The sequence below is a fragment of the Panicum virgatum genome, chromosome 3N, assembly GCF_016808335.1.
Source record: "Panicum virgatum strain AP13 chromosome 3N, P.virgatum_v5, whole genome shotgun sequence".
Lineage (NCBI taxonomy): Eukaryota > Viridiplantae > Streptophyta > Magnoliopsida > Poales > Poaceae > Panicum > Panicum virgatum.
In genome coordinates, this window is record NC_053147.1 from 52194940 (window position 1) to 52267028 (window position 72089).

The following is a 72089-nucleotide window of genomic DNA, read 5'->3' on the forward strand; positions in this document are numbered from 1 at the left end:
TATTCGTCAAAAAATTATAGAGGAGATTTAGAACAGGCTCCATGGATCCAGCGGCAGTAGGAGGGTCTGGAGCCCCTCCAGACCTTGTCTATATGGACCATAACACAACATTTATCTCTTTTTAAAACCAAATAAAGAACATGTGATTAAATTTATTACTTTGACTGTATGGGCATTTCATCCGTTGCAATTCCAGAAACACATGATGCTGCATCTTTTCCCTGTTTGTAAAATATTAAACCATTAACATTTGTGTTAATTGTATTTTGATCTGGATTGTGTTAATTATTTCTTAAGTTGTCTCATTCCATTATAACAGATAATACTCCTTTGTGGCCTACCACATTTTTCCTTGTACCGGAATTAAGTATCTACCTACCATGCATCTTTAACAGACAAAACATATCCTGAAACTAATAAATAGCCGATAAGATAATTCCATTTAAATCGTTATACCTTAAATAATTCCCTTAATTATATGTACTCACTTTCCTACATCGTATTCCAAACAATCTAATTTTCTTATGGCGGACTTCCTTTTCACTGTCTATATATATAGACCGAGATCAGCAGACACTGCTAAAGTCAAATTCAGGTCAATTTCATATTGTCACAAGGAACAATGGCCTTTCTCATCTTCTTATGTTTTTCATCTTTTCTTCCCCTTTTCATTTCCATGTCTTCTGCATTGCCATTGCCAATCATCTCCTCATCCGCAGCTCGGCAGGAAATCGTGCAAGATGCAGTCAGGTAGCTAAACGTTATTAATTTCAGAGAAATATGAGTATGCATCTCTTTGAGGTTTAATCTTCATTGTCCCTGATGAACAGAAGCATGAACATGTCACTGAACCGACGAATGCTTGCCGACGACGACTGCGGCACCGGCAACCCGGTCGACGACTGCTGGCGCTGCGACCCCAGCTGGGCGGACAACCGGCAGCGCCTCGCCGACTGCGCCATCGGGTTCGGCCGTGACGCCGGCGGCGGCAAGAACGGCAAGACGTACGTGGTGACGGACCCGAGCGACGAAGACCCGGCGGCCCCGGCGCCGGGCACCCTCCGCTACGGCCTCGTCCAGGAGGAGCCCCTGTGGATCACGTTCGCGCGTGACATGACCATCAGGCCCAAGGAGGAGCTGGTCGTGTCCTCGCACAAGACCGTGGACGGGCGCGGCGCCGCCGTGGTCGTCGGGGACGGCGGCGCCGCCGTGGTCGTCGGGGACGGCGGCGCCTGCTTCGTGCTGCACAACATGAGCCACGTCATCATCCACGGGCTCGCCGTGCGCGACTGCAAGCCTGCGCGGACGCCTCTGGCGTCGTCGTCGTTGCCTGCCGGTGGTGGCTTGTCGGACGGCGACGGCATCACCGTCTTCCGTTCCACCGACGTGTGGGTCGACCACTGCACCCTTGAGGCCTGCACGGACGGCCTCATCGATGTCACGGACGCCTCCACACGCGTGACCCTGTCCAACAACCTCCTGAGGAACCATGACAAGGCAATGCTTCTCGGGCACAGTGACAATTTCCCTGATGACAAGGACATGAAGGTCACCGTTCCATTCAACCGTTTCGGGCCAGGTCTTGTCCAAAGAATGCCAAGGTAATTAAAAAGGCCTCTTTGATTCACTATATGTTTTTGAATATTTTTTTGGGTATTCCAAGCATTTGGCTGTTGATGTGATGGTATTCCAAGCATGTGTCGGTTCGGGCTGTTTCATTGAGGTACCAGCGACAAGAGGGGTTAATGGAAGCCGATCAAAATTTCTCTCGAAATTGATCCGTCGGCCTATATCCCGAAAATCACCACAAGCCCTCGAACCTAGGGTGAGAGAGTAGCTAAGGACTAGCTATCTCAAATCAAAAAGCCCTAGGGAAAGAAATGGAAGCAGTACGAGAAAACTCCCCAAACGACAGCTCTGCTGAGTCAGACTGGTCTGACCGCTAGCTCAGACCGATCAGACCGGTTGGGCTGGAAATTGAAATTCCAGACCGGTCAGACTGGTTACCCATACCGGTTAGACCGGTCGCTCCCAGACAGCCCGCAACCAAAGCTCCAAACGGCAAATCTCGAGCAAACGAAGTCCAAATCCAACGAAACTTGGGGGATACCTTCATACCTGTTCCGTGAACATATCCCCAAGAGATCTCTCCCAAAAAATTAAAGGATCTTGAGAATTCGGGGGAAGATCAAAGTGGATTGGGGTTTTCTCAAGAACACAAAAACTCCAATTCGTTAGAACTCGCAATTCCAGGGGGTTTGGCACTAGGCTAGATGCATCGGAATCGTCACAAAGAGTTCAACAAAGCACGAGTCCAAAAGGTTGTCTCCTCCAAACACAAATCACACCAAAAGAGGAGAATTCAAACCCAAAACGCAAGAGAGGAGGGAGAGGACGAGAACTCAGCACACAAAGGTGAATCTCAAACGAATTTCATTCATTAATCTCAGAGGAATTCACCTATACAAAGGATAGACCCTACCACACCATCATCCACCCTCTAGATTGGAGAGATTAGCTATTATCTAACCTTCCTTTGCGTTGGAGATCTTGGCCCTAACCTGGAGCAGGGGCAGGGAAAAGGAAAAACGAAAAGGATACAAAAAGACTCAAGAGACTCAATCAGCCACGGGCTAGTGGGGGTATTTATACCCGCCGAGACCGGTCAGACCGGTTCCATGGACCGGTCAGACCGGTGCCAAGGACCGGTCAGACCGGTTGGTCTGCAGCATCCCCCTGTACACGATCCCATCTGACGGCTGAGTTTCTTTCTTCGGAACGAAGTCTTCTCCACGATGCCGCCATCTTGATGAAGATCTGGTCCACGGTTTTGGAAGGTCCGTGAAACCCGGGTAGATGGCCGATTTTGGGAAAACCGCAAAAACTCCTCGCGCTGGAAGATTCCCGCCTCCATGCCGTGGCCCTAGACGTTTCTCCCCCTTGATGAGTGACTTGACACGAATCAAGCACAAAGAAATGGTTTGAAGTGCAAAAACCCGAAAATCTCAACCAAATGATCAAAAGCCAAAGAAAAGTCAAGAAGGATCACTCGGAATGAGACAAACCAAAGCCAAAAATCGGTCCCCAAAGACATGGGCAACGGCTCTACGCAACCTATCAACAAAGCATGACCCCTCAAGAAAGAGGCAGGGCTCAACACAGTCATGCAATGGCAAAGCACCGGTTCCTCCAGAAAGAGGCAAAGGCTCAACACAACCGATGCGAGAGCATGCAAAAGCTCAAACTCCCCCAAAATGCTTAACCTCTCACAATATGCACATCTCCCCATGAGTGCAGTACTCAATCTGTCAACTCCCCCTGGATAAATGCTCAACCTGAATGCCTACATCCCCTCAAAGCATGCTATGCAATGAATGTTGTGCAGAGGGTGTACGTGAAACATTTAGGCATACAAAGATATGATCATCGAGTGACATGCATGTGTGCTTCATAAACAGGAACTGAATCTAGCTCAATAGAATATATCAATCAAGTCTAGAGCTAGCAAGTCCAGTTCAGCAAAATATAAAAGCATCACCCATGATCTAGCAACAGCAAGTAGGAGAAAGAAAGCAGTGCTAGTCAAACTCATACAAGGTGATCCAAAGCAACCAATATATTTTATCATGATTCAATTCTGCATTTCAAACTTATCAAACAAGTGATTTTGCCAGGAGTTGAAAGCTTGTCATGTTTTACTTAGCAACGAGGCCAAGCCTATGCCAAAGGCAGTCAGAAGCTTAAGGCACTCGCTTTAGTCATGTACAACCTTGCCCGGGTTCTCACTAGTGCTATGTGAGCCGTCCCGAAAGCTCGATCAGTGCGACAAGTAATCCCACCTGGATCTTTTCATTTCATTTCAGACATATTTTGAACAAATTTAACAATTTTAGCTCATGTCAAAGAATACAAGCCACACTAGCATGAATGAGATAGCAAAGCACATCAATACATCCTATCATGCTAGTAGCCAAGACAGGGTGACCATGTTTTCAGATTTTCAAATAAAAAAAGCTTAACTCAGATAATATGACATATACTGTGGAGCAAGCTATACATGATCAAGTCTAAGAAACTACACTAGCAAGCACTAGAAGATCATAACAGTGTATACAAGAATGCCAGTGCAGTGAAGCAATGCAAAATGCAAACATGTACAATGCAACTAACCAAGCTAAAACTAAGAGAAAGACAAAGACAAGCCAAAAGCTAAGCAAATGAAGCACTCAGCAAATACATAGGCTCAAAGACACACAGGACTAGACTAAAATGGATCCAACTGAGTACCATGAAAAGGTAACAATCAAAAAACCACAAGTCTATCCTAGGAAGAAATCGTACAAGTCAAACACTTACATACCTCGATGAAGATCTCGCTGGACCTAGAGCATAGCAAGCTCGAGGTCACCTCCCCTGCGTCCTCAGCGGGTCCACCTATTGTTCGACCAAATCCATGTAGTCGAAGTAGGAAGGGGATGGAGCTTGCAGCCTGTGCAGTAACTCCTGACCATCATCAGCACCTGAGGTAGAGCTCCCCCTCAACAAGTGATACCTAGCATAAGAGAAGCTAGGACACAAGGAAATAGCAAACACCAAAGATCCAGAGCAAAAACTCAAGCATATCGTTAGGTGTTAGTCAAGCTACATGCAAGGGTATACCAAAAGACACTCTAGAACATATCAAGACAAAAGATATCCCTAGGATAATCTAAAGGCACTCAATAGTATGAACCACTGTAGCAAGACGATATGAAGGAGATACTTGAGCTAGCCACCAGAACTAAGGAGCAAAAGCTACACAAACAGAGAATGTACAAAGAACTCAAAGGACAAACTCAAATATACATAGGATACAAAAGCCACCATGGGCTATCCATCAGCCTTGGAGAACCATCAAGTCTTGATCAAACCTGCATAAGAACAAGATCCATGGAGCACTTGTTCTCCAAGCCACCAACCTGCATCACCAACGAGACATAGGGGGAGCAAACGTCTCGACACTGGGGTTAGCAAAGTGAGAAACAAACCAGTGACGAGCGTATTTCCCATCCCGTCTACCGCGTGACTGGAGAACACCACCGCGAGGAAAGCGTGGTGCCTCGAAACCTCCTCCAAAGCCTCGGTCCCGTGGTCCATAGCCGTACTGAAAACGACCAGGAGCACGACCGGCAAAGCGACCACCCATTGGAGCACGGTAAGCACCACCGTCTCCCTGACCTCCACCTACACGGCGCGCCCTAGCATCTTGCCTATCACCACGCCGAGGAGGACCATGCACCCGAGCAGAGTACATGTCCGAGTTGCGTCTCTCCTGCTCACGCCTCACAGTCCGCTTCCTCCTGAAGCAAAACTCCTCCAGGTGACCCTCTCTGTCACAGTACTCGCAGTGGTACCTCACCTCTCTCTTGGGAGGTAAAGGAATAGCCTGCGGACGGGGAGGAGCAGCCCTCTTCTTCTGGGCAACCTGAGCTGTGACAGCAGGGAACGTGCCGAGGGGATTCCTCAGCTCATTGGGCTTTGGAACCCAAACCTGCTTCTGTGGAGGTGCTTTTGGTGATTCTCTCAGCACACCATCCACGGGGTCAACAAGCAAAGGCTGCGTACTTGTACTGGCAGTGTTTAGAGCACTAGAAGCTCCAGCAGCCTTGCCGATCTTACCATACAACCTGTCAAAGTCTGACTTCGTGTAGGTGTAACCGACTCCAAAACCATCACCACGCTTGAACTGCTTAATTATCATGCCCAATTGCGGCTCACTAGCAGAAACCCAAGTAAGAATCGCCCTAAGATAGGTATTCTCATTCTCCAAGTTGGCTTTCTCTACCGCAAGATTATCTAAATCAGAGATCAAACCAGGGCAAACAGAGCAGTCAATAGGTGGGCTAGACTCCACGACCTTAGTCTTCCCTAAAGACTTAACCAAGGCGTTCTTCTCATCTAGCTCCGACCTTAGCGTGGGACAAAACTTACAAGCACCAAGCAGAACAGGCCTAGACCTAAGCTCCTCTAGTTCACACACAACAGCAGCAAACTTTGACTGTAAAGAAGCTAGATCAGCCTTAAAGATAGGACACTCATCACATTCAAGCACATCACTAACAATGGGAGCGTCCTTAACCAGTTCAAGTTTATGTTTGGCCTTAGTGAGCTCATGAGACACGTCAGCAAGCGAAGTCTTAGCAACATCTAAGTTCGCAACATTCTCATCATGCTTGGCACGGAGAGCAACAAGATCATTCATGTGAGATATGCAGCCAGCGCACTCATCCTCACCAGATTTCTTCCTAGCACAAGCCAGCTCAGCCCTAAGCTTTCTACGCTCTCTAACTGCTTCCTTAAGCAGCCTCTTCTGGTTGTCGAGAGCGGCGTACAACTCCCTATCCTCTGTATCAAGCAGGTCGATTGTGGAGTTTACCTCTGAATCGCTTTCGGATCCAGGAGAAGAGTCGACCTGCGTCGGTGTAGCATGTCCACCCGAAGATGCACGAGCACCATCGGCTTCGCCCGCCATGGTGCAGAAACCCTTGCGCCGACCGGCCACCAAGCACAGGCCGATGAAGCCGGTGGCTTCCTTGTCCCGCTTCTTCTTCTTCTTATCGTTGTCATCGGAGGTCGGTGAAGAAGAGCGATCGGTGTCGGAGCTCTTGTCGAGGTCGCTGAGCTGCTCCAGAAAGGCCTTCTCCTGCTTCTTGGCCTTGTACTGGAAGCGCTTCTTGAGCGACTCCTTGTCGAAGCGTCCCCCCGGTCTCGATTGCGGTGCTTGTGGCGCCGACGCTCCTTGTTGGAGCCTTCCTCGTCGTGGTCGCGGTGGCGGTAGTAGTCGAAGTGGTTGTTCTGGCCACCACCGGACTTCTTGGGGCAATCGGCGATGAAGTGGTTCAAATCGCCGCAGTTGTCGCCCAGTGTCTCCAGCTGCTCATCTGTAACAGAAGGCAAAGAGGCAAGAGAAAAACCAAGAGCAGAGTTAGCGTTAGAGCTCGATCCACCTGGGCCAGTCACAAGAGCGATGCTCTTGGAAGGAGGGGCACCATTGAGCTTGGCTCATGTCTGGTTATCCACCTCCGTGGCCTTGAGCTTGCTGAAAAGCTTGTTCACGGTCAGAGTCTCATAGCCAGCAGACTCAATGATTGTGTTCACCTTGAGATCCCACACAGAGCGGTCAAGTGCGTAGCGCAGCTTGAGGGCCTTCTCATGCTCTATGTACTCAAGGGCATCAGCAGATCTGTTCGCATTGTCTTTATTCACAATCGATTGAAACCGACTGAACATATCGCCAATGCTCTTACCCGGCCCTTGTGTGAAGTTCTCATATTCACGCCGGTGAGTCTCGAACAGTCTGGCCTTGACCTGAGGTGTGCCCTCGTGGTAGTTCTCAAGGCACGTCCAAACCTTGTGGGCTTCCTGAAAACCCTGGATGCGTGAGAACTCCACACGAGAAACGCCAGTGAACAAGACATTGACAGCCTTGGCGTTAGCCTCGTGCTCGGACACCTGAAGAGGTGTGGTCCGAACGGCAAGCACCTTGTAAGCCTGGTTCTTCGTGATCTCCCAAACCTCGGCTCCCATGCTTTGCAAGAAGGCTCGCATACGCACCTTCCAATAAGCATAGTCCTCGCCGGCAAACACAGGGATCTTACCAAGACTCGTCATGGTCGCCAAGTGGTTTTCGAACCGGTTAAGGTACTGAAAACCTCAACCAAGCTCTGATACCAATTGAGGGACCGAAACTGGCGACTAGAGGGGGGGGGGGTGAATGGGAGCCGATCAAAATTTCTCTCGAAATTGATCCGTCGGCCTATATCCCGAAAATCACCACAAGCCCTCGAACCTAGGGTGAGAGAGTAGCTAAGGACTAGCTATCTCAAAGCAAAAAGGCGTAGGGAGAGAAACGGAAGCAGTACGAGAAAACTCCCCAAACGGCAGCTCTACTGAGTCAGACCGGTCTGACCGCTAGCTCAAACCGGTCAGACCGGTTGGGCTGGAAATTGAAATTCCAGACCGGTCAGACCGGTTACCCAGACCGGTTAGACCGGTCGCTCCCAGATGGCCCGCAACCAAAGCTCCAAATGGCAAATCTCGAGCAAACGAAGTCCAAATCCAACGAAACTTGGGGGATACCTTCACACCTGTCCCGTGAACATATCCCCAAGAGATCTCTCCCAAAAGATTAAAGGATCTTGAGAATTCGGGGGAAGATCAAAGTGGATTGGGGTTTTCTCAAGAACACAAAAACTCCAATTTCGTTAGAACTCGCGATTCCAGGGGGTTTGGCACTAGGCTAGATGCATCGGAATCGTCACAAAGAGTTCAACAAAGCACGAGTTCAAAAGGTTGTCTCCTCCAAACACAAATCACACCAAAAGAGGAGAATTCAAACCCAAAACGCAAGAGAGGAGGGAGAGGACGAGAACTCAGCACACAAAGGTGAATCTCAAACGAATTTCATTCATTAATCTCAGAGGAATTCACCTATACAAAGGCTAGAGCCTACCACACCATCATCCACCCTCTAGATTGGAGAGATTACTATAATCTAACCTTCCTTTGCGTTGGAGATCTTGGCCCTAACCTGGAGCAGGGGCAGGGAAAAGGAAAAACGAAAAGGATACAAAAAGACTCAAGAGATTCAACCAGCCACGGGCTGGTGGGGGTTTTTATACCCGCTGAGACCGGTCAGACCGGTTCCATGGACCGGTCAGACCGGTTGGTTAGACCTGTTAGACCGATGCCAGGGACCGGTCAGACAGATTGGTCTGTAGCATCCCAATGTACACGATCCCATCTGACGGCTGATGTTCTTTCTTCGAAACGAAGTCTTCTCCACGATGCCGCCATCTTGATGAAGATCTGGTCTACGGTTTTGGAAGGTCAGTGAAACCTGGGTAGATGGCCGGTTTTGAGAAAACCGCCAAAACTCCTCGCGCGGGAAGATTCCCGTCTCCACGATGTGGCCCTAGACGCCGTTCCCCCTCGGCCTTCTGATGGCCCTAGACGCCGCCCGACGCCCATCACCTCCTCGCCCGCAACGAGGCCCTACATGCCGTCGACGCCCGTCGCCTCCGTCAGTCCCGAGACCGACGCCCGTGCCTCCACGACTTGGCGTCTTCAACCGCCGTCCGCCTCCTTGGTTTTTTGGCGCAAACCAAGACACCCGCCTTCCGTCGCCGTTTGCATCCTCGATCCAGGAGTGGACACCACAGCTGCCGCCCGGCCTGAGCTCCAGTCCCGGCTGCCCTTCACCGCCGTCCACCGCACGGTCCATCGGCCACAGCACCTTCACGGTAGCTCTCCGTCGACACTTGACGCCCGTGTACCTGCAACCAAAGACCTAGCACACGGCACAATCTCCACAGAGTCACGACTACACCACGGTTAGTCCACTCCACGTGTTGACCACCCGTCAACACCTAACGCTCCATATGGGCACTGATGAAGGAAACACAAGAACATAAACAAAACGCACACACAGCGGTTAGCCTGACACAAACACAAGCCAAAATCAAGCTAACACGCTAAAACCTCCAAGTCATCATGACAATCACTCATCACAATATATGAGGTCAAGGTACTTGTCAACTTGACCTCTCATTCATGTCATCAACAATGACTACATAAACTGGCAGATATATGCCATTGGTGGCAGCGCTTCGCCAACAATTCTGAGCCATGACAACCGATTCCTCGCTGACAAGGACAAAGAGGTTTTTCATCATCTCTCACAGTGATTATTTTATTTATATTTGCTCGCAAAGCTGCTGTGATTTGTGAAGACCCATCCATGTCGGCCTTGCATTGCCCTATCAGTGAGTGGGTGTTTTTGTGCATTTCTGTTCACATTGCTCCCAGGCATTATTGTCTACAGACTGGCCTTTCTTATCTTTCTCTAGTACATTGATGAGCCGCTCTCTCGCGCATTTGAGAAAATTTTTAGAAAGCAAAATAGAGATGCACCTATTTTTTGGACGACCACACAAACTCTGAACTGTAAAATTTCTTCAGGTGACCAAGCGCGAGGAAGCACCAGAGAGTGAGTGGAGTACCTGGACTTGGATTTCTGAAGGTGATATGATGCTCAACGGCGTATTCTTCAGATCATCTGGCAGCCCAAGACCTGATGTCGATACCCCTAGCTTTGCCAAATCGGTCTCTTCAGTGTCGTCGATGACTGCCTCAGCAGGGGTTCTGTCATGCATGGAGGGATCTCAGTGCTGAAACGTACGCTCGGGGCGCCGTTAATTGTTCAGTCCAGGGGAATTGATCACAGATGGAATAACAGACATGCATTTGACAATTTTAGTTGTTCGGTGCAGAGCATATATAGGACATGGTACTGTGGGTGGCTTAAAGGCACATAGTATCTTTTTTAAGTTATCTGTGATAAGTTATGCAGTGCCTAGGTAAACCAGGGTACTGTCATTCTGAGATTCCAGCTATGGGTGCGGTCTCTGTATGTGTTTATTCTGAATTCTTACAGCAGTATATGTTTGCAAGGAAAACAAAGCAAAGCGACCATAATTCTACAAGAAAACAAGATGTCTTGAAACAATAATCAGAAATAACTAAATACCAAATAAATACATAATCAGTATACTGCCATCCGGCAAAACAGAGTCAGGCAAGAGTACAAGCCACATTTCCACTAATATTGCTAAGAACTAATGAAAAATCGGTTTGAACTTTGCAGCGTCTCCCATCATCTGTTTCACCTGTACTCCCCATTAACATGATCAGGAGTATTTTTCTAATATTTCAAGTTGTAAAATATCAGTGAGGATGGTGGTGATGATTCGTGATGCAGATAAATGCTCATATTATTCTGCTGACAAGGCTGACAGGATGCTCCATGGATGAACCCACCATGAGAACTGAAAGCATGAGCATGAGTTCAAAAGTAAGAAAATTCTGATCAAGGCAAGGAACAAAACGAACATGATCATTTTTGCCTAATTGGCTGCCTGGTACTAGCACAAGTAGAAGTTTAGAGTGTAAGTCATTACTCATTAGTATTCAAATATGTTTAATTGGCTACTGAATTTTCTATAGAACTTTAGTCATGAGCCACTCTTGTGCCCTGCCAGACTTTTATGGCAAGACTAAGTTGTTTGGTTGGTGACCATTGTAGCGAGTATCTTGTTTGGTGGCAAAATATGTGGTTATTACTTGGTTCTACAATTAGAGGCTCGGAAATTTTGTAACTGACTTACTCATGCCTGAGTGATAATATCATTGGAGATGTACGTATTTCAATAGTTTGCTTTACAAAGTATGAAATAATATGAAGGTCCATTATTAAGAAAATGATGGCACAAAGAGGGGTATGATAGTGATCTATGGGAAAATGGAATTGTACCTTATGCAAGCATGAATTGTTCCATGGCTGAACCACAGTGGAAAGTGAGTTTGGAATCAAGCAAATAGCCATTGGCATGACGATCAAACCTCTTAATTAGCCACCTCGTGATGGAATTATCTGCAGTCCCAAGTTTCTGGAAATTAAAAAGGCAAGGAAAAAAGTCAACAAGAGGAGATGCCACGAATAAAAAAGGTGAATAAAACTCAAGCGGACAAGGGGTGAAGCATGGACTCTACCAGGATTGCTTAATCATCATCCTCTCGATATCGTACGTTGATATTCATGGACTCACATCTCTGATGCCTTTGGATGAATTCCCTGCACAAAGACTCTAGCCTGGACCCCTCACCACGTTTTGCATATAGTGCCACGTTGACCTCTTCAAGGCTTTCAAGGTGCTCTACTCCAGCAACGGGACTGACCTCCTCATGCTCTGAACCGGGTCCACGAGAATCGTAGGATATGCGAAGCTTCTTTAGCCGTGGCATTGCTCCTGGTTCAAATGTCAGGCAGGATAACTTGTAGCTAAAATCAAATTGCTTGAGGACTTGGAACGCATTGGAGCAGATGATTATGCTTTCCTCGGGGACCGTCTTGGCTTGCAGGGAGAGGTAACCGAGGCAGGGCATATGTGCCAGAACTTGGACATCCTTGCCCAGGAGCGGCTCAACATGAAGCTTTCTTACATATGCCAACATGTTAGCTTGCGCCATCCATGTTGGAACCTGGGGGTTTTCATTTTATTGCAATAAATCCATCGCAGATGGTGCGGACATGTGAAGCAATTCTTCCAAAACTCCTCTGGGGCAGAAAAGTAAACAATTAGATTGCGGAGGTTACGGTTACCAAGCATGCGAAGGGAGGCTGCCAAGGTGTCGTACTTTAGAGTTTCGGTTTTTGAGTCTTCTTCTCCGGTACCCCTGAGGCCTCGAGGCCAAGCGCCCTTAGATTGGTCAACTCACTAAGTTCTCTAATGGCCCCGACAGAGTTCATGCTTATATCGAAGCAACACAGAGTTTGTAGGTTGCTCAGTTTGCTGACTCCATTGTGCAGCTCCAAACAAGTTGGATCACATGGGAGGGTGAGATGCCTTAGTGATGATGTAGAAGTAACATCTAGTGAGGGATTACCAGAATCTAACCAGTTCGCTAACACATCTAGGGTCATCAAATATTGAAGTTTCCCAAATTTCTTTGCCAATTTCAAGCGAAAGCCACTGACTTTCAGGTACCTCAATAGAAAAAGGTGACTTATCCTGTTGGATAAATCAAGGCACTCAGAGTCTTGCCTTCCAAAGGAATCGAGCTCCAAGTGGAGCACTCGCAAAAGTTCAAACTTGGAATGAACAGGTACACAGCTGCAGGGTAGAACATATAGGACCGAAGTTGTGATAGATTCATCCTATCCACTGCTGGGGCCATATTTCTGGTATGGAACTGATGGCTAATCCGACGAATTTGTGATGATCCTTTCATACTACCCACACAACCATTGGTACTGATAAAGTTTTCTTCAGTACACTTCAATAGAATAAGATCAAGCATTAGATCGTGAACTCGACATGACAACACCTCACCTAAAATTTCATAAGTACACTTCAATAGAATAAGATCAAGCATTAGATCGTGAACTCGACATGACAACACCTCACCTAAAATTTCACCTGTATGATAAGTAACAGGTTGGATCAAACATCTGTTGATCAATTCATTAAAATAGCCCTCAGCAACCTCTCTAGATCCAAACCGTGCTTTTCAGGAACAAATCCTTCTGCAATCCATTGCCTCACCAAATTATTTTTCCAAATTTCATAATCTTCAGCAGCAGAGGCGGAGCCAGCAAAAATTTTTAGGTGGGGCAGGCCGGCAGTGCGCCGCCGGCGGGGCGCGGCAGACGGGCACGGCAGGCGGGTTCCCGGCGGCCGGCGGGGCGCGGCAGACGGGCACGGTCGTCCCTCGCCTTAAAACCACACCGCCGGCACTCACCCCATCTTCCTCCACACTCATTGCTCACTTGCTCACCGCGCACAGGCGACGACTGAACCTCTACTGCACTGCCGCCGGCGTCGTCGTCGTCATGGCCGCGCCGCCGCATGACGTGCACGGCGTCCACTCATTCGCGCAGCTGCCGCTCATCCGCGCGCCGGCGGCCCCGCCATCGAGCGGGGACTCCACCATCCGCCTCTTCGGCCGGGACTTCTCCAACGACCAGCAGCAGGCGGCGCCGCTGCTGCTGCACAAGCAGGAAGACGACGTGGCCGGCGAGGATGGGGTCGTCGTCGCAGGCGAGGGCGGCGACGCGGCGGCGGCGGCCGGGGAGAGGAAGTTCGAGTGCCACTACTGCTGCCGCAACTTCCCGACGTCGCAGGCGCTGGGCGGGCACCAGAATGCGCACAAGCGGGAGCGGCAGCACGCACGGAGGGCGCACCTCGAGGCCTTCCCGGCGGCTAGCTGGGGCAGCTGCCCCACCGTGCGGTATGGGTGGCTCCGCCACTGATCTTCAGGATATGCACCAAGATAAAGCAAACATGTTTTGAGATGGTGTGGCATGTCATTGTAGCTAAGACTTAGCACGTCTCATCCATTCCATTTTAGAGCTAGTTTCAAGCTCATGACCCATAGAATCCCGAATTTTCTCCCATTTCTCAACATGCATGCCTTGGCTTTCCAAAAGGTTAGCAATGCTAGTAATAACCAATGGCACACCTCGGCACTTCCTTATCATATCTTCAGAGATCTCTCTATATTGCCTTGAACATCCATCCTCTGGGTTGAATAGCCATTTAAAAAATAAGTTTCTGGAGTCAAGACTGTTAAGCGCTTGTATTTCATATACGTATCCTTGGCATTTTGGCATCCTGATGACCAACTTGCTGTGATAACTCTACTCTTTTTTATTAGAGTAAATTGCACCCATCATATAACAACTTGGTAGGTGGGTGCAAATTAGTCCAACAATTTGTAAAGTGCTCAATTTAGTACCGTAACTTGATAGCTGGGTGCAGATTGATCCAACAACTTAGAAAATACTTAATTTAGTACAATAACTTAATAAATTAGTGCATTCACAGTCCAAACATTACACGATAGATAGTACATTCACGTCGGAACGTATTATTTGACCATAGATTTTTATGTCCCAATGGACACTAATAATTATATTCTCCTAATAAATTAATTACGGTCTTATTAATGATCACCATCCGGTTGTTGCTTTTCAACTATGTACAATATTTTATTAGTTCAAATGCAAACAAATTTTAGAATTACACCATTAGCATCACTCAAACACTCAAGTCGATAAGAGACCCTGAAACCTTAGGTTTTTTCTGCGCTTCTACTCATGTATTCAACAATGATCATGTTTGTTTCTGTTTATTTAGCTCATTTTTCCTTTCTAACGAATATATGAAGCTTTAAAAATATATGTACCAAGCTCCTAAAAGATATCAATAGTTTGTATTAAGGTATTAGCTTTTTTAGTTTAACAGTGCACATAATCAAACATATCGAAAACAGTGAGGGTGAATTTTTCAATATTGAATATCAAGTTAAATAGTTTTAATTAAAATTAAATCACTATACAAAAATAATTAATGTAAAGACATAACAATAATTTCTAAATAATGAGGGATTTTATCCTGGCCAAATACATTGCCACGTAGGCGCAACACAAAAATCAATGGTCAAATAATAGTTAATGATTTATATACTCTTTATTGAGACATTGCGTTAATTACATTGCCATGTAATGTTTAGACTGTGAATGCACCTATTTGCCAAGTTACTGCATTAAGTTGGATATTTTATAAGTTGTTGTACCGATCTGCACCCACCTGTCAAGTTATTGCGCTGAGTTGAGCATTTTACAAGTTGTTGGACCAATTTGCACCTATTTGACAAGTTGTTGTATGGTTGGTGCAATTTACTCTTTTTATTATTTTGCATGAAAGCACACCTAATGATGTTCCATGCCGTGCTGCTCCATATGTCATCAATTACAACTAGGTACCTGAAAATACAATAATATTGAAGTTAGTTTTTTCTGTTGTATCACAACTTCCATTGTGAAATACTTGGAATTTTAATGAAAAGCCTGCCCCATTTAAATGGCCCGGCCTGGCCATCCATGCCATGACCAATACAGTGACCAAAAAGGCTCATGATTTCAAAACGAATAGCAATGTTTACTTTTCACTATTGTTTATTCTGAAACAGAGCAGCACACCACGGTCGTCCGGATGGAGCACAGCTCCGTGGACTTGCGGGGGCTTTCCCTTGCCTATGGCTATTTCCCTCCCCGTGCTGGAGAGGACTGCACCCAACCATGGAAGGCGGCGTTGCATCTACACCTCGGCAATACTGCTGGTCGTGTTGACTGTTGAGCAGGAGCCGTGAGTTTGTCATCCATCCTTTGTTGTCCCTCCGTTCAAGCTGTCAGCTATACCTTTATCTCCACCTATAGCTCCGCTTGGTGAACCCAGCTTTGCCTGCCCCTATCCAAAGTTTGGAATTGGGAAAGAGAATTCCAGCTAGAGAAGGAGCATGGACAAAAAGGTTCATGACTTGAAAATAGTGGTGTTTATTTTTCATTATGTTTTTTTCCCTGAAATAGCACCATAGCGCGGTCGTCCCTAATTCCGTGCTACAAAGAATTATTCTACCAAATTAGGGACGGACGGACGGCGGTGTTTCAATCCACATTGCATCAGTTGAGGTGTAAATTGGTAACCCTTAACTAGGTGCACCTCCAACCCATGGCCAAGCTAGGGATATGCTCCTGTATTCCTTAGTATATCCAAGATTTGGGAGGAAATACTAATAAGTATACATAGATTTAGAATTAGAATATCTCCAAGAGTCTTTCTAAATTGCACTTTCTAAATTATCATTTGGAGAGACTTCGCATAAAAATTATTTTCTATATATTTTCACTCTACAATAGCTTTCCTATATGTTGTGTACACTCTGTAAAGCCATTTTCATTATCTAGCTTTGTCTAGCGAGAAAGAAAAATGGAGAATGTCTACATTTGGATAACCTATTAACGAAGCTGCTGGAGGGTATTTTTCCATCAAAATATCTATTCCTAGCAATGAGGAAAAATACTATCAAATATGGCAAATAGGCGAATAAAAACAAACCCACAAATGAAGCCAGAAATGCAGAAACTTCCATTGCTGCTGAGTACCACTCACGTCCTGCTCTACGAGTCGTGTCCACCCCTGATGGCCAGACGTCCCGCATCCGGTCCAGTCGGCGGTCAGTGCTTGGTGGGAAGGCAGGTCCCCGCTTGGAAGCTCCCTACTCCAACGACGATCGACGACATAACGGCCTCGTAACCCCGCATCCTCAACCCCATCGGCCATAGCTCGAGTTGCGAAAGAAAGACGGAAGGTGCCAGCCACCGGCCCCCTGGGGCACTGGGTACCGGCGGCCAGGCACCAGCTGTGGCGGAACCACCCAAAAATACTGGGCCCGGGTGCACTGATCTTTGTTGCTAAGCAACTCTGACCCGAATTGGCACTCACCGGTAGTTCCTCGAGTGAAGCCTCGATAAAAGCCACGCTATTCCAGGATCAGCAGACAACACTCACACGAAGGTGAGCCCAGAGATTATAACACAGAACATTTCATACATCTCAGAGTGATTGCAGCGGAAAGAAAATTTATTACAAACCATGTTCAGAGTAGCAAAGTACTACGGAGTTCCAACTACTCAATTATTCAAGTCTCATCGTTCAGCGGAAGTAGGAAAAAATAACTAGCGAGATAACGTGACACATCGATAAAGCCCGTACGAATGCGTCACTCAGCGGGAGGGTGGTCAGCACCAGCTGAAGGGCCATCCCACTCAACAGACCAACCCGGAGGCAGGGTACACGGCCAAGTAAGACTTGCAATCAGATCTTCGAAGTTAGTACCTGAAAAACAGTGCCACAAGCAAGGCTGAGTATACTAATACTCAGCAAGACTGACCCGTTACCGAATATAACATAGTCCGATAACTAGACATGCAAGGCTTTTTGGTTGGTGGGGTTTGTTTGCCAAAAATGCCACTAAATGTTGATCCTTATTTTCAGATTTTATTTAGCCATCTTCTAGTTAGATTAACCATTCTAAGTTTGCATCCAACTCTACACAAATATGGTAGAGCAATCATTTAATCAACCAGTAGCATTATCATCATCATGTTCCACTTGTTACTCTATGTGACCGAAAACATTAAGCAGTCTCATGCCGTGAGAGGCGGACGATTCTGAATCAAATTTCAACCTGGCCAGGGGAACCTAGACCACACGCATGGGGATCGACTTCGTTCCCGCCCACGCTACTTTTCCCCTTTCTTTCCAGTCCGTGGATCCGGGGCACCCTCCCCGACTACAGAGTCCGACCACTCTGCACCCGTACGTCGCGACAAAAATATAAATCCTACTTCTACCAGGAGGGTGCGAGATCGTTCCACTCGCCGGTCCAATCAGGTACTTAAGCTTACCGATTACCATATTTCTCGGTATGTGGCTAGTACTTTCAAACGCTTAATGAAATGAGCCACACACCGCGACCTTAGCCATTTTTGACTACACCAGCGGGGTATCACGACTACACAACCCCGCCCGTTGTCCTTACATTTCAACAGGAATTAAAGTCCGTACAAATCCTATTGGCTCGCGAGAGGCAGGAAACCACTCGACTTCTACCGTACCTATTTAGCATGGCACTAGTCGATAAAAAGATCCAGTATCAAACATAGGTTCCTAGGGATCATGCATTTACGGTTTTCAATCAACGCCTAGAAAACTTAAATGCAGAGAACAAAGTATTATAATACATTAACAAATAGATAGCTGAATGATAATTCGGAAAAAATAGGGGGATTATGCTCCGGGGCTTGCCTTCTTGGGCACTGTCAGGCAGAAAAGCCTCTGTGGCTTGGCCCAGGTCTTGAGACAAGTTAGCACAGTTCAGATTAACCTCCTGCTCCGCACGAGAGTCTGCGGGCACCAGTTCGTAGTCACCATCCGCGAGATTAACCGTTTCTATATGCAATGCAAGATTATAAGTTACTCATGGATAATGATTTCTTTCCTTTACGATAAAGTTGTAGTCAACAAAAGTTACTTTAATGACGATTTCAACATTTCAGTTTTATGGGCAGTCATTTATAGAGTAGTAAACATAACTACGTTTCTTCATGAATGAGTGGGGGTTTTGGTTTTCATTTTCAATTTCAACACCTAACATGCTTTCATTATTTCATAACAACAAAACTACTAATGAGCTAATGATGAAACACTAAAGTAACACTGATCCACACTTACACATTCATGGTATAAATTTCAGCATCTAACCATAAAGCAAAAACTATAACTATTCATGCAAGTGGATTACTCTAATTGCTTCACCTTTTTGTACAGAACGTTCAGCATGGGTTCTGGTGCTACAAATTTTATAGGAGAATCTACCAAGCATCTACTCAGTACTGTAATTTTTCCATATTTTATTCACTTATACAGCCGAGGTAATAAAAAGAACAAAAACAACAAGCCATTAACTACGATTAATTCTCCAGAGAGTTGTACTAGGGATATGATTCTCAAATTTTTACCAGAGCCTATTCATGAGCTAAACATACTCCAGAAAAATTATCGAGATTTATAACCACCAGATAAATTAGTTATGCATTTAACTTAACATGATTTAGCATAAATTTCTCAAGGTGGATTTAACTAGTACTGCATATGAAATTTTTATTACAGATATAACATACTCTAAACAAGATCATTTCCAAAAATGAAGATCAGTTATGGTGTAGATTACTCAGAACAAAAATAGTAAATCTAGCCCTAAGATGCTAAGCATGATTATTCACCAAAGCAAAACTCAGTAACTGCAGCTCAAAATTTTTAGACAAGAACACAGAGCTAAAAAGAGACTTTAGAAATAAATATAGATTTTTCTGAGCATAAGAACTATATATGAAGAATTAAGTTGATTAAACAAGCATAAATCATGGTATATAGCAAATGAACTCTAATAAATCTGAAATTTAGGGATTAACGGGTTTCAGTTTCACATGCATGCAGTAAAAATTCCAGAGCAAGTTCATGTGCATATTTTCCAGTATAAATTCGAGAAAGTCAAAAATAGATTAGAGAATCTTGATTGTTCCAACATGATAACTGTTTTGGTTGGGTGTCATCTTTTTACTGTGATCTAAATATTCCATTAGTGATGAAATATTCAAAAATCAAGGTCATTTGTTGAGTAGAACTTCCTGAACATGCATAGGGTGATTTTCTTATTCTTTTTCTCAGATTAAAATAAAAGCAAAATATGAACATGTGAATGTAACAAAAGTTGTAGTTCTTATTCTAAGGATTCCAAAACATTTTATTTTGAATTTTTCTGATTGTTATACGATTTTCTAGGCATGTTTGAAGTTTGCTGTTTTGAGGTATAAGCACATTTTGCAGTTTGACCCCCGGAGGTTTTGGTTCTTCTCAAACGAGGTCCCTGGCTGGGATTCAGAGCCGGGAGGGAAGGGCGCGCCGATTTCCGGCGAGGTCCGGTCCCGGCGGCGAGGGGAAAGTGGGGGAGGAAAACAAGGAGGCCGAGGCGAACCTGTAGAGGTCCGGGTTGGGGGCGGAGGCGGTCCGCGGCGGCTCGCTGGCGAGAGCAGGAAGCCGGCGGTGGTTGGTGGCGGCGGTGGCGCCACTCCGGCGAGGGAAAGGCGGCGGGGCTTGGCCGGTGAGGTGCAGGGCGGTGAGAGGAACCCGTTCAGGGGCTCTATTGGAGCCTAGGAGGGGCGGAACGGCGGCTCCACGGAGCTACGGCGGAGGCCGGCCATGGTGGTGGCGGCTCAGTTCCCTGGGCGCGCGAGAAGGGTCGTGCTGGCCTTTTATAGGCCAAGGGTGAGGGGGAGGGCGAGCTGGGAGCGAGTTTGCTGGGGAAGGGTTGCCCGGTGGAGGCGCGCACGGCCGTGGCAGCTCTGCCGGCCATGGCAGTCACCGTGGCGGGCGATGGCGCAGGCAGGGCGCGTGGCGAGCTCGGGGTTCGCCAGCAGGGAGTGGTGCCACGCTAACCAGGGGCGCAGGAGCGGTTTTGGGCGGAGGCGCGACGCGTGGGGCGGCCAGGTGGCTTCGCCGGCATACGGCGCCGCCGTGGGCGAGGTGCAGGGAGACGGAGGTGGAAGAATCGGTTAGTGGCAATTTCGTAATTAGACCAAAGTTCCAAAACCCAGTTCTGTAATTTCAATTTTTCTCCATCTTCTTGGCCTCAAATGAAAAAGTGTTGAATACCACTTTTGCTCAGTGTTTCGAGATCTACAACTTTCGTGGTATGTACTTTTTCATTCGAGCAATGGTTTGAGAGTTATTTAATTATTTTAAAAACTGCCATTTAAAGTACTTATCATTTCATGTGAATTTTGGCACTTTTACTCCTAGGCTTCAACTAGGTTTTTGTTTAACATGACATGGTGAATATGTCTATTTATTTTAATATGTATGTTTGCATTGGTTTGAAAGTTATTTTTAACTTCCTTATTACTAGAAATTGAACTCTTGTTTATTTGATTTGTTTAAATCTTGACTTTGCCAAAAAGTCTTTGTAAATTAAACTATGTGTCACAAGAATATGAGTGTGTCTTTATTCTACCTCTTTGTGACCAGTTGAGCATGAAAGTTCAAGAATATTAAAGGAACAAGTTTTATATCCACACCTACTCATATACAAGGATGCATTCTTATTTTCTATAAATATTTATTATTATTGTGTGCTAAAGGAATGTTTATGGTCCCTTGTTCAAAATTTTAGTTTGTTCACAACTCCAATTTGTCATTTAAGGAAGAACTAAATATTTTCTTACTAGACCTCTGAAGTAAGTATGTTTTATGTCTTCTTTTCCTTCAAGAAATTTCAAGATTTCAAACTACTTGTGCGTTGAATATTTGTGGCCTTATGTTACTATTTTGTTTGTACTAGTGTTGTTTGTACTAGTGGCTCTTCATAAATAAAAGAATGGTTCCATTAATCATTTCAACTGATGGTTTTCCAGTTTAAATTTGATTTGCATAGAAAGTTTATAGATCCTTATGAAAGGTTTATTTTGTCGCCTTATTACCACACATGTTAAGCCAAGTTTAAAAGGGTACCAACTATTGTTTTTCAAACACATTGCACTCAAACACATGCACACATACATTTACACACAAGTTTGCAAGAACTAGACATAGGGTTCTTATTTAAGTTTTCTTAGCTCATTTGTGTGTGAAGTTATGTTAATTGACTGGCTTTGGTTAAACTGACACCAGAGGTGTCACAGCCTACCCCCTTAAAAAGAATCTCGTCCCGAGATTCAGGTGAATATACTAAGTGTGGCAAGTGTGTGTATCTTTGGGGTGGTGAAACCAGAAGGTAGACATTATTACCGACTTCGAGTTGCAAAGATTTTCTTCTTTTTATCCAAATAACTCATTTGGCTAGAGTGGTCAGCTCTAAGATTTTCTTGTATTATCTTTGGTTGTTATTCTGCCTAATGATCAAGTCTGGTCCAATATGTTATGGTCTTTGGTTTGTGGCCAACTCAAAGGAGTTGATGCCTTTGATCATACAAGGTCTTGATTAGTGCTATTTTTAGACTTGCTTAAAAGCTGGGTTAGAACTCTACTAAAAACAGGCATTTGTTTTCATGGTTGTCATAATGAATGATATAAGATCTTAGCATGTCTTTTAAGCTTCGGTCCACTTTTCAGCTTGGCCGTCGGTTCGAGGATGATAAGCTGAACTTCGGATCAGTTTGGTGACAGGAGAAGATTACAAGGGATTTCCCAAAAAGTGTGCTAGGAGTTGAGCACCACCATTGAATTTAATTCTATGTGGTGTGATATGCAGACCATAATGTAATCAAGGTGAATACCAGCTCACTTTTTGGTAGTATGAATAGTGTGTAATTGAAGAAAAGGTGTTGGTTGTCGATAATGATCCAAATGGAATCAGGCCTGGGAGAGGTGCTTGGCAAACCAATCATGAAATCCAGTATTAGTAAAAGTGAGATTGTAATGGCTATTTATAAATGGTCTCGGTATAGCATTAGGAGATATACTAAGCGAGAAATTTTTGCTTAGGGTCTTGATATACTTTGTTAATACTCAAGTGACTGGAAAGCTTTGGAAGGGGTGACCTATCAAGAATTGGTTTTCAGAGATCACGATTCAGTTGATCCACTATGGAGATTCAAACCATACAACTCTATCCTTGTCGCAGTAAAACATTTAGGCTTCTCCATTCTTTAGAAGAGCTTGTGCTTGACGATTTTCTCAGGACAGATTCTGGGTATTTGATAGAATTGATCATAACTGAGGAAACCAAGGTCCTAAAATTCTCAAATTTTTATGGTAGGTTCCTAAGATAATTTTGATCATTTCCTCTAGTTAACTCCAACTCCGAAGCAGAGCTTAAGATAGTCAAATCCTTAAGTGTTTGCATGAAGGTTGACCCAGATTTCAGACTGAACAAAGGGCTAGTATTTTGACTGTAAGTACCAAACCTCATGACTAAAAATTCTCAAAATTTTATAGTAGCTTCTCGACTAAGTTATCTACAACCTTCATGTTTAACGTTTTCTCAGGAGAAGCTTTAAGTGGGTCGAAAAATTCATGTGGCCAGACTGCTACAAGTTGATAGGATCATAGGGGTTTACCAAAAGATTGAATTTTGAGGGTTACAATTCTCCAAAAAAATTCAAAATTTTACAGCAGTAAGGAGATTTGTTTTTACTACATTTGGTTCCACAGGCTCAACTTATTTTGAGGTAGTTGGCCAGGTCTAAGATTTGGGTTTTCCTTCTATACCTGCTGGTCGGCTTACATCTGACAGCCTTCTAGTATGGAGATCTTATTCTTCGGTAGAAACAAACTTTTCTCAAGACATTCTTGCTCAAGATGATTTAATGGAGTTGGTACATGTTTTGAGAAAAATGCACACTAGTTCAATGTCAAGATGTATGGTGGAGATGCCAATATATCACGAGATTGATGATACACATTGATAAGTTATGTGCAGGTGTTTGGTTGTAATGAAGCAACGCACCTAGGTAAGATATGTGTGGGGATGCACTGCACAGATAAAATGATCTATGCATTGATGACATGATGCACATGGCATGATGCATTTGTCATGATACTATTGAATGATGGGCGTTTTCCTAGTGTATAACTTCTGATGCACATGGTTTTCATGCATGATGGGGTATATCTATTTGGTAGAATGATCATGCATGTGGGCATGAGGTGCTCAGGTTGTAATGTAGGTTAGCTACTGGAAGGTCAGGCAAGTACTCTTAATTTTTGTTGAACCAAAATAGAACTCAAACAAATCAACACATTATTCGGGTTGCGAGAAAATAGATTGCCACGGAGTCGCTATCACAGACCAAGATACCAGCACGCACCTAGTAGCACAATCGTGTTGCGGTAGCACACACGAGGCCCTAGGTTCCATCGCGGCACCTTAGGTTAGTGACGAACACCACGACAAGGTAAAAACATATCAACCCAACTAATACTCGTGGCAAGAAAGGGAGATGAAGAGCCAGATAATATTCACAATTCCTTCCCAGATGCATAAGTGGTTTAACCATGGAAATGCACTAACAATGCATCGGTAGTACTTTTGCTACAAGTATTGCATGAATGTTGCAGTCATGATTATGCATGATATTCTAGCATTTTTGTGCACCTATTTTTAGTTTTCAAAAGACCCATTTGAGCAAGAAGGGAAATGAGAATTCCTTCAACTCGTCCAAGTAATTTCAGTCATCCGTTGTGTCATTCTTCTTTTTGTTGAGCTATTGATAACCAGCATCCTGAGGTTGGAGAACATTACGCTTCAACAATATGGAAGGGTTAACACCAGCAATATGGTCCCTAACATTGGTATGATTCAAAGAATAGATGGGCAGATGAGTAGAACTCGAAAGGCATGGTTAACCGAACGTGCAGGAAGCTGCCGGTTACGAGAAAACTCATAACTCGCATTTTGTTCATCAAAATGCCTTGAAATTTTAACAGGAGTTAGATAATTTCATGTGCTACAGCTTTGGTAGTCAACTCAGAGGCTAGTTCTAAGAGTAAGATGGTCGAAATTGTCCATTACTACTCCTCTGGTTTTCTGAACAGAGTCTCTGTATTTAGGGCATAACTCCTGCTATATATATCCAATGAAGCTGAAATTTTGTCGGCATGTATCTTATGAAATTTGGAACAACTTTGGTATTCAACTCCAAGGCTAAAACAATGGTTAAGATGGTTGAAATATTCAGTCTTTGATTCTCTGTTCTGGCTGTTTTTCAGCAGGCCGGGCGATAGTGTTTTGTCTATAACTTGGAGTATACTCGTCCTAAGAAGTTGAAAATTTGTGAGAACCTAGATCATGTAATTTGTGACCACTTTAGTATTCAACTCAATTCCAAGAAGAGTCATCTACAAGGGTGAAAATTTCAGCAATATCCTATGGGGTTTAGACTAGATAATGAGAGTTCAATTGTTCCGGAAGCAACCTTGGAGTTTCATAACTCGAAATTTAGGGGTCCAAAATTTTTTGAAATTTTTCTAGGGCATTCCTAATATCATTGTGCGCATTTTTTTTTCAAGGCTAGGTCTAGATCAAACCCTATGATGGTCTTTTTCTTAAAAGTCTTCCTTACTGTATGTCCAGAAAATTCAGCGAACAGAGAGCTAGTGTTTTCTTCACCAAGGAAAATCTACCCGGTTAAAAATTCTCAAAATGTTACAGAAGATGTCTAAGATAATGATGAATATTTCAACTAGTCAACACTAAGGCCAGTTCAGATCCTAACAAGGTGAAATCCTCAAGGTTTTGAAGTGGTGTCAAACCAGAAAATAGATTGTCTCGAGAAAGAGTAATTTGACCATATCTACTAAACTAGTCGGCAAAGATAATTCAAAATTTTACAGCGAGTTCTTTATTAAGTTACATACAACTTTTGTGTTGAACGATTTTTCATATGAGCAACTTAAGATTGTCGAAAAATTCAGTTTAGACAGACTGTTCCAACTTGACAGATTTGCAGAGGGTTACTATAAATTCGAAAACATTAAGGTAGGAAGCTTCAAAAATTCTCAAATTTTTACAGCAGATTCGAATTTTATGTAGCTACATTTCATCTTACAGCCCAAACTTGATTTGAGGTTATCTTCATCATTTAAAGATTCAAGGAAACCAGAATTCCAGATTTCACAGATTACCTAGACGATCCTTAAGGATGGATTTTTAAAATTTTTGATTGCGATTTCTTTTAAACATTTCGTTGCTGAAGATTTAGGAATGGATGCAGATCCTAAGCGTCCTTACCAAAGAAAAGAATTGCCAAGTAACCTTGGACTTACGCAGTTAGCTTCGGTGGCATACATATTACATCTCTCACTATGTAGTTACTCAATATAGGTAAATAGCCTAGGATTCGATTTCGAGTTAGCGTACCTGCAGAAAATTGACAGTATATAAATGAACCTTCCGTGCTAGCACCCACGAAAGCGTTCCCATACATTACCGATCACTATATAACCGGCATCCATACAATTACCGTCGTATGGACAACGTTAAGCATACGTCATCGAAACAACATATTGACTGAGTACCGTCTTTGACGGGGAATTGAATTCCAATTTCGAACCATTACTCCCCATATATTCAACCGAAGTTGGTATATGGGCAGCAGCTCAAGTAGGCCACTGCTTGAGCTCCAGCGTTCGGCTCGCATCACCGACGGGAAGGTCAGACTCCCTCAGCTGACTGAGTAAGCATACCTCCGTGGCGACGATGTAGTTGCAGAATTTAAATTACAAAATTTAAATACTGAAAGATAATGTACTGGAAGTTATCCATACAAATAAGCCACCCGATTAAACCCATAAGATCCCCTAGGGCTTTACGTCCTAGACTTGTCCTTGGAGATCCTAAACTCTTTCAAGAGAACTTTAGTAGTTTTGAAGTCAAGTCTTAATTTGTTGTTTGAAAACTGAGGCTGTCATCTCTGGTAGGCTGTCTGCGAGCTCTGATGCCAGCTGTGGCGGAACCACCCAAAAATACTAGGCCCGGGTGCACTGATCTTTGTTGCTAAGCAACTCTGACCCGAATTGGCACTCACCGGTAGTTCCTCGAGTGAAGCCTCGATAAAAGCCACGCTATTCCAGGATCAGCAGACAACACTCACGCGAAGGTGAGCCCAGAGATTACAACACAGAACATTTCATATATCTCAGAGTGATTGCAGCGGAAAGAAAATTTATTACAAACCATGTTCAGAGTAGCAAAGTACTACGGAGTTCCAACTACTCAATTATTCAAGTCTCATCGTTCAGCGGAAGCAGGAAAAGATAACTAGCGAGATAACGTGACACATTGATAAAGCCCGTACGAATGCGTCACTCAGCGGGAGGGTGGTCAGCACCAGCTGAAGGGCCATCCCACTCAACAGACCAACCCGGAGGCAGGGTACACAGCCAAGTAAGACTTGCAAACAGATCTTCGAAGTTAGTACCTGAAAAACAGTGCCACAAGCAAGGCTGAGTATACTAATACTCAGCAAGACTGACCCGTCACCGGATATAACATAGTCCGATAACTAGACATGCAAGGCTTTTTGGTTGGTGGGGTTTGTTTGCCAAAAATGCCACTAAATGTTGATCCTTATTTTCAGATTTTATTTAGCCATCTTCTAGTTAGATTAACCATTCTAAGTTTGCATCCAACTCTACACAAATATGGTAGAGCAATCATTTAATCAACCGGCAGCATTATCATCATCATGTTCCACTTGTTACTCTATGTGACCGAAAACATTAAGCAGTCTCATGCCGTGAGAGGCGGACGATTCTGAATCGAATTTCAACCTGGCCAGGGGAACCTAGACCACACGCATGGGGATCGACTTCGTTCCCGCCCACGCTACTTTTCCCCTTTCTTTCCAGTCCGTGGATCCGGGGCACCCTCCCCGACTACAGAGTCCGACCACTCTGCACCCGTATGTCGCGACAAAAATATAAATCCTACTTCTACCAGGAGGGTGCGAGATCGTTCCACTCGCCAGTCCAATCAGGTACTTAAGCTTACCGATTACCATATTTCTCGGTATGTGGCTAGTACTTTCAAACGCTTAATGAAATGAGCCACACACCGCGACCTTAGCCATTTTGACTACACCAGCGGGGTATCATGACTACACAACCCCGCCCGTTGTCCTTACATTTCAACAGGAATTAAAGTCCGTACAAATCCTATTGGCTCGCGAGAGGCAGGAAACCACTCGACTTCTACCGTACCTATTTAGCATGGCACTAGTCGATAAAAAGATCCAGTATCAAACATAGGTTCCTAGGGATCATGCATTTACGGTTTTCGATCAACGCCTAGAAAACTTAAATGCAGAGAACAAAGTATTACAATACATTAATAAATAGATAGCTGAATGATAATTTGGAAAAAATAGGGGGATTATGCTCCGGGGCTTGCCTTCTTGGGCACTGTCAGGCAGAAAAGCCTCTGGGGCTTGGCCCAGGTCTTGAGACAAGTTAGCACAGTTCAGATTAACCTCCTGCTCCGCATGAGAGTCCGCGGGCACCAGTTCGTAGTTACCGTCCGCGAGATTAACCGTTTCTATATGCAATGCAAGATTATGAGTTACTCATGGATAATGATTTCTTTCCTTTACGATAAAGTTGTAGTCAACAAAAGTTACTTTAATGACGATTTCAACATTTCAGTTTTATGGGCAGTTATTTATAGAGTAGTAAAATAACTACGTTTCTTCATGAATGAGTGGGGGTTTTGGTTTTCATTTTCAATTTCAACACCTAACATGCTTTCATTATTTCATAACAACAAAACTACTAATGAGCTAATGATGAAACACTAAAGTAACACAGATCCATACTTACACATTCATGGTATAAATTTCAGCATCTAACCATAAAGCAAAAACTATAACTATTCATGCAAGTGGATTACTCTAGTTGCTTCACCTTTTTGTACAGAATGTTCAACATGGGTTCTGGTGCTACAAATTTTATGGGAGCATCTACCAAGCATCTACTAAGTAATGTAATTTTTCCATATTTTATTCACTTATACAGCTGAGGTAATAAAAAGAACAAAAACAACAAGCCATTAACTACGATTAATTCTCCAGAGAGTTGTACTAGGGATATGATTCTCAAATTTTTACCAGAGCCTATTCATGAGCTAAACATACTCCAAAAAAATTATCGAGATTTATAACAACCAGATAAATTAGTTATGCATTTAACTTAACATGATTTAGCATAAATTTCTCTAAGGTGCATTTAACCAGTACTGCATATGAAATTTTTATTACAGATACAACATACTCTAAACAAGATCATTTCCAAAAATCAAGATCAGTTATGGTGTAGATTACTCAGAACAAAAATAGTAAATCTAGCCCTAACATGCTAAGCATGATTATTCACCAAAGAAAAACTTAGTAACTGTAGCTAAATATTTTTAGACAGGAACACAGAGCTAAAAAGAGACTTCAGAAATAAATATAGATTTTTCTGAGCATAAGAACTATATATGAAGAATTAAGTTGATTAAACAAGCATAAATCATGGTATATAGCAAATGAACTCTAATAAATCTGAAATTTAGGGATTAACGGGTTTCAGTTTCACATGCATGCAGTAAGAATTCCAGAGCAAGTTCATGTGCATATTTTCCAGTTTAAATTCGAGAAAGTCAAAAATAGATTAGAGAATCTTGATTGTTCCAACATGATAACTGTTTTGGTTGGGTGTCATCTTTTTACTGTGATCTTAATATTCCATTAGTGATGAAATATTCAAAAATCAAGGTCATTTGTTGAGTAGAACTTCCTCAACATGCATAGGGTGATTTTCTTATTCTTTTTCTTAGATTAAAATAAAAGCAAAATATGAACATGTGAATGTAACAAAAGTTGTAGTTCTTGTTCTAAGGATTCCAAAACATTTTATTTTACATTTTTCTGATTTTTATACGATTTTCTAGGCATTTTTGAAGTTTGCTGTTTTGAGGTATAAGCACATTTTGCAGTTTGACCCCTGAAGGTTTTGGTTCTTCTCAAACAAGGTCCCTGGCTGGGATTCAGAGCCGGGGAGGGAAGGGCACGCCGATTTCCGGCGAGGTCCGGTCCCGGCGGCGAGGGGAAAGTGGGGGAGGAGAACAAGGAGGCCGAGGCGAACCTGTAGAGGTCCGGGTTGGGGGCGAAGGCGGTCCGCGGCGGCTCGCTGGCGAGAGCAGGAAGCCGGCGGTGGTTGGTGGCGGCGGTGGCGCCACTCCGGCGAGGGAAAGGCGGCGGGGCTTGGCCGGTGAGGTGCAGGGTGGTGAGAGGAACCCGTTCAGGGGCTCTATTGGAGCCTAGGAGGGGCGGAACGGCGGCTCCACGGAGCTCCGGCGGAGGCCGGCCATGGTGGTGGCGGCTCTAGTTCCCTGGGCGCGCGGGAAGGGTCGTGCTGGCCTTTTATAGGCCAAGGGTGAGGGGGAGGGCGAGCTGGGAGTGAGTTTGCTGGGGAAGGGTCGCCCGGGGGAGGCGCGCACGGCCGTGGCAGCTCTGCCGGCCATGGTAGTCACCGTGGCGGGCGATGGCGCGGCAGGCCGCGTGGCGAGCTCGGGGTTCGCCAGCAGGTAGTGGTGCCACGCAAACCAGGGGCGCGGGAGCGGTTTTGGTCGGAGGCGCGACGCGTGGGGCGGCCAGGTGGCTTCGCCGGCGTACGGCGCCGCCGTGGGCGAGGTGCAGGGAGATGGAGGTGGAAGAATCGGTCAGTGGCAATTTCGTAATTAGACCAAAGTTCCAAAACCTAGTTCTGTAATTTCAATTTTTCTCCATCTTCTTGGCCTCAAATGAAAAAGTGTTGAATACCACTTTTGCTCAGTTTTTCGAGATCTACAACTTTCGTGTTATGCACTTTTTCATTCGAGCAATGGTTTGAGAGTTATTTAATTATTTTAAAAACTGCCATTTAAAGTACTTATCATTTCATGTGAATTTTGGCACTTTTACTCCTAGGCTTCAACTAGGTTTTTTGTTTAACATGACATGGTGAATATGTCTATTTATTTTAATATGCATGTTTGCATTGGTTTGAAAGTTATTTTTAACTTCCTTATTACTAGAAATTGAACTCTTGTTTATTTGATTTGTTTAAATCTTGACTTTGCCAAAAAGTCTTTGTAAATTAAACTATGTGTCACAAGAATATGAGTGTGTCTTTATTCTACCTCTTTGTGACCAGTTGAGCATGAAAGTTCAAGAATTTTAAAGGAACAAGTTTTATATCCACACCTACTCATATACAAGGATGCATTCTTATTTTCTATAAATATTTATTATTATTGTGTGCTAAAGGAATGTTTATGGTCCCTTGTTCAAAATTTTAGTTTGTTCACAACTCCAATTTGTCATTTAAGGAAGAACTAAATATTTTCTTACTAGACCTCTGAAGTAAGTATGTTTTATGTCTTCTTTTCCTTAATGAAATTTCAAGATTTCAAACTACTTGTGCGTTGAATATTTGTGGCCTTATGTTACTATTTTGTTTGTACTAGTGGCTCTTCATAAATAAAAGAATGGTTCCATTAATCATTTCAACTGATGGTTTTCCAGTTTAAATTTGATTTGCATAGAAAGTTTATAGATCCTTATGAAAGGTTTATTTTGTCGCCTTATTACCACACATGTTAAGCCAAGTTTAAAAGGGTACCAATTATTGTTTTTCAAACACATTGCACTCAAACACATGCACACATACATTTACACACAAGTTTGCAAGAACTAGACATAGGGTTCTTATTTAAGTTTTCTTAGCTCATTTGTGTGTGAAGTTATGTTAATTGACTGGCTTTGGTTAAACTGGCACCAGAGGTGTCACACCAGTGGCCAAGGCGCCAAGCGGCGCACCTTCTACGACCCTCCTCTGTTGGCGGTCCTCCTTGGACCATTGTTTTATTATTTAATTATTCATATTTAGAATTTATACTTTGGTTACTATTATTGATTTTTATGACCATTATAACTTATCATCCATTATATTGTGTATTTGCTTTGATTTTTTTATATATGGCATACCCTGCTGGAATCCTATTTAGTTAATATATGCGCTAATTTTTCAAATTGAGATATCATTTTGGAGGAGTGGCACAAACTTTTGAATTAAAGAGGGTTGAAGGTGCACCTAAACGTCAATTTGCACCCCTAGTATTGAGCAGGAGGCGGGACGTCTCTCTGTTGTGCCTCTGTTCAAGCCGTCCAAAATTTGGAATTGGGTTAGGGCATTCCAGCTAGAGAAGGAGCAGGGGACGGAAGAAGATGAGAAGAACAATTTAGGTGAATTTTAATTTCGATCAGGTGTCACCTAATGAAACAAGGTTGCGAGATGGAAGATGATGCTGGTGGCATGATCTTATATAACTTCTGGAACCAAAACGATGCCAAATTTAGAAATGGTATAGTTCACAAGGTCACAAGAACCTAAACATTCAAATAAATTACTACATGTATATGCAAACTTATTATTGCGAGACTCTTTAGGGATATAAAAGTTTGGTCCAAGAACTAAATTTACAATGTAATGATCTATAGTTGAGTTCATATGAAAAATATATTTCTCTCCATAAAAGAAAAAGGTAATAGATATTTTGGCATGGTTTGTTGGGATATTGTCATCTCAATTGTTTCATTACTTATGATCAATCTCTCTCTAGGAGTATACATATAAATCGCATACTGAAAATAAACAATTTTGAAACATTGAAATATACCTTACGATTTGCTTACAATTCCAGATGTAGGCGAACCTAGCTATAATATCAAAATATCAAAATATCAAAATTTTAATATCAAGAACTCAAACCATTTCAATTAACTTGGACGTTCAGAAACAAGTTTACAGAGAAAAGAAATTATTTTTCTTCTACATGATTGGGTACATAGTTGGCTTTAACTTAACATAATTCTAGGCTCAAAAGTGTAGAAAGATGCCAGTGCCTAATATAAAAACTATTAATTGATATACTTGACGAAAAGAAACAACTAGAAAATGATCTACGCCATCCAGTCGGTAATAATTTCAGTTACATTAACTACTGCAAAATATAGTCAGATGATTCTCATATTTTATTATTACTAATTGGAGGCACTTTTGAAGCCTCCACATGAAACCACCGAGGATCCTAGGTGAACATTCTAAAAAAATAGAGAAGTTCCAGAAATTCTCACAAAAATCAGAAACATCCGGCTATTGATTCGACAACTCTAATCATAATGGTCATTGGATATGTTATCTTTTCTAATAAATTACCCACCTCTACCATTATAAAATAGACTAGAATAACCACTAAACATATATCTAAATTACCCACCATAGCCATTATAAAAAAACTGAAGTAACTCACTATACTTCGTGTAAATTACCCACCTAAATCATTATAAAATAATGTAAATAAACCCATAAATTTGCGTATAAATTATCGAATTATGTCATTACTAAAAGTTAATAACATAACACCTAAATATAAATCTAAATTATATAATTATAATAAAAAGAATTAAAGTTCGCCAATATAAAACTTTAAATTACTATTTATATCATTATTAATATATTATTTATTTTATTATTTATATAAAATATTGGACGCGATATGTGTCATCGTGTATTTATGTATGATTAAAGAGATAAGAATATCAATTCACAAACAAATGATTCAATTAAATATATATCAAACATACATGGAGGTATTATGCAAAATAAAATCTATTGCAATTAGATAATATAATATGTATTTTAGAGTATGTGTTAGAATATTTAATAGATCAGAAAGGGCGTGAGATAGATAATTACAATAATTAGCTATAAATAGTATTTTTTATTATTTCTAATTTGCTGTGCAGGAGCACGAGTTGATAGGCTAGTATGTTATAATAAACTTTCCATAACATATAACTAAGGTAGCTATCTATGGTTAGACAAGGATGAATTGCAGATACTATGACAACAGACTAGAAATAAGTTGCACCTTGTTTAGATCCTAAAAAATCTTCAGTACTACATTAATTTGAACGTTTGACCACTAATTAGGAGTATTAAATATGGATAACAGACGAAATCCATTTCATAACCCCGGGTGTAATTGCGAGATAAATCTTTTAAGTCTAATTGGACCATGATTAGACAATGTCGTGGTAGTAAACAATCTCTAATGATGGATTAATTAGGCTTCATAGATTCATCTCGCGATTTCCCGTCCATCAGTGTAATTACTTTAATAATTAGATCATGTTTAGTCCTTCCAATGTCCGGTTGAAAATTACTACAGTAAATTTCGTCCATATTTTTACAAGATCTAAACAAGTCCTTAGTCTCATGTCCTCATTTTGTTTTTATGAACGTGCGTACCACTTATCTGCTAGGTGTTCAATGAGGGCCGTGATAAGCTTGTTGATGTCATCTGCCATATCCATGATGTGATATCCAAGTCCAGAAAGCATGTCTTTCAGAATCTTGGGCATATCAGGACTTCTCGAAACTGATACGAACACTGTGCACTGAAACTCACTCTTGAATTTGCTGTAAACTTGGTTTGCAAGAGTTGTCTTTCCGAGACCTCCCAAAACCCACGATGGACACCACTTTAACCTGTTCAGAAGTATCACCTTCCACCATCAGCCACTGGGTGATTTCATCTTTTGGACCATCAATGCCCACTAGCGCACTTTAACCTGTTGCACTATCACATGCTTAGCCTTCTTAGATTCCCCGTGAAATATATGCTAGTATACCGTTTAGTGCGCTCCAATGCTTCAGAGAGAGTAAAAATATATATATTCACAATTTATCATGGCCACTCTGCGATTGGACCGATGCTGAAATAAAAATTGGTTTTGTCCTCAAGATCCACACCCACGTGAGACCAGAACACGGAGTCTGATGGCCTAACGACATAGTATTGTCTCTTCACAATCGTGCCAAGATTTATTAATTAACGAGCCTCGGATTCCACAGTTATATATGTAACACCCCTCACATGCTTACTCCCCGTCAACTCAACTACTGCTCTTAAACAGAATCCAATGGTGAAAACATAGTATACATGTCATGTGATGTTAGAATCTTGGCGTGTCAGTGCCATGTTATGTGATGTTAGAATTAACTTTAGAAAGATATGGACGAAGAAGTCAGCGGTTAGACTGTCCAGTGCGCTCCAACGTTACAGAGAGAAGAATATATATCAAGAGGATTTTTTTGAACAATTTATATCAAGAGGAATAATCAAATTTCTTTTCCGTTACAAGGATTAAACATTTCTGTAATATAACCTCAAATAAGCATGCACACCATACTCACACACCGGCCAGAGAGCATTATTGGTGGTGGAGTCTTACTCTCATGCATTCTCTCCTGGATAAAATAGTCCTAGCAAGATCGTTATACCCTAAATAATTCCCTTATATGCACTCATAGTCCTAGATGGTCATTGCAAACAAAAGAATTTCCCTATGGCGGACTTTCCTTTTCACTGTCTATATAGACTGAGATCAACAGACACAACTAAAGTCATATTCAGGTCAATTTCGTATTGTCACCAAGAACAATGGCCTTTCTCATCTTCTTATGTTTTTCATCTTTTCTTTCCCTGTCCATGTCTTCTGCATTGCCATTGACAATCATCAACTCATCCGCAGCTGGGCAAGAAGTCGTGCAAGATGCAGTCAGGTAACTAAACGTTATTAATTTCAGAGAAGTATGAGCATGCATCTCTTTGAGGTTTAATCTTCAATCCCTGATGAACAGAAGCATGAACATGTCACTGCGCCGACGGATGCTTGGCGACGACGACTGTGGCACCGGCAACCCGGTGGACGACTGCTGGCGAAGCGACCCCAGCTGCGCGGACAACCGGCAGCGCCTCGCTGACTGCGCCATCGGGTTCGGCCGTGACGCCACCGGCGGCAAGAACGGCAAGACGTACGTGGTGACAGACCCAAGCGACGATGACCCGGCGGCCCCGGCGCCGGGCACCCTCCGCTACGGCCTCGTCCAGGAGGAGCCCCTGTGGATCACCTTCGCGCGCGACATGACCATCAGGCCCAAGGAGGGGCTCGTGGTGTCTTCGTACAAGACTGTGGACGGCCGCGGCGCCGCCGTGGTCGTCGGGGACGGCGGCGCCTGCTTCGTGCTGCACAACGTGAACCACGTCATTATCCACGGGCTCGCCATACGCGACTGCAAGCCTGCGCGGACGCCTCTGGCGTCATCGTCGTCATCTGCTAGTGGTGGCATGTCGGACGGCGACGGCATCACCGTCCTCAGTTCCACCGACGTGTGGGTGGACCACTGCACGCTTGAAGCCTGCACCGACGGCCTCATCGATGTCACAAAAGGCTCCACACGCGTGACCCTGTCCAACAACCTCCTGAGGAACCATAACAAGGCAATGCTTCTCGGGCACAGTGACGATTTCCCTGATGACAAGGACATGAAGGTCACCGTTGCGTTTAACCGTTTCGGGCCAGGTCTTGTCCAAAGAATGCCAAGGTAATTTAAAGGCCTTTTTGATTTACTATATATGTTTTTGAAGACCGTAACTTCTTGGGCCAGCGGTCGATCTCAACTTGTTTACTAGTGGTAGACCACACCGCACACATGGTCATTAGCTGCTTCACCTGAGCGTACATCTCCTCCGCAGTCCGCACATGCGATTCTTTTTTCTTTTTTCCCCCTCTGTTTGCTCTCTTTACCTGTAGTATTTTTTTTGTTTATTTTTTCTGTTTTTTCTTCTTGATATTTTTTATTCAAAATTTCAATCCTGAATCCCTAAATTTTGTTTCCCAAATTTTTCTCCAAGGTTTGCATTCAAATATTTGTTTCTAAGTTTTTCCAAATTTTTTATTTTCAAATTTTTGTTCTCGAATGTTTTGTTTCAGATTTTTTTGGAAACTTTTCTGTTTAAAATTTTCATACAAAATTTGTTTTCTATAAACTCATCTGCAAACATGTGTATTTGAATAAATTTTGATAACAAAAGGAATGGAAAGTTGGGGCGAGCGCATGTGGGGGATTTGATTGGCCTACTGGACAGCTTGTCGGAATTCGACCGGAAGAAGCCCTGCTAATGGGCGACAGTAAATTAGGCCAATCTAAGTAGGAGGGTCATGAGAGTATCATAAGCATTAAATTTGCTGATGTGGCAGAAAAGAGATAAGGGGGAGTATCATGGGATGTGAGAGGAGTGTCATCACCATAACACTCCTCCGACTCGATTACCTAGCTCACAGTCTAGATATCCATATGATGACACTCTCCATTGAGACTGGCCTTAGTACTTAGTAGTCTCCTTGGGTTGTTGATGATACGATATATTGCATTTATTTAGCTGAATAAAAATGCTGACTCCATTACTCAATAGGTGTCGGTTCGGGCTGTTTCATGTCATCAACAATGACTACATAAACTGGCAGCTATATGCCATTGGTGGCAGCGCTTCGCCAACAATTCTGAGCCATGGCAATCGATTCCTCGCTGACAAGGAAAAAGAGGTTTTTTTCTATCACCTTTCGCAGTAATTCTTTTATTTCTATTTTTTTGCAAGGCCGCTGTGACTTGTGAAATAGATCTGTACCCATTTTTTAGTAGAATCACAAACTTTGAACTGTAAAATTTCTTCAGGTGACAAAGCGCAAGGAAGCACCGGAGAGTGAGTGGAGTACCTGGACTTGGATTTCTGAAGGTGATATGATGCTCAACGGCGCATTCTTCAGATCATCGGGCAGTGCCAGACCTGATGTCGACACCCCTAGCTTCGCCAAATCGGTCTCTTCAGTGTCGTCGATGACTGCCTCGGCAGGGGTTCTGTCTGTTGGAAATATGTCCTAGTGGCAATTGTATTTCCTTGTATTCATGGTTAATAAAGTGTACTTTGAATATTCATGGATGACAACTTGTATTGATTAATGCTTATGTGAAGTATTTGTGAAACTCTATACTTGTATGAATATTCTAAAATGTTCCTAGTCGGAGTTCATGTGAGGACACACATGAATATTAGACTAGCACATGTATTAGTTGATTGACTATGTTTCACAAGTCATGGACAAGGTGATGTCAAACTAATAATGTGGGCTTATGTGAGACATGAGATTGAATTGACAAAACACGAGATGATGACTTCTCATTACACAATATTTACGCTGTGTCCTAAGACCTGAGATCGTCGTATATACTCAAGATGTGAACTGACTTATTTAGGAGCCAACAAACGCTGCACCGTAACAGGGTAGTCATAAATGTGGCTTTCGGGTCTGTCAAAAAGCATGCTGTGAGACATAGTCGATCAAGATAGGATTTGACCCTCTCTACAAGAGAGAGAAATCTCTAGACCCCTCGAGTGATTTGGATTAGGAAATACATGGCCATGCTGGGGTTAAGAGTTAACCAAGAATTCCGAATCATAGGATCGAGAAAGAGTGGCCGGCTTCAAGCTAGACCAAATATCGTGAGGCAAAGGGAACAACATGTATATGATATTGTGGCGGCTCGTCTGATATGATCTTTATGTGCGTATAGGAGTTGACATGTCTTGCTAGAGGCCACTGTCTACTATTGGGCCAAGTAAGAGTACTCGGGCCAGTCTATTCGCATGTGAGCCCATAGGGTCACACACTTAAGGGAAAGAAGGCTGATAAGAATGAAATCCGAATTAGACTGGGCTTAAGTGCACTAATGGGCCTTTTAGGCCCAAAAGGGGGCGCCCAAGGCAGCCCACCCAAGGGGTATATAAACAGAAGGGGGGCACCTAAAAACCCTAACCTTGCTACTATTCACGCGCATGAACAGTACCCGTGGACAGTAGCTCCCCCTCCTTGTTCCTCCTCCTCATGCAACGGCCCTAGTTCGTTCTCATGGATCTAGCAATCCGGAGTGCGAAACTTTTTTCCGTACGTGTGGACTTCGTGGAGGTGCTGCGTTTGCTGCACAAGGACGAGCTGTTCGTGAGGTGGTTCACGCAACTGCACTGCCGGCTTCCATCTGCACTACACCGGCGCGCTACAGAAGTTCCGTAACCGCGCGTCTAGTTTTAATCCCGTGATCTATAACTGCAGTAATCCGGGTTTATGCGGTAGAAAATTTTTGTTTTTGCTACCCCATATTCCTACACTGTCATCGTCCAAGGAGGCAGGGGCGTATGCGTATACAGGGGGTGGGCTGGGTGGGGCTCGGCCCTCCCTAACATCTGGCCCAAACACTCTGCTATCATTAGGTTTTGTGTTATATGTTCTTATTTATTACTAGTAGAAAAGTAGCTACCTATGTGATGAAACATATGCTCGGGGCACCGTTAACTGTTGAGTCCAGGGGCATAGATCGGCTGATGGAAGAACATACATGCATTTGACAATTTTAGTTGTTCGGTGCGGAGAAGGACATGCATGATATATTGATATCCATCCTTATTGGATATCAAGTTATAATATGTCTTTGTACGTTTATTGTTAATCCTTTCGTAATTTTTGATTTTTGCCATTGCAATCATGTGGCTCTGTGAAGCGTATCTAGGCCCGTAGATGCATTTGGTAATTTTCTGTGATTACTGACGACCGTATGCGACTAACGTGTGTTTTGAAGAAATAACTTTTACAAGTTATGTCTCATACGAAATGTGAAAGGAGACCCCTCAAAATTCATGATCAAACGAACCACAGACTCAATTTTCAAGATTAAGGAGCATTCTAGATTCAAGTGTCACAAGTAGATGAAGGACACTTGATTTAGTTTGAGTTTTATAGCTTTTAGTTTGTGATCATACTATTAAAAGGGGTTCTCGAGTTATTAGCTTGACCCAAATCAAATTGGCCATAGAATCTCGCACACTTGTTCAAACTCAGCTCAAGACTGCTCAAAGAACTCAAGAAAACACTTGAAAACTCAAAATGGTGAAGAAGCAATCAATTCCAAGTACATTCATCTGAAAACAGAAAATCTCTGTTGCATCGATTAAACCGACGCCTAGGCATCAGTGCAATCGAAGGGCACTGGTTGTACCGGTGCCTAGGCTTCGGCCTATCTGAGCTGTGCAGTCGGAATCAAATGAAAATCTCTATTGCACCGGTTAAACCAATGCTTCTAAAACTAAGCACTGGTCTATTCACCCTACTATTCTTCAGAGAGCATGTTTTGGAGGTAAAATAGTTGCTTCAGCACCGGTGGAACCGCTGGTGTCTAGACAAGCGTTGGTGCAAGCATCATACTATTGACCAGAGACACTGTTTTGCTTAACCCAAGATTTCCTTAAGCACCGGTTGAACCGGTGCCCCACCGGAGCAAGTATCAGTGCAATGATGCAAGCCTGCACACAGTGTCAAATTTCCAACAGCTACTATTTGGTCATAGAGTGACCAGTTGAGAACCGACGCCCTATCACCGGTTCAACCGGTGCCTACGACTTTTTGGGCAGGTTACTTCAAATGGCTAGGGGTGTTTCTCCACTCTATATAAGTCGAGCCCCTGGCTCATTTATGATGCCTTTGACACATTGAATAGCTGAGGCCACCCTAGAAAACACTACTAGAAAAACTGGCCTAGAACCGGTTGAAAATGCTCATAGGTACCGATTTTGCAATTGGTTCCCCCAAATCGAGACCAATGGCCTCGGTCTAGGACACCGGATTTTCACCCGGTGCCTTAGACATCCATTGGTACCCAAAGGGGCTGTCAGCTTGACGCAAGCTGGCAGCCCCTTTGGTACCGGTTGGTCTTTCTAACCGGTACCAATGAGCTTTCCCTATTTTGCACAAATCCAGTTTGTTTGTTTTATTTATTACTATTTATTCTTTTATAATTGCTAAGCGTACCCGAGCTCTACAGTACTATACATTCATTGGTCGTGTTTGATTTCACAGAATATTTGAAACTAACTAAAAGTCAAATGCAAGCATATAATTAAGCTAATTAGCTAAACTAATATATTTACAAATACCAAACAACAAGGCATCATGTTTAGAAATATTTACAATTGTACAAATCATGTTTATAGTCCAACTACTAGGCCACTCAAGACGTTGAAATCCTCTATGGATGTGACCGTCGTGGTAGAACTCATCTCTAGGATCCAAAATGTACTAGTGAACGGTTTGTACGTATTCTTAGGTCTTCCGTAGTAGGCTTCCCGCATGGAGTCATGATATGCAAGAAGTCGCATACGTAGTACCCGCACCAATCAGTTCTTTGTTTTTGTCTCGCACACTTAAGGAGAAACAAATAAATTACTCAATAAAGAATAATTTGGAATTACTTGATTAGAAAAATATTCATGAATCAAAATACCGGATAATCCATTTTAACATTCAGTTCGGGGCTCCATTGACCACGTCCTTTGTTTGTTTTCACAAATTTTTTCCACACCCTGCGCTCAAAGTTAAGTTTGATATTCAACAATTGTTATTCACTGAAAAAGGATTTAATTGTGCAAACTGAACTTACCTATTTAAGGGGTTTATGATATGTTGGATTGCGGACTTTGGTTTTCTTATTGAGTCAAACACTACAAGATTGCCAGTCTCTATGGCAAGTATGAGTAAAACCCAATGATAACTGCAGATATAGATAGCATAAATACATACATGCAATAGACGACTTAGTATTTATTTAAAAATATAACCAAGGATTGAGTCGACCAAGACTTACCCATATTTGTATGGTATGAATATATAGAATTTGTAATTTTGCCTAGTTAACGAATCGTACATATTTTGTCACGTTTCCTTGTAATTTTTGTTGAGCATTTTCTGGTTGACTAGCAACGGAGACATGAAGCCGATCTGATGTTGCCATCCTTCTTTTCGGCTTCTTTTGGATCTCCTGTCTAAATGATACAATAGAAAATATATAATGCACACAGATTATTACATTGCTTGTTAACAAAAAGAATTAATATAGAGATAAGTGATACTTACAGAACCCAAATGGTGATAATAGAGAAGTCGAGGGCTTGTCGATGGTATATGTGATATATATTGTCAATGTACACCCAGAAGTTGTCCTCCCCGTGGTAGAAATCATGGTCACGATACTTGACTCCAAACATTTTCATTTCGTCATTCGACTTTCGCAGGTACCATCTATGCAAATTGAACATCTGCGTGCCCAGACTCATCTCCTGTTCCTCAGTGACAAAAGGTTTTCCATGCTCGAATGGAGCAACAACAGGAGCGACAGGGATATCCTCCTCTTGCCCCATTGCCTGCTCAAGCATTAATCCTGTTTCAGCATGAAATTGCGCCGCGTGTAGGTCTGTCTCGTGTAGGACTGGCAACATTGGCACCCGGAGGGGCTCGAGTTCTTTTCGTTGTGTGCCAAGCTGAGGAATGGTCTTGCCATATTTCTTCTGATTTCTCACCTTGTGGGCCTTTGTCAGAGTCCGATCATAGTCCAAGGGTAAGCTTTTCGGTTTTGGTGGGTTGTCTAGGTTTGCGATAAGCTTTTTTCCTAATTCTAGAGGTACCTTTTCCCTCGGCGGGGGGACTTTAGGCTTCAACTGTTCTTTTATATATCGAGCAGTATCCCTTTTGACTGACCTGTATTCGATGCAGAGGTCGACTAAATTACAGAAACGATATGTCAATCACAAATCTAATCTACCTAAGTCACCATGCATAATTAATATACGTAATGGAACGTGCTGCTGATTGGGCAGCGGCGCAAAGTCATCATCTTCTTCATCGCCATCTCCAGACATATTCAAGAATGAATCAACTGCCCTAGCCTCTTCTTCACCAATTTCCTGGGTGGTGTTGGCCCTCGTATCTTCGTTTATTGCCCACCATGTACTCTGCGGCGGCAGCGGCATCACCGAAGGGGTCCATCCTTAACTGAAATCCTAAAAATGTATTAGGTTCTGTGTCTATTCTTAACTGAAGCACGAGAATTCAATTATTTGAACGAATGTGTGTGTGTTAGAGTGTGTGTGTGTGTGAGTGTGTGTGTTAGAGTTTGTGTGTGAGTGTGTGTGTGTGTGTGTGAAAGAGAGAGAGCGAGAGTGAGCGAGTTTGTGGGTGGTGTGTGTGTGTGGGTGGTGTGAGTGTGTACAGTGTGAGTGTGTGTAACACCCAAAAAAAATAAAGGACAAAATACGTTTTCTACATGGGAATGCATAAAAGTGATGGATAAAATTAATTTTTTTGATCCGCTGCTTGGATGGATTAACGGATACTGTGGTTGCATAGAGCTCGTCGAGTACATTCCGTTTGACTATTTATATGTCGCGGTTGGAGTTTGGATCAAAAAGTTATATTTTTTTAAGCAGCTGGACGGGCGGGCCAATCCTACAGCACCTTCGCGCTACAGTAACTCGTGCTACAGTACCCCCTTCTAACCCTAACCCCCATCCCAACCTGCGCCGCCCCTTTGCCATGGGTGAACAGATCGAGAAAAAGAGAGGGAAGAGGGAGAGGAAGAGAAGAGATGGGAAATTAGGGCATGCCGTCCGTCGTCGTTGTTCCTCTCCAAAAACCAGTTGGGATTCCTTTCCTCTTTCCATTTTCCCCATCTGCATGGTTTTTCCTCATTGTTCATTGTGGTGCCCCCTTGTGTGGTGCAGCTTGGAGGTAGTCGAAGGATTACGGTGATGCTAGCCGCTAAGCAACGGTGGGGAATCATTGTTGGGATCGTCGTTGACGCCGTTGCCTTTGTTGTTTGCAAGGGAAAACCCTAGGTTAGACTTGCTCTTGCTGTAGAACATGTTTTCCCTCTGGTATTAGATGTTTTTAGCACATGGGAGAAGCAGTATTCGTCGCGGTTTGGACTAGGGTTAAGGCTTTAAATATATATATATGGTCATAGTTGTTGAATCTCATTTGTCTAAGATCGGAATATAAGTGCTATGTTTTATGATTGTGGAGGTATATGATTTATGTGGGTGAATAAGAGCAGATGCATCATATAATTGTGTCATGAGCATTTTTGGAATGAGCATGTGCATTGAGCCAGGTCGGTGAGAAAGTCATATAACTATTTCGGAGTGCTTTTAAGCTAGGTCGGTGAGAAAGTTATATGACTATTCTGGAGTGCTCTTGTGGATTATGTCGCTGCTTGCTGGCCGCGAACCATACCGGTACAGCATCGTACGTTGCCCGAAGAGGGGTACGATGTAGCTTCATACCTTGTTGGGTATGGAGGAAGTGGAGATGGCATATGCATTGCATTGCATTCATTATGGTTTATCTATTTAAATATTGTTCAGTGTCATGGGTGTCATGGAAGTGTATATAAGGTTTATGTCAATTTTTGATCTGAAGTTCATAAGTGGTTTTTGTTATTTATATATTTAAAATGAGGATGATCTTCTTAAATATTTTAATTCTATCTCTTCTATCATATCTCTATATTTAAATTATTCTCTAATGAACTTGTAGTTTAAATAACTTGTTAAAGCAGTTTGCTTGCTAAGATTTATTCTCACACCCCTTTATCTTTCCAGGTGCTTGGGTGGTTTCTTTGCTTGAAGGGATGGTTTAGCTACACATCATCACACTTTGACCACATCCTCTGATAATAATAATGACAAATTTTTGTCTTGTTGTAATGAGTTTTCTAGTAGACCTTGTGTTGTTTTTCCTTGGCTTCTCAAGAATGAAAGTGGATGATAGTTGCTATTTGATCCTTTGTTGTTAAGGTGTGGTTCATCTTTATATATCATTTATGTGGTTGCTTCCGCGCTTTACTCTGTTTGTGGGGTTGAGCTGTCGAGTTTTTCCTACTCCAGCTTGTAGGAAGGGTGTCGAGTGACATCTTAGGCTTTGTGGCGCCTGGGGTGTTACAGTTGGTATCAGAGCCTAGGTTATAGATTCTAGGCTTAAGTTGTTATGCTAAAATTTGACCAACAATAAAACTTGACACACTTGCACATGTAGGATGTGAGTTTTTATATAAAAGTGCAGTACCTTTCTTGCTTTATCTATGGCTTGTATTATTACTGTATTTATGTATGGATATTATTTGTCGTGTTATTTCAAATAGTTGTAAATATCTTTTCTTCAATGGTCTAAGCATTGGAGGCTTTTGTTGTTATCATGGCCTGTAAGATCCAATAGGTTTTGAACCCCATGGAATATATTAAGTTTGGCTTTGCAGATGGGTTGAGTGGAGGGCCTCCATAATGCCTCTCTGCTTTGCCAAGTGAGGTTGGCCAAGGGTTAGGTTGACGCAACTATTTATATTCAAAGGAAATGGTACAATGACGTATGGATTGGCCACTATACCGTGCATTGTAACTATTTTCTCTTGATATATCAAATGGGTGGGTCATTGTGTGCCTTGTCCTATAGACTGGAGTGGCGACATTTCAGCCAAACCGTAGCCTGGTGTAGGTTTCACTCCACCATATTCAAGTCCGTCTTAGTGTTGGTCGTCAAGATGAGGTGATATTAGACCCAAGTGGAGTTTTCTAAGGTTGTTAGTGTTTAAGCATAGTGTTGTGCTTTGGCTGCTTAATGTAACTTGAAGTCACAAGGCTTTGTAGCCTTGTTTGACTAGTCTATGTGTTTTAGTGGCCTTAATGGCTGCAATAAGGATCTAAGTGGTTTTGATTTATCTATCATAGTGGTCCAAATGATCTAATACATGAAGTGTATCAAATGTTTACCTATTCACATAGGTTAAATGGCATTCTACAATATGGTGCAAGGGACAAATTTGCGGGGATGATGACTTATAGCTATTCTTGGTTAGTGCCTATGAGGATAAAAGTCCTGGAGGTTGTTTCATGGTGATTGTGTCATGCTTCGTCAATGTCACTTTGGCGGTCCTTCTTGAGACCTAAGTGCTTTGCTTTTCCCTACTAATTTCTCTGATAGACTGAGTGGAGCTGAGAAAGTGAAGCTAACTCTTATCTTGAAGTTTTAGGTTGTAGAGGAGGTATGAGTAGTTGTTCTAGAATCTTTGACGAGAAGGTTAAACCAAGTATTCTCAGTAAGTGGATTATTTGAAGCTAAGTTTTGATCTGAAGATGGATAGACATGCTCATTGAAGTGTTTGGTATGATTACTATACCAAAAAAAAGTTTGTTCCCTTGACAATGTGTGATCATGTCATTGGAGCTGCAAGTGAAGTGTAATGTTTGAATAGTGTTTTCCCAATGGATCCATATGTGATTCCTTAGTCTTTTCCTTGAAACTGGTTGCGAAGGAGGTCTATTGATTTGACCATAATCTACAAGAAGTCCAAAGACAAGTTTGGAGAAGAGTTTTGTCTAAGCTTAATTAGTATGCACTCTGTTTTGAGGCAGGTCAACAAGAATGTGTTGTTATTATTCAACTTTGTTGCATAGGGAAGGATAACTCTTGTTACCATGGTTAGAAGGCAAAGGATTCATCTGATGAGCTGCCAAGTTTGCCTCCTAAAAGGGTGCCTCTATTTAGGATTAAGTTGATTTAGGGAACTCAGCCCATCTTTAGGTCTCCATATAGGATGTCAGCTGTTGAGAAAACAAAATTTAGGAAGTAGATTGATGATCTTCTAATGAATGGATTAACCAAGTATCTCACCTCGGGCTGCTCCTATGATATTTGTGGATAAGAAGGAATGAATCAAAAGTCTTTGTGTGGATTATAGAAGACTTAATCAGGATGCAATCATTCTCAATCCCAAAAATGCTGCTTCTGTGGTTGAGTGGGAGAGATTGACTACTGACATAGATGTTCAAAGTTTTCTTGGTCTTGCTGGATGCTATCATCCATGTGCAAAGCCAATGACGGCGCTAACTGTGAATGGTCCTCCATTTGTTTGGACTGATGATTATGAGGCGAGTTCTCGTACTCTAAAGTAGAAGCTGGTGAGTGCTCCTATTTTGGTGTTACTAGAGAGTGGCAAGCATTTTAGAGTGTACACGGATGCCCCCATGTTGGTCTTGGTTTTGTGCTCATGCGTGGGTAGGGTGATCTCTTATGCATCTAGGCAGTTGAGAAAGCATGAGGAGAATTTTCCTGCACATGATTTAGAGTTAGCAACAGTGCTCTTTGCATTGAAGATTTTGAGATGTAAAACTCTCTATGGTGAATCATGTGATAACTTTACGGGTCAGCAGAGTATCAAGTATATTTTCACTCAGAAGGGGTTAAACTTGAGATAGAGGAGGTGGCTTGAGTTGATTAAGGATTATGATTTGATTATTCAATATCATCCTGGCAAAGAAAATGTTGTTGCATATGTGCTTAATAGGACTGGTGTTCCTAGGACTTGTATGTCTTTGACAGCTGACTTGGACCATATGGGCATTTCACTCTGTTATGCTGGTGTCACCCCTGAGGAGACTAGGTTGTTGATTCAGTCACCATTGCGTGATCAGGTGCGAGTGGCACAATTGTAGGATCGCTTGCTTCAGGCTGTTCGCAAGCGTATTGAGGCGGGGAGACCCGTGAGTTCAGTATGGGAGGAGGATGTCACTATGTTTTTTAGAGGTCGCCTTTGTGTACCAAAGAAAGCTGCAGTAAAGATGGATATTTTTAGAGAAGCTCATCCTAGTCCATATACAATGCTCCCTGGTGAGACAAAGATGTATCAAGATTAGAGGCACAACTTTTGGTGGAAGCGGATGAGGGTTTATATTGCTAAATATGTGGCTTCCTATGGAATTTGTCAGAAAGTGAAGGCTGAGCATCAGAGGCCAATTGGATTGTTGAAACCATTGGAGATCCCTATGTGGAAATGGGAGGACATTACCAGGGATTTTGTGGATGTTTACCTTGATCCCCTAGGGGTAAGGATGCTATTTGGGTTGTAATTGATAGACTCATGAATGTTGCTCATTTGTTCCCATGAAGACTACAAATTCTGCTTCGGATTTGGTTCCCTTGTATATCAAGGAAGTGGTAAGGTTTGCATGGTGTGCCTAAGTCTATTGTTTTTTATCGTGATTCCAAAATTGTATTTAATTTTTGGAAAAGCTTGCATAGTGCTTTGGGCACTGGATTGGATCTCAGCACTGCTTTTCACCCTCAGATGGATAGTCAGTCATAGCGTACTATTCATACATTAGAAGACTTGTTGCGATCATGTGTCCTCTCTTGGAAGGGTAGTTGGGAAGATCACTTGCCTTTGGCAGAGCTTGCTTATAATAACAGTTATCAAGCTATTATTAAAATGGCTCAATATGAAGCATTGTATGGCTGCATGTGTATTTCCCCACTTTGTTGGGATGTCGTCGGTGAGAGGTCATTGGTTGGTCCGGATTGGGTACAACAGGCTCATGATAAGGTACGGGAGACCCGCCAGAACTTGTTGACCGCTCAGAATCGTCAGAAGAGCTATGTAGATGTCAGACAGAGGGACTTAGAGTTCATAGTTGGTGATGAGTTTCTTCTCAAGGTGTCACCAACAAAAGGTGTTGTTCATTTTGGCACTAGAGGAATGCTCAGTCCAAGGTACATTGGACCTTACATGATTACCGCTCGAGTTGGAGCCTTGGCTTATCGTTTGCAGTTGCCTGAGTTGATGAGTGGCGTGCACCCCGTATTCGATGTATCGATGCTGAGGAAGTATCTAAAGGATCCAGAACATAAGATTGATGCTGAGCTAGTGATTATTCAACAAGACTTGACTATGGAGTGTCACCCAGTGCGCATATTGGATTTTTCTGATCGCATTATGCGGAATAGGACCATCAATTATGTGAAGGTGCTATGGACTAATCAGACAGAGTGGGAAGCTACATGGGAAATGGAGGCGCAGATGCGCGAGAAATATCCAGAGCTCTTTGAGCCTAGTAAGTAAATGGTTGTTATATGCGGTTTTTTTTCCCAATCTTGTGTTAGTGATGCTGAATTCGGGGACGAATTCCCTTAAGGAGGGGATAATGTAACACCCAAAATAAATAAAGGACAAAATACACTTTCTACATGGGAATGCATAAAAGTGATGGATAAAATTAATTTTTTTGATCCGCTGCTTGGATGGATTAACAGACACCGTGGTTGCGTAGAGCTCGTCGAGTACATTCCGTTTGACTATTTACATGTCGCGGTTGGAGTTTGGATCAAAAAGTTATATTTTTTAAGCTGCTGGACAGGCAGGCCCATTCTACAGTACCTTCGCGCTACAGTAAACTCGTGCTACAGTATCCCTTCTAACCCTAACCCCCCATCCCTACCTGCGCCGCCCCTTTGCCGTGGGTGAACAGATCGAGAAAAGGAGAGGGAAGAGGGAGAGGAAGAGAAGAGAAGAGAAGAGATGGGAAATTAGGGCATGCCGGTTGTTCCTCTCCAAAAACTAGTTGGGATTCCTCTCCTCTTTCCATTTTCTCCATCTCCATGGTTTTTCCTCGCTGTTCATGGTGGTGCCCCCATGTGTGGTGCAGCTTGGAAGTAGTCGAAGGATTACGGTGATGCTAGCCGCTAAGCAAATGGTGGGGAATCGTTGTTGGGATCGTCGTCGACGCCGTTGCCTTTGTTGTTTGCAAGGGAAAAACCTAGGTGAGACTTGCTCTTGCTGTAGAACATGTTTTCCCTCTGGTATTAGAGGTTTTTAGCACATGGGAGAAGCGGTATTAGTCGCGGTTTGGACTAGGGTTAAGGTTTTACCTTTGTCACTATATTCAGCACGCCATCAATCTGCGCAGTTTATGTTCGTTGCAGTTTTTCGTGGTCTTAATGATCTCAAAAAAATATCAAACTTTTATATGAGTTGGAGAAGAGTTAGAGATCTTTCCGTGGCCGCAAAGAACACCTTAATCAGATTTAAGATGACGGAGAAACTAAGGTTGGAATCTGACAGTTTTTCAGTCTCGTAATTCTGGGCAGCGTAGTTTAGCGTAAACTAATGGCAGAATTGGACTTTCTGGTAGTTAAACGAGTTGTAGATAATTTCTCAAGATTTCCATATTGGTAAATTTCATTATCATATGAATTTTGCAGCTTCAGTTATGACTATTTTAGTAGAACTGTTCTGCAGGATCTGTCAGATTTTCAGATTAAGGTTCACCTCAAATTTACCCAATTTTGAAGATTTTTCCTGTACATTTGGATAACTAGAAAGTTGTAGGTTATGAATTTATCTTTCATGTGGCAAAAGATCAGAATTTTGGACCATTAGAATTAAAGATTCCAAAAAAAATAAACAACAGTGCTGCAGTTTTCAGTAGATTAGCATATGTTCAGGCATAGGATTGCTTTACTCTACGTCTTTATTTGGAAGTGTGTTTGCTTTGGTGCTGAGCTATGTTTGTGAACAGGTGGTGCACCTTCAGATCGTGCTTAGCTCACTTTTCTGATCTTCGGTTAAGGCAAGTAAACGTAGCAGTGGTTGCTACAGCTTGATTTGTTGTTTATTCTACCTACACTTTGTCAGCATTAATTGAACCAAAATGATATACCTAATTCATGATATGAGTAACTATGAATTTACTTCTATGCTTAAAATAAATATATATATGGTCATAGTTGTTGAATCGCATTTGTCTAAGATCGGAATGTAAGTGCTATGTTTTATGATTGTGGAGGTATATGATTTATGTGGGTGAGTAAGAGCAGATGCATCATATAATTGTGTCATGAGAATTTTTGGAATGAGCATGTGCATTGAGCCAGGTCGGTGAGAAAGTTATTCCGGAGTGCTTTTAAGCCAGGTCGGTGAGAAAGTTATATGACTATTTCGGAGTGCTCTTGTGGATTACGTCGCCACTTGCTGGCCGTGACCGTACTGGTATAGCATCGTACGTTGCCCGAGGAGGGGTATGATGTAGCTTCATACCTTGTTGGGTATGGAGGAAGTGGAGATGGCATATGCATTGCATTGTATTCATTATGGTTTATCTATTTAAATATTGTTCAGTGTCATGGAAGTGTATTAAGGTTTATGTCAATTTTTGATCTGAAGTTCATAAGTGGTTTTTGTTATTTATATATTTAAAATGAGGATGATCTTCTTAAATATTTTAATTCTATCTCTTCTATCATATCTCTATATTTAAGTTATTCTCTAATGAACTTGTAGTTTAAATAACTTGTTGAAGCAATTTGCTTGCTGAGATTTATTCTCACACCCCTTTATCTTTCCAGGTGCTTGGGTGGTCTCTTTGCTTGAAGGGATGGTTTAGCTACACATCATCACACTTTGACCACATCCTCTGATAATAATAGCGACAAATTTTTGTCTTGTTGTAATGAGTTTTCTAGTAGACCTTGTGTTGTTTTCCTTGGTTTTCAAGAATGAAAGTGGATGATAGTTGCTATTTGATCTTTTGTTTATTTTGCTCTTTAAATGATAAGGTGTGGTTCATCTTTATATATCATTTATGTGGTTGCTTCCGCGCTTTACTCTGTTTGTGGGGTGAGCTGTCGAATTTTTCCTACTCCAGCTTGTAGGAAGGGTGTCGAGTGACATCTTAGACTTTGAGGCGCCTGGAGTGTTACAGTGTGTGTGTGAGTGAGTGTGAGTGCATGTGTGTGGGTGTGTGTGAGTGAGTGAGTGAGTGTGTGTGTGAGTGTGAGTGTGAGTGTGTACAAGTGTGAGTGAGTGTGTGAGTGAGTGAGGGAGAGACCGAGCGTCGGTGAGAAGGAGACAACGAGAGTTAGCGAGAGACCGAGCGTCGGTGAGAAGGAGACAACGAGAGTTAGCGAGAGACCAGTGTGTGAGTGAGTGAGTGTGTGTGTGTTATAGAGAGAGAACAAAAGACCGAGTGTGTGTTTGTGTGTTAGCGCGAGTTTGCAAGTTCATGAAGTAATATAAATGACACCTTTGAATTAGGAATGAAGAATACATGTAATTAAAGTCCTTGAATGACATAATTAAATAATAAGTACATGGTAAATACAAGTCTTCATCTAATATATATAATAAAAAAACACTATATCCATAATTGAATTTTAAAAATATATGTATAATTCAATTCTAGTTAATATATCTAATAATACAAACACTTTATCTATAAATAAGTTCTAGTTAATATATCTAATAATTAAATAATTAAATACATCATTAAATAAACTTTTTGAATGATATAATTAAGTAATGAATACATGATAAATTAAAGACTTTGAATGACATAATTAAATAATAAATATATGATAAATTAAAGTTTTTGAACAATTATACACTACATTAGACATAATAATATAAATTCTCTCTAATTCTCTATTTCCTTCTCTATTTCTCTAATACATTATACACTCTCTAATTCTCTAATACATTATACACTCTCTATTTAAATAACTAAAAAATTTCCTTCTCCATCTCTCTCTAATTCTCTCTAGTTCTCTCTAATTCTCTCTAATTCTCTATGAATTCTCTCTAATTCTCTACTAATTGTCTACTATTTCTCTGTAATTTTCTACTAATGCTCTAATAATTATCTTTAATTCTAGCATAATACATTGTAATTAAATTATAAAAATAAAAATAAAAAGGGGTCGGCGCTGGCGGCCCGGCCACACCACTTACGTCGACGACGCCGAGGGGGGAGGGGCGGCGGTTGAATGTAACGGCGCAGGGTCGAGGAGCATCGAGGCGGCGGCGCGCAGGGGACGGCGCGGCGGCGTCGCGCAGAGGAGGGGGGCGACGGCGTCGAGGCAGGCGGTTGTGCGCAGGGGAATGGTGGCGGCGCGCCGGGGTTCTGCAGGGCAGGGTCGTCGAAGGCAGCCGGGGAGGTCGAGGCGTGCGCGGCGTCGAGGCAGAGACAGCGGCGTGGAGGGGAAGAGGCGGCGGCGCTGAGGTGGAGGTGGCGGCGGCACACCGAAGAAACAGGCCGCGCAGTGGTGTCGAGGAGGCGCGGCCGTGGAGGAATGAATCATCTGTGCGGTGCCGGAGGATTGGCGGCGGTGTCGAGACGGCACGGCGGTGGACGACCGGGCGCGGCGCGAAGGGGGCGGCGGAGGACGATCGGCGTCGGAGGGGGCGATAGACGATCGGCGCGGTGCAGTGGAAGGAAGAAGTGAGGAAGAAAAAGAAGCGAACAGGGCATAGCCTTATATACCCGAAAGGCCTTAGGTACCGGGTGATAAATCCACCCGGTGTCTAAGAGGGTCTAAGGCACTGGATTGAAACTCACCTGGTACCTTAGGTACCCCATAGGCACCGGTTGATAGGCCACCCGGTACCTTAAGGCTACAACGGGCGGGAATTGAAAAGTGCCTAAGGCACCAGTTGGAAAGCAAAAACCGGTGCCTAAGGCTATTGAAATGTCAGTATTTTAAGACTTTTGCCGCCTGTAAGATCGAAATCACCATGTAACACAGTGGTATCCCTAACTATTCTATTCGTCGAGGCCCGGGTTCGAGTCCCACGCAACCCCCTTTTTTTCGCCATGTCTTTTGTACCGGTTGAAGGGTTCAACCGGTACCAATAGGCTATTCACAAATTTATTAAATCATTGAATTATATTAATTGCCTAATAAATGATTGAATTGCATAATAAATCAAATAATTACCTAATAATTTTGTTAATGCACAACAATTCTATTATTTGCTTAATATATCATTGAATTGTATAATAAATCAGATAATTGCCTAATAATTTTGTTAAATGGCCAACAATTATATTAATTGTCTAATAAATTATTAAATTGCATAATAGATCAGATAATTGTCTAATTATTTTGTTAAATGCCCAATAATTCTATTAATTGTCTAATAAATCATTGAATTGCACAATAAATCATATAATTGCCTAATAATTTTGTTAAATGCACAATAATTATATTAATTTCCTAATAAGTCATTAAATTGCATAATAAATCAGATAATTGTCTAATAATTTTGTTAAATGCCTAATAATTGTATTAATTGCCTAATAAATCATTGAATTGCATAATAAATCAGATAATTGCCTAATAATTATGTTAATTGCACAATAATTCTATTAATTTCCTAGTAAATCATTGAATTGCATAATAAATCAGATAATTGCCTAATAATTTTGTTAAATGCATAATAATTCTATTAATTGCCTTGTAAATCATTGAATTGCATAATAAATACGATAATTTCCTAATAATTGCTATAACAATCAGAGATAATCATTAATAGTATGTTCACAGAAAATATTACAGGACATAATCATTCAACTAATGGAATATTAACAATGGTTCGCTTTACAATATTCCCATCATTGTGATCATGGCATGCGTAGGGAGGCTCCTCTTCGGCTAAAAGAATACTTGTGTCAACCTCCACTCCGAACGGAGTCATATCTTCAACCTTGTTGTATTCTTCTTGATCCGCGACATCGTCGACTCCCACAATTTTCCTTTTGCATGCCAGAACTATGTGGCGCTTTGCCTCATCTCCCGCACCTAGAAAACTTGATTTATTTATGGACTTGTCCTTTTTCGGTTTGCTAGACATGTCCTGCACACAGAAAACTTGAGTGGCATCCTTAGCTACGACGAATGGTTCGTCTCGATAGCCAAGCTCTTTGATGTCTACTGTTGTCATTTCGTACTCGTCGATATCGACACCTTTTCTTGTCAGTTTAACTCATTGGCAACAAAATAGAGGGATCTTCAGCGGCCCACAGTTGAGTTCCCAGATCTCTTCAATGTAACCAAAATATGAGTTCGTTTGGCCATTAGAGCCAGTGGCATCTATACGGACACCACTATTTTGATTGGTGCTCTTGTTATCTTGGGCTCTTGTATAAAATGTGTATCTATTAAATTTATATATTTGGTACATCAGGATTGAATTTGCCAGACCCCTAGCCAGCCAAGCTAGCTTCTCTTTAATTTCATCGTTGGCCATGACTTCCTTCTGCAACCTGGTGGCGAATATATCGTTATGATGTTTTGTAATCCATGTCTCAGACTTCAAAGGGTACATGCTTCACACAATTTTCATGTGCTCCTCCTTGTATGGAGCCACCAAGGCTGATTGTTGCAGAACTATGAGATGTGCTTTGCTCAACGTGGCATGATCTGTGGCATTTACTGATTTTCTTCCAACTGTGCCCTTTCCAATCAGTCGCCCCTCATGACGTGATACTGGAATCCCAATTTAGCAGAGTTCTTCCACATAGTCAACACAAAACTCAATGACCTCCTCTGTGACGTAACCCTTCGCAATTCTTCCTTCTGGACGAGCCCGATTATGAATGTATTTCTTTAGGACTGCAAAGTATCATTCAAAAGGGAACATATTATGAAGGAAAACAGGACCAAGAATACCAATCTCTTTGAACAGGTGAACTAGGATATGTGTCATAATATTGAAGAATGATGGAGGAAATATCATATCAAGGCTAACTAAACATTGGACAACATCCTCTCGTAGCCTGCTTAGACTCGATGCGTTGATTGCCTTCTGAGAAATTGTGTTCAGAAATGCACATAGCTTTATAATTGTTGCTCGAATATTAGCTGGTAGAATACCTCTAAGTGCAACTGGAATTAATTGCATCATCAACACGTGACAGTCATGGGACTTTACATGTGCGAATTTCTTCTCTTTCAGGTCCAGTAAGCTCTTTATGTTCGAAGAGTAGCCTGATGGGACCTTGATACTGTTCAAACAGTCGAATATACTTTGCTTCTCTTCCTTACTAAGAGTGTAGCATGCAGGACCTAGGTAATGATGTCCTTTATCCCTTTTTTCTGGATGTAGGGCGGCCTGTTGTTTCATACATTGAAGATCTTGCCGCACTTCCAGTGTATCCTTTGGCTTACCGTAGACACCAAGTAAGCCTAGCAGGTTCACACAAAGATTCTTTGTTAGGTGCATCACATCATGTACATCCATTGCCGACTCATCTAGGTTCACATTTCATTTATTAACATCAAACGAGTGTCAACATAAGCCATTTATTAATCAATATTGGAAGTAAAAATAATAAATTGAGTTAATGAATGATTGATTACGAAACAAATTGGAGTGTCATCAAAATTATGTACTATAAATAGTTATATTATGCATGCCTAATATAATAATAAAATAATTCAAATTCTAACTACATATAAATAAATAGTTATCTTATGCCTAATAATTTATATAACAATATTATAAAACCATAAAACTAAATCGGGTGTTGCCTTAACCCGGTACCAAAACCCTTCCCTTTGAGCTCCACTGGCCAAAGGTCCCATCTGCTGTTCCAGCCGGTACTGATGCGTGGTATTAGTACAGGCTGCAACAGTAGCTGGTACCTTTGGCCAGGACGTTTGACCTGTTTCCTAGTAGTGGAAGAGAAGAGAGTTTTTTGAGCCATTGGATGAAGATCTAGTGCTTGCATTTGATCCAAACTTGAAGAAATCAACCATTCCTTGAGTAGCAAGTGTGCTAGAGCTTAGAGCCATCTCAGTGAGGGTCAAGTGAAGCCTTGAAGCTTGTTACTCTTGGTGTTTAACGACACCTAGACGATCTTGATGATCGGGAGGTTCTTGGTGAGCTCTTGGAGATTTTGGGAGCCCCAAGAAGAGAAGATTGTTCATGGTTTGAAGCTCACCATTCCGGAGATGAAGAGAGAGCATTCTTAGTGAAGACTTGCTTCTTGGTGATGCAAGGGAGCGAACCCTTCGTGTGTGCTCCAACGTGGATTAGGTGGGAGCATCAACTCCTCGATACCATGGGAGAAAATCCGGTTGTCTCGTGTATCTTGCCTTTACATTTCTTGCATTTTACTTTATTTGTGCTTGTTTTAGCTCTTACTTGTTTGCTCTTTGTTTAGAAGTTTTCATGCTAGTTTGCTCCTTTTGACTAGATTGCTTACTTTACTAGTGTGATCCTCTCTATGGAAAATAAGCATGATAGTGTGTTTACCAACCTAGATTGATGATGCTAATGTGCTCTAGTTGATAGGATCACCATTTGTAGATTGGGCAACACTAGTCTAGGTTAAGGACTTGTTAGAATTTTGAAAAAATCCCAATTCAACCCCCCCCCCCCTTCTTGGGCCTCGATCCTTTCACTTTGCAAATTTACCATAGTTAACATTGGTTTTGCAAAATTTGCATTGACTTCATTGAGACCTTGATTACCATGCCATTTTCTCTTTTTATTCGTGTTCATTTTATTTTCACATTAATCGACACTAGAAATGACTAATCCACCCCTACTACCTACTCAACCTTTTTATCTCCTCGATCCAATTGAAGCAAAGAAGCTCGCCGCCCGGTGGCCACGACATTTGGGCTCTCGGCACCCCAGGCGACACCAAGGGAAGGGACGCTGCTGGTGCTGGGCCAAAACGTAGAGCTGACGCCGTGGCATTGGTTCCTGCACACCAAGGGCCAGTCGCCGCCGGTGCACTGCACTGCGATACACATTCTCTGTTGCTTGCCAGTTTCATGCACCTGTACCATGCAATTCAATTAATTGGCTGCTCAATTCCAACAGATCACCAAGCCATTCTTCGTCCTCTTAGCTTCCTCGGAATAGGCAGCATGATGTGGGTGGTCTTGGAATCATACCCATGGCAGCTCTTGATGTTCATCCCTATAAATCTTGAGCAGCTCCAGCCATCCAGCATTATATGCCTCAAGCAACTGTTGACACCAGATTTTGACATAGTTCAAGGAAGAGTGTTGCAAAGGAGAAAAGGTTCTGCGTTGTACGATCGGTGGATTTGAAGAGGTGGTCACTGGCCACAGTTGGTAATCTTGCTAACCGAGGAAGGAAAGATTGACCAGGTATTTTGGCTTCGGTTTGGCAAGAGTTATCTTATGTTTTGGAGTAGTTTTGTTTCTTAAGATAGAATCATACTTTGCCATGATCGGCTAGGATTGTGTTAGCGTGGGGTTTAAATATGAGCCCCCCGGCTATTGTAATGATTGATACATATCCAAACAAACAAACTTTACTACTTGCAATTTACTTTCTCGTCGGCGACTTCGCCATCCTTTTTCTTTTTCTCGAGTTCTTTCAAGCTGATCAAGGATGCCTCACATTCGAGCGACTTGGTTTGCTGATATGTCTTCGTTTTACCGAGAAAATCTGAGCTTTAGCTTCCGAGTGCATCGCTGTGGCTTTATTCAGATCTATTCAAAATTTACCGAATTTATCTAAGCTTTGATCTGCGGCGCATCGCTGTTTTCTCGTTTAGATTCATTCACAAACTACCCGGCTTAGTGATCTGTTTAATCGGCCGTAAGCTCCTTGTTTATCACGATAAATCTTGTAAAGCCGATTAGATTGATTACAAGCTTAACTTTGTTCAGATCCACACATTCGTGGGTTTGTACACTGTTACCTGGCACGTGTCGGCTTTAGATCTAGCCGTCTAGTTGCTTATCGGCATCGGCAGCTCATTGCCGATCCCTCGTAGATCGCTTTTATTACACGCCTATCATACCCGATCTATTGACGTCTTCTGTATTGGCAGAGCCTTGCCGATACGCCGCGTAAGAGTGATTCGGAAATCCAGCCGATACACTCTTGAATTTAGCGTTTTGCTGTTTCCTTGTCAATTTTCAGGTCAAATTGACCGGCACGCCTTGGTTTAGATCAAGTGCAGTCCGAGCTTGGCGTACGGGGCTCTCGGGCTTGGTGTGTGTTCATCTCGCGTCAACTCATTTTTTGGCACGCCCGGTGGGGCCGGAAACATGAAGATGTCAACTGACGGGAAGACAGAGGTTTCTGAGAAGAACCAGATCCCGATTGATAAGGATAAGCTAAAGGAAGAGCAAAGGGCAGAACTCCAGGCGGTCGTGGAAGCTTTTGAGCAGCAGTGCCTCTTGTCCTACAGCACCAACATGAGTGGAGAGATAATCAAAAAGTACAATTTTCCTACTCTTCCACCCTATAATGAGTCACAGAAGGAGGACAGGATGAGACATCAGATGAATCAGGCGATCGGACATGCTTTTGTGAATTATGCGCCGATCATGGCTAACTATGTTCACAGTGCTGTGCTCAAGACTCTGCAAGATAGGGGGACACCTGGCTTCATGGGACTAGCCTATCAACAGGCCAGTCAGATGGTCTTTTCTCCTACTGGAACACCGACTAGAGGGGGGGGGGTGAATGGGCGGTTTAAAACTAAAAACACCAACTAGAGAAATTTAATTAGTAACAAAAGAAAGCCATAAGTCATGCCACTACTATCTCTAGTTTGGGTTTGCAACCTAGGGTGACAAGATACAATTCTAGCTCTAGTAAAGTAAATTGCTCAAATATAAATACAAGAATTGAAATGAGCAAAGAAATAACCGAGCTTGACACAAGATTTTATCCCGTGGTGTTGATGACTTGCCGGTCACGCCTAATCCACATTGAGGTGGATTCCAAGAATCAACCGCTCCTCTATCAAGAACCTCTTGATCTTGAGCCGGCTTGAATCAAGGAACCGCTCCACACCTCGATTCCATTAGAGTTGCTCTTCACCACTCCTGTGAGGTGAGCACAAGACCTCTCACAACCGAAAACGGGGCTCCTCAAAAATCTCTGTGGAGGAGCACCATGAAATCCTCTTCTCCAAGCCGTCTAGGGAGCGGCAACTCCCAAGAGTAACAAGTCGATGACGCTTGCATGAAGTTTCCCTAGTGTCACAAAGCTCAAACTCTTGATTCAGTGCACTAGGATGCTCTCACACTCTCAAGAATGCAATGTCTAAGCAAGTGTGTGTGGGAGAGGGATGGCTCAGCTCTAATGTGTCAAGAAAGTAGTCCAAATGGCTAAGAGAGCCTCCCAGTGGCCGGTCATTGGGTATATATAGACATCCCCTCAAAAACTAGCCGTTACACTCTTTTATGCGAAATCACGGACCGTCCGTGGTTTAAAAACCGGACTGTCCGCCGTTATAAACTAGTGAGACAGAGTGCAATGATTGTGTGTCAGAACTAGCCGCTACAGCCCTGGCGGACTGTCCACGCCCTAGGGGCGGATCGTCCACGGTTCAAAGTTCCACACCACCAGAGACAAACATCATCTCTGGTACAATTTTGAAAAAGACTGGTGGATCGTCCGCGCCCCAGGGGCGGACCGTCCACCGTTCAAACCTTCAGCCCCACCAGAGATGCAACATCTCTGGTACAAATCTCTAAATGAGCGTCGGACCGTCCACGCCCCAGGGGCGGACCGTCTGCCGTTCAACACTCTTTTCCACCGGAGACAAAACATGTCTCTGGTGCACTTTTGATTAGAGTGGTGGACCATCCACCCACTTGGGCCGGACTGTCCGCTAGCCAGTTTTAACTCCCACCAGAGCCAAATAGGCTCTCTAGTATAGGTGCGGACCGTCAGCTCCCGAGGGGCGGACTGTCCGCACTTAGGAAGTCAGCTCTCAAACTTTAGATCTTTTTCAAACTTTTTTGAAACATCGTTAGTCCTCATGCATGCATCTAGACATTTTGAGCAAAATGGCACTAAAGACCCGTCAAGTACGAGTACACGACCCTTCTTGATAGTACGGCTATCTATCCAACAAATCCAGTCATTTTTCATCCACTAAACACCTTATGACCAGTAAAATTGCAAAAGCCCTATTTGATACCTTTGCTTTGAGCCCAAGCTTTGCACATCATCTCCAAGGCTCCGTACGATCACAATCAAATCTCTTTCATCCATGGATCAACCTATGCTCATTATCTCAAATGAAATCATTAGTCCACAAACCATTGTCATTAATTACCAAAACTGGAATTAGGGGCCTAGATGCTTTCAATCTCCCCCTTTTTGGTAATTGATGACAACACTAAATTTTAGAGTGATAAAAGTGTTCAAGTCAACTTTATACACTTGGCATAAGGTAGACTTGGAATTGAACTTTGGAAGAACTTACTCATTTTTCTTGAAAATTTTAGAATATGACATGAATAAATTCACCTAAGTTCGATGAGCAGAGAGAACTCCCCCTTGATATATGCTTATAAATTTGAATGAATACCAAGAGCACATATATATGAAATTTGACAATTTTGACGGAGTTTCCCCTACAAGCGGAAATCGAGGCAATACAACACTCTCTCTCTCTCTCTCTCTCTCTATATATATATATATATATATATATATATATATATATATATATAGACACACACACACACACATATATATATACATATATATATATATATAAACCTATATATATATAGCATGAATTTGACAATATTAGCACAACCTCAACAAGCCACAAGACGAAAATAAATGATAAGAGCATCATAAGCCAACATAGTTCATCACGAGTTACAAACCAAGTTCAAGTTCAAGCCACAAATCACAAACCGAGTCCATGCAAGACATAAAGCATAAACATGCAATGTAATACCAATAGTTCAACACAAATAAGACATGAGTAGCAAGCGGAAGCAAATCAAATAGAATCTCCATGCGAGCTCCCCCTAGATCCAAGCATCCCAAGCATCACTCCATGGTCCATCGCCCCCTTTGGCATCAATTGCCAAAAAGATCAATCCATCTGCGGTGGAGGAGGTGGTGGTGGGTAGAACGGCTGGTGCGGGTAAAACTCTAGAGGTGGAACTGGAGCCAGGAAGACTGAGTAGAAGTGGTCAAAAAACCCAGTGCAGGCAGCACTGAAAGTGTCAAATCTCTGCTCTAGCTGTTGCTGCCTCTGCTCAAGTTGCCCAAACTGCTCAGAAGTAGACATATCCTCAAAGCGTGAGTCCAAGGCTGCTATGTCAGAGTGTAGACTCTCCTGGACCCCCTGTATCTGAGCCATCATGGGTTGGAACATCTGCTGCTGCATGTTATGGAAGCCAAGGTTCATCTGACTCTGCATCTGACTGGCCAAACCCGCAATCTGAGAAGACATGCTCTACTGCATGGATGCAAAATATGGATCAAAGTAACCAGCTGGAGGAGCCCACTGCTGCTGCACTGGAGACTGTGGAGGTGGCATGGCATGCTGTGCTGCAGCTGCACCCATATGAGCATCATCATCACTATCACCATCATCATCCTGCCTATGTGCTGTCTCATCCATATCACCTCCTGGGAAGGGGGTCAAGGGCCTCAAGAGAAAACCTGTGTCATTCTTGAAAGGCCTGAAAGGTATATGACTGCACTCACAAATGCCTCTGAAGGTGGTCTTGGCCTTGATGATAGACATGATGTAGGGAGCAAAGTAAAGGTTCATCTCAAGGTTTAGCCTCAGATCTGCTAGCTGATCCATGATAAGTGCAATGACATTGATTCTGTTGCCATTCATCACATAAGATATGACATTCCAATAATGACATTTAATCTTGTCTTTGTTCCCGCTCTTAGGCATGAAAGTAACTCTGGCAATTTTATTTATCACAGTTGGATGATGCCTAAGACCTTGGATCCCCCTAAACGTTCTAGGAATACCAACATTAGCAGGCTCATAGTACATGGGGTAGTCATTCTCATCTAGAGGATTTTCTAACACAATGTTCACACTTTGCTCATTAGTGATAGAATCATAATCCAATTCATTTGGAGCTGCAAACTGAGCAAAGGTAGCATAATATGTTCTCTTTCCAGTTTTCCACCAAAACTTTTCCTCTACCATGTTTATCTCACGGGTGGCATAGAACTGACGAATGACAATTTCATTCCAATCACACCTATGCTGCAGAAAATTTGCTAACCCCATAGGCTTAAATCTATCAACTAGTGCAGACATAACTGGTTGTGACCTCATGTACCCTAGGTCTATGGTTTGGTGCTTGAAGACGGTTTTCTTAACCAAATGATCAAAATTGGCATCTTGTTGGACCACGGTACTGAAATAGAGAATGTTGGTGTCACTTGGCTCATTGAGCTGATTTACTGACCTTGCATTTGCATAGGACTCAGCCATCCACTGTCTGCTATGATGATCTAGCCCCATCAGATCAGTGACAACATCCTCAACACCTTCAACATCTTCTTCTGAGGAATCATCTCCAACATTTCCAACTGATGATGCAGCAGCCAAATCACTTGGATTTGGAGCATAATCAACATCATCAGAGTCATCGCTATCTCTATGCCTTTTTGATGCACCAGCTTTCTTTATTTTGGAAGTGGTGGCCTTTTGGATCTTCCGAGGTGGCCTGAGGTCAATAATCAATCATAAGATTCATATATTCAAGTATAAGAGATGTGGCATAACAAATTATCACAAAGTAACAGAAATCAGCAAAACTGTATACTAGCGGACCGTCCGCAAGAAGACCGCGGACTGTCCGCGTCCCTGTGCTGATTCTGCATAACGACGGACTGTCCGCCAGCCTAGCGCGGACCGTCCGCGATAGATCTGTTCATGCGCAGGAAGCCCAAAATCGTCCCAAAACTTGATTCATCCACAATTTGAGTTCTAGATCAAATCTACCAACTAAATTTTAACCATAGCATCTCCTCATCACTAGGAACAAGAACCCCCAAGTGTTGTCAAGAATCCATGGCGCAAAAACAGATCAGAGGCCCTAACCCTAACTCCTTCCAATGATAAAATCCAAGAACAAGAGTTAGGGATTTGATAAAATACCGAGAGGACATGATTAAGACTGTCGTGGAGTGTCCGGTGACGCGCTCGGACCGTCCGGGAATCAGGACAAAAGTTCTCCCGCTTGAAGGTTCTTCCCACGTGCTTGAGAGAGAAAGGAGAGAGCTTTTGAGGGTTTGAGTGCGGGTTGATGGAGGAGAGAAAGAGACAACCCCATATAAGTCAATTATTGGCTGACCCCACAACTTTGTGCAGGCGCGGACCATCCGCGATACCCAGGCGGACTGTCCGCCTCTGAAAATTCTGCCACAAACCCCTGGCTAGAACTGCCTCTGGTAAATTTTTCCCAACACTAGCAGACTGTCCGCAGACCCATGGCGGACCATCCGCGTCTCGCTCAGAGAACATAACACTGGTGTATCCGATGTTGACCGGTTGCACCGATGGCCGGCGGACTGTCCGCGGTCCTTTGGCGGACCGTCCGCAGGTCATTGCTGTGGCTAAAAGCTTCTTTGCAGAGCCTCTGGTGAAAAAGATCCATGAACAACGGACCGTCCGCTTCTTACCCACAGACTGTCCGCACTACCAAAGTTCAGACTGTCCAGAATTTTGCCAATTCTCACCATTTCAACTTCAATTTTGGGATCATTGCTCATATAAAAATCTAAAAATCTCAAAACTTGCATGAAAACCTTCCAAAGACTCATATGAGCGAGTTTCAACAAAAAATCAAAAATAAATCTAGTAAAATTATGAAAACTCATAAATGGCTCAAAAATGCCCCAAAAATTCAGAAAATTAAAACAAAGAGTGCATAGAAGAACCACATGTCACATATGCAAGTTTTCAAGACATTTGAGAAGTCAGTGATGTTTAGCTCATTCCACAACTTACAAAACCGAGATTCATCCAATGGCTTGGTAAATATATCGGCAAATTAATCATCCGTGCCAATTTCATCAATCTTGATATCACCCTTATTCACATGATCTCTAGGAATATGATGTCGGATATCAATATGCTTGGTTCTTGAATGTTGCACCGGATTAGTTGCAATTTTCACAGCGCTTTCATTATCACACAATAAGAGAATTTCATCAAACTTCACACCAAAATCAAGAAGAGTTTGCTTCATCCATAATAATTGTGCACAACAACTTCGGGCCAAAATATATTCCGCTTCGGCGGTTGAAAGAGCCACGGAGTTTTGCTTCTTTGAAGACCAAGAAACAAGAGACCTTCAAAGAAATTGACAACCACAGGAAGTGCTCTTCCTATCAACCTTGCACCCCGCATAATCCGAATCCGAGAATCTAACCAAGTCAAAATGAGCAACCTTGGGATACCATAAGCCAATATTAGGAGTATATTTCAAGTATCTGAAGATCCTTTTGACGGCAGTCAAATGACATTCTCTAGGTGCGGCTTGAAATCATGCACACATGCAAATACTAAACATGATGTCGGGCCTAGATTGGTCAAATAAAGCAAACTACCAATCATAGAACGGTAAACCTTTTGGTCAACCGGGTTACCTCCCTCATCTAGGTCGAGATGCCCAGTGGTAGCCATAGGAGTCTTGATTGGTTTTGCATCTTCCATACCAAATTTCTTCAAGATATCCTTCACATATTTAGATTGACACACAAAGGTACCTTCCTTGAGTTGCTTGATTTGAAGTCCAAGAAAGAAACTCAATTCACCAATCATGGACATCTCAAACTCCCTAGACATCATTTCATCAAATTCCTCACAAAAACTTGGGTTAGTTGAACCAAAGATAATATCATCAACGTAAATTTGGCAAACAAACAAATCCTTACCAATGGCTTTAGTGAACAAGGTAGTATCAACCTTACCAATTTTCAAGCCCTTAGAAATAAGAAAATCCCTCAATCTTTCATACCAAGTCCGTGGACCTTGCTTAAGACCATAAAGAACTTTTGAGAGCTTGTATACATGATTTGGCTTCTTGGGATCTTCAAAACCGGGAGGTTGCTCAACAAAAACAAGTTCACTAATCTTGCCATTCAAGAAAGCACTTTTCACATCTATTTGATAAAGTTTTATGTTGTGAGAGCAAACATAAGCTAATAATATTCTAATCGCTTCTAATCTAGCAACGGGAGCAAAAGTTTCACCTAAATCCAAACCTTCGACTTGAGTGAAGCCTTGAGCCACCAATCTTGCCTTGTTTCTCACAACCATTTCATCTTCATTTTGCTTGTTTCTAAAGATCCATTAAGTTCCAATGACATTATAATTATTGGGCCTTTCCACTAAATCCCAAATTTGATTCCGGGTTAAATTATTTAATTCTTCATGCATAGCATTTACCCAATCTGGATCTCTCAATGCTTCATCTACACGGTTAGGTTCAACAAAAGAACATCATTACTAATATCACCCATGATTTGATCCACGGGGCGATCCTTTGCAAGAACATGATGAATCCTTTGAGCAACAATGGGCTCTTGAGTTGATGTAGAAGGTGAACTAGATGAACCCACTTGATCTTGTACTTGAGAATCATCATTGCTTGAATCTTGTACAATTGGTTGTGCTTGATCATTTGAGATAGAAGTTGAAGGATTTACTCTAATAGAGATAGAAGGACCATCTTCATCTTCATCCTCTTCTCTTGGTCTAACATCTCCAATTGACATATTTTTCATAGCATTTCTCAAGCCATCACTTCTCACATCATCAAGATTTTCTTGTTCATTATGAGACACATTGGTTTCATCAAACTCCACATCATATGCTTCTTCATCAATACCATGAGTTTTGTTGTATACCCGATAAGCCTTGCTACATGATGAATACCTAAGAAGAAAACCCTCATCACATTTGCTTTGGAACTTTGATAACCAACTTCCCTTCTTAGAATATAGCATTTGCAACCAAACACTCTAAAATATGAGATATTTGGCTTCCTTCTAATGAGTAATTCATATGGGATCTTATTATGAAATCTATGGCAATACAATCTATTTGAAACATGACAAGTCGTGTTGATTGCTTCGGCCCAAAAGCTATCTGAAACATTGTACTCAGAAAGCATTGATCTTGCCATATCAATCAAAGTTCTATTTTTCCTCTCAACACGAGTGTACTTGGTTGAGAATTCATGCTTGATTCCTTTTTCATCACATCATTCCTCAACTCTTGTGTTTCTAAATTCACTTCCATTGTCACTCCTTACTTTCTTCACCTTGAGCTCAAATTCATTTTCGGCCCTTATCATGAATTTCTTGAATATGTCATATGTATCGGCCTTGTCATGAAGAAAGAAAACCCATGTATATCTTGAACAATCATCCACTACCACAAGACAATAGCAATTCCCACCAATGCTTATATATGTTGTAGGACCAAATAAATCCATATGCAATAATTTCAATGATCTCTCGGTTGACATAACACTTTTGGTGGGATGAGCATTTGCAACTTGTTTTCCGGCTTGACTTGCACGATATAGCTTATCTTTTTCAAATTTCACATTCTTCAAGCCAACTAGTCAATAATCATGCTTCAAGAGTCGGTTAAGTTGTTTTATGCCAACATGATCAAGTCTTCTATGCCATAACCAACCCAAAGATCATTTAGAGAACAAGCAAGTTTTGCTTCTTTAGTAGCAAAATCCACAAGATATACATTCTCATATCTAAATCCCGTAAAGATGTGATCTTTTCCATCCAAACTAGTCACTACAACATCATCTTTAGTGAAACTACACTTATAGCCAAAATCACAAAGTTGAGTGACCGCTAAGAGATTGAACTTGAGAGAATTAACTAGCAAAACTTATGAAAGAGAATGATCACTTGAGTAGCAATTGTACCAATTCCTTGGACCTTGGACCTTGCCTCGGCTATTGTCACCAAAGATGATATCACTATAACCAACCAAATTATCATCAAGAGAAGAGAACATTTTTGGATCTCCGGTCATGTGTCAAGTGCATCCACTATCAAGAACCCAATGTCTTCCTCCGGCCTTGTAATTCACCTTTGCACCAACCTTTGCCATAAGGCAATGTGATGTAAAGAAGAGTGATGGAGCCTCCTTGATGGCGATCCCGGCAACTCCCTTGGATGGCTTGTCATCATCATCATTATCATCATCATCATCGGAGCTTGCATCGGAATCCCACTCAACAAAATAGGCTTGACCATTCTTCTTCTTCTCATCATTTTTCTTGTCCTTCTTGTTCTTTTCATTTTTCTTGTTTGGACAATTTATGATGATATGACCAACTTCACCACATTAGAAGCAAGTCTTGTCAACAAAAATATTCTTCCTTGATGATTGTCCTCTCTTGCCAAAGTTCTTCTTGCTCATCATTCTATTGAACCTCTTGACAAAGAGAGCCATCTCCTCATCCGATTCTTCTTCTTGGCACCCACTTTCTTCTTTATTTTTTCTATCTTGAGCTTTGAAAGCCACACCTTTCTTTTTCTCATTAATTTCTCCCCCATGAGCTTCATCTTGATATTTCTTGAACATGTCATGGGTGAGAACTTCTCCCAATATTTGTGTGGGAGTAGCGGTCTTCACATTTGACCTCACAAGCAAGGTCACAATGGTGTCATATCTTTCCGGAAGACACCTAAGAAACTTGTGATTGGAATCCGCATCCGACACCTCAAATCCAAGCCCCTTGAGCTCATTCACTATGTCATTTAGCCGGTTGAACATCTCGGCTACACTCTCATCCTTCTTCATTGCAAATTCACTAAACTTGCCTTTGAGCACATATAACTTAGCCTCCTACACACTTGATGTGCCCTGATGAATTTTTTTGAGTTTCTTCCATATGTCATTTGCATTTATGAGGCTCTTGACTCTATTAAACTCACTTACATCAAGAGCACTAAATAGCATATTGACCCCTTGATCATTTAGTACCTCATTTTCCTCATCTAGGGGTGTCAAATTCTTTGTGTCCAAAATGACATACCCATCACTCACAACTCTCCATACCTTTCTACTCATGGCCTTGAGATGAGCCAACATTCTAGTCTTCCAATAATCACAATTATTTCCATCAAAGAACGGTGGCTTCCCAACATGAATCCCATTATCACTAGTCATTGTTCTACTCCAAGATGTTTAAATCCACAATTAAAGGAGTACTTAGCTCTAGTACCACTTGTAGTACCAAGAACACCGACTAGAGGGGGGGTGAATAGGTGGTTTAAAACTAAAAACACCAACTAGAGAAATTTAATTAGTAACAAAAGAAAGCCCTATGTCATGCCACTACTATCTCTAGTTTGGGTTTGCAATTTAGGGTGACAAGATACAATTCTAGCTCTAGTAAAGTAAATTGCTCAAATGTAAATAAAAGAATTGAAATGAGCAAAGGAATAACTGAGCTTGACACAAGATTTTATCCTGTGGTGTTGATGACTTGCCGGTCACCCCTAATCCATGTTGAGGTGGATTCCAAGAATCAATCGCTCCTCTATCAAGAACCTCTTGATCTTGAGCCGGCTTGGATCAAGGAACCGCTCCACACCTCGATTCCACAAAGCTCAAACTCTTGATGCAATGCACTAGGATGCTCTCACACTCTCAAGAATGCAATCTCTAAGCAAGTGTGTGTGAGAGAGGGATGGCTCAGCTCTAATGTGTCAAGAAAGTAGTCCAAATGGCCAAGAGAACCTCCCAATTTTGAAATCGCGGACCGTTACACTCTTTTCTACGAAATCGCGGACCGTCCACGGTTCAAAAACCGAACTGTCCGCCGTTATAAACCAGTGAGTCAGAGTGCAATGATTGTGAGTCAGAACTAGCCGTTATAGCCTGGCGGACCGTCCGCGCCCTAGGGGCGGACCGTCCACGGTTCAAAGTTACACACCACCAGAGGCAAACATCGTCTCTGTTACAATTTTGAAAAAGACCAGCTGACGGTCCACGTCTCAGGGGCGGACCGTCTGCCGTTCAAACCTTCAGCCCAACTAGAGATGCAACATCTCTGGTACAAATCTCTAAATGAGCGATGGACCATCCGCGCCCCAGGGGCGGACCATCCGCCGTTCAACACTCTTTTCCACCAGAGACAAAACATGTCTCTGGTGCACTTTTAATTAGAGTGGCGGACTGTCCGCCCACTTGGGCCGGACTGTTTGCCAGCCAGTTTTAACTCCCACCAGAGCCAAACAGGCTCTCTGGTAAAGGCGCGGACCGTCCGCTCCCCAGGGGCAGACAGTCCGCACTTAGGCAGTCAGCTCTCAAACTTTTGATCTTTTTCATACTTTTTCGAAACGTCGTTAGCCCTCATGCATGCATCTAGACATTTTGAGCAAAATGGCACTAAAGACCCATCAAGCATGAGTACACAACCTCTCTTGATAGTACGGCTATCTATCCAACAAATTCAGTCATTTTTCATCCACTAAATAACTTATGACCGGTAAAATTGCAAAAGCCCTATTTGATACCTTTGCTTTGAGCCCGAGCTTTGCACATCATCTCCAAAACTCTGTACGATCACAATCTAATCCCTTTCATCTGTGGATCAACCTATGCTCATTATCTCAAATGAAATCGTTAATCCACAAACCGTTGTCATTAATTACCAAAACTCGAATTAGGGGCCTAGATGCTTTCAGACACCACAAATTGACCCTCAAGCTCAGGCAGATGGGAAAGTCATAGATGCACAGCCGATTAGTACCATGGCGTCGACTCAGTTTTCTCCTGTGTACACCAATTCCACGCCAATGGCTACATATGCACAGGGAAGCTATATGTTAGGATACCCAACTGGCTGGGATCCTACTACTGGATTTAGTATGCCTCCAGAATACATGATTCCATCTCCAACGGGGCAGCCAAGTACATCAGCTTCTCAGCCGATGACTCAGTAAGACAATGCGTTGGCTCCATAGCTGATTCAGCCTCAAGATACCGTACCGGCTTCACAGCCGTCGGTTACACCTACATCAGTGCCTTCGCCAGCAAACCCAAGCAACGTGTCGGCCCCATGGCTGACGCCTCAGCAACAGAATCTGGCAATGATACTGCAGCCCAAGTCTTCTATAGAAGTCCTGGCAAACAGGATTCCCCATGCCAATGGAGTCACCTGGGTCTTCCATGATCTTGCGACTGGTTTTCTGCGTCACGTGAACGTGCCTCCTGTAGCACAACAACAGCATAGTCAGAGGACAATGCAGAGCAGTCATGGTAATGAGATGGTGCTCTACTAATCGCCATCCAATCAATCCCCTCAGCAAGTCACACAGACCGCATCGGCTGCTCAGCTGATGACCACACCAAATGTCCAGCCAACATCGGTATCTTTGCCGATAACTCCACCAGCACCACAGGCAGCATCATCTGGTGGTCAACAGATTGACTGGGCATCCAAGATTGCTGAGGTGATGAGAGATTAGTTTGGCTTGAAGCCAAAGTAGCAAATTCTAATGTACAGAACTCCATATCCGGATGCTTATGATTAGTTGTCGTTGCCCCACAAGTATAAGTTTCCAGATTTCACCAAGTTTTCTGGACAAGGGGAGATGTCCACAATGGAACACATCAATAGGTTCATCACACAATGTGGAGAAGCAGCTCATAACGATGCCTTGAAGGTGCGTTTGTTCTCCATGTCGTTGTCTGGATCGGCCTTTACATGGTTCACGATGTTGCCGGCCAACTCTATTATATTTTGGGCCGATCTGGAGAAACAGTTCCACCAGTTCTTCTACTCTGGTATAGAAGAGATGAAGCTAATCGATCTCACCAACTTAAGACAAAGGAATGATGAATCAGTCACTGCCTTCATTCAGAGGTTCAGAGACATTAAGAACCAGTGCTTTAGTCTGGTTCTATCTGATCAACAGCTTGCAGAGGTTGCCTTCCAAGGACTCCTACCACACATCAAGGAGAAATACACTTCCCAGGAGATCTACAGCATCAGTCAGATGGCTAACAGGATAATAGGGGAGGCTAGACCGTATGAGCAGAAGAGAAGCAACTTTCAGAAGAAAGTCAATTTTGTTGACTGCTCAGATACTTCTGATTCAGATGATGACCAGATGGTGGGATCGGCTGAATGGGTTCAGAATAATAAAAAGCTGATTTCATGTCTTTTTGGTAATAAAGAGCCCAAGAAGTATGGGTTTGATATTACCAAGACTGACAAGATCTTCGACCTGTTGCTGTCGGAGGGGCAGATTAAGCTGAAGCCATATCACAAGATCCCGACAGATCAAGAGTTGAAGAATATCAAGTACTACAAGTGGCACAATGCAACATCTCATGACACTAATTAGTGCAAAGTATTTCGTCAGCAGATACAATCGGCTATAGAATAGGGTAGGCTCAAGTTTGAGATGCCCAAAAAGCCGATGAAGATTGATGGGCATCCATTTCCAGCAAACATGGTAGATGTTGGAAAGAAAGGGAATGCATTACAAACAAAGATGCTCACATCGCAATCAGCCAAGGACTTTGGGGCTGTTGATCCCAAAGCACAGATAACGGCCCATGAAGCCAAGGGTAAGGAGCCGCAACAGAACAGATGTTGCTGAACAAGTTCCAACGTGATCAAGAAAGGAGACAGTATAGAGAAGAGTCTGCACGACGACATGAAGGGCACTAGAGATGTCCTTTCTTTGTGTACTGTTGGGAGGAAGGCATGACTCTGCCGACAGTGGATAATTGTCCAGAGTGCAATGGTTACTATCGTGAAGACCGATCGCACAAGAAGCCACGTTTCGACCAGAGGCCTCGAGGGCCGATCATTGGAGAGAGAGGTGACTATAGACGCATCTCTGTGCATGATCGGCTGGGGGGCAAGGTTTCGGTGCATGATCGGCTAGGGGGGCAGGACCATGCTACGTGATCCTGCAGGAGGAAGGATTTCTGCCGATGAGTGAATTGAGCGGGCTGCTGCTGCTCAAGTTCCAGATGAGTATCCGCATCGTAAGGATCCGGAAAGAGAGCCTGTTCATGATAACATTGATCGGCCTCGATGGTGCCTGTGAGGTTTGACTAGATCGCAGAAGAGGCGAGTTCAGAGGCTACATCAAACAGAGGCGCTGGAAGAGGAAAGAAAGGAAGTTCCCAGGAAAGGGGCCAGGTAAGAGGTTTGGCGTGTCAAACCAAGGGCTGATGATGGACAACAATATGGATCATCGGCTACGCCTGTTAATATAGCTACCATGCTTCTACCGATCCAAGCAGTCGGTTCCCCAAACCGTTCCTAATGGATGAGTTCCTAGAAGATGAAGGGAAGTTGGGACACGGGTTCACGTCGGCCGATGCATTGGAGGAAGTAGATATTGGAGATGGAGATAGACCAAGGCCGATGTTTATTAGTGCTAAGT

The 72089-nt window shown here is 42.7% G+C and overlaps 2 protein-coding genes and 2 pseudogenes across 2 annotated transcripts; 3 read left to right on the forward strand and 1 right to left on the reverse strand.

Moving 5' to 3' along the window:
* The first annotated feature begins 822 nt into the window (after positions 1-822).
* On the forward strand, positions 823-10212 carry LOC120666147 (annotated as a pseudogene).
* A 3157-nt stretch (positions 10213-13369) lies between these two features.
* On the forward strand, positions 13370-14094 carry LOC120663344 (zinc finger protein 8-like). The gene has a single exon (XM_039942146.1). The coding sequence runs from the start codon at positions 13430-13432 to the stop codon at positions 13847-13849; it is 420 nt and encodes a 139-aa protein (XP_039798080.1). The 5' UTR covers positions 13370-13429; the 3' UTR covers positions 13850-14094.
* Positions 14095-15107: 1013 nt separating this feature from the next.
* On the reverse strand, positions 15108-35072 carry LOC120667882 (annotated as a pseudogene).
* Positions 35073-35214: 142 nt separating this feature from the next.
* On the forward strand, positions 35215-37352 carry LOC120663345 (pectate lyase-like). Its single transcript, XM_039942148.1, has 3 exons — positions 35215-35966; positions 36838-36967; positions 37098-37352. Exons 1-3 carry the CDS (start codon positions 35215-35217, stop codon positions 37302-37304), a joined length of 1089 nt encoding a protein of 362 aa, XP_039798082.1. The 3' UTR covers positions 37305-37352.
* The last annotated feature ends 34737 nt before the right edge of the window (positions 37353-72089 follow it).

Coding starts and splice junctions, on each gene's coding strand:
- LOC120663344 (XM_039942146.1), top strand. CDS start 13,430: ATGGCCGCGCCGCCGCATGACGTGCACGGCGTCCACTCATTCGCGCAG.
- LOC120663345 (XM_039942148.1), top strand. CDS start 35,215: ATGAACAGAAGCATGAACATGTCACTGCGCCGACGGATGCTTGGCGAC. Junction 35,967..36,837: donor CTTGTCCAAAGAATGCCAAG/GTAATTTAAAGG, acceptor ATTACTCAATAG/GTGTCGGTTCGGGCTGTTTC. Junction 36,968..37,097: donor TCGCTGACAAGGAAAAAGAG/GTTTTTTTCTAT, acceptor AAATTTCTTCAG/GTGACAAAGCGCAAGGAAGC.